This window comes from Pristis pectinata, chromosome 34, assembly GCF_009764475.1.
Source record: "Pristis pectinata isolate sPriPec2 chromosome 34, sPriPec2.1.pri, whole genome shotgun sequence".
Classification (NCBI taxonomy): domain Eukaryota; kingdom Metazoa; phylum Chordata; class Chondrichthyes; order Rhinopristiformes; family Pristidae; genus Pristis; species Pristis pectinata.
This window is the reverse complement of record NC_067438.1, coordinates 10,840,464-10,912,010: the sequence shown is the minus strand read 5'-3', so window position 1 is coordinate 10,912,010 and position 71,547 is coordinate 10,840,464. Positions and strand designations below refer to the sequence as shown.

The 71,547-nt window shown below is 47.3% G+C and overlaps 2 protein-coding genes and 1 non-coding gene across 4 annotated transcripts; 2 read left to right on the top strand and 1 right to left on the bottom strand.

Moving 5' to 3' along the window:
- Positions 1-26,978: 26,978 nt before the first annotated feature.
- Positions 26,979-62,949, top strand: LOC127585859 (CD166 antigen-like). 2 transcript variants are annotated; one of them, XM_052043563.1, is made up of 13 exons: positions 26,979-27,102; positions 34,214-34,326; positions 36,639-36,840; positions 40,296-40,360; positions 40,973-41,060; positions 45,618-45,800; positions 49,913-50,040; positions 51,534-51,666; positions 56,193-56,228; positions 58,102-58,137; positions 59,603-59,732; positions 61,173-61,248; positions 62,051-62,949. In XM_052043563.1, the coding sequence occupies exons 1-13, from the start codon at positions 27,033-27,035 to the stop codon at positions 62,051-62,053; spliced, it is 1,263 nt and encodes a 420-aa protein (XP_051899523.1). In that variant the 5' UTR covers positions 26,979-27,032; the 3' UTR covers positions 62,054-62,949. The 2 variants fall into 2 exon arrangements, with proteins under 2 accessions (XP_051899523.1, XP_051899521.1); XM_052043561.1 differs by having other exon boundaries at positions 62,045-62,949.
- Positions 33,612-33,685, bottom strand: trnat-agu (transfer RNA threonine (anticodon AGU)). Its single transcript has one exon. It is a non-coding gene; the product is annotated as a tRNA-Thr (tRNA).
- Positions 62,950-65,503: 2,554 nt separating the features above from the next.
- On the top strand, positions 65,504-71,320 carry grcc10 (gene rich cluster, C10 gene). The gene is made up of 3 exons (XM_052043570.1): positions 65,504-65,682; positions 66,886-67,062; positions 68,707-71,320. The coding sequence occupies exons 1-3, from the start codon at positions 65,607-65,609 to the stop codon at positions 68,844-68,846; spliced, it is 393 nt and encodes a 130-aa protein (XP_051899530.1). The 5' UTR covers positions 65,504-65,606; the 3' UTR covers positions 68,847-71,320.
- Positions 71,321-71,547: the final 227 nt, after the last annotated feature.

Genomic DNA, 71,547 nt, shown 5'->3' with positions numbered 1-71,547 from the left:
CTAAGTCACTGGGTATATTTAAAGCGGAGGTTGATAGGTTCTTGATTGGTAAGGCCAGCAAAGGTTACAGGGAAAAGACAGGAGAATGGGTATTGAGAGAGAAAAATAAATCATCCATGGTCGAATGGCAGAGCAGACTCGATGGGCCAAATGGCCTAATTCTGCTCTTATGGTCTTATGGCTCCTACACTTCTGGAAGGATATCCAAATACTGAAGAAATTTCCTGAGACTGAAGGACATCAATAGTGTGGAGCGCTTGAGAAGCTGCTGTGGATAACGTTAGAACAGAGAAGTTATGTTGAGATTTGTTAGAAGTGTTACAAAATTAAACAATTTTGATAAATGGTATCTTCAGCAGCAAGAAAGTAGATGCCAATGGCAGTGTGAAGAAACATTATTTTCGAGAGCAACTTCCAACCTGGAACGCATTTTGTTTGATTTGTTTATTTTTTGGGATGTTGATGTTCCTGGCAAGACCATCCCTAATTGTCCTTGAAAGATGAGTTACCTTCTCAAACCACCCAATCTTTCTGGTGAAGGTTCTCCCATTGTGTTGTTGGGTAGGGAGTTCTAAGATTTGGAAACAATTTTCAAAGAAAAATTGGATAAATACATGGATGAAAATATAGGGCCATGGGAAATGAAGAGGGGAATGGATTTATTGGATAGTTCTACCAAAGAAACAGCATGGGCAAAGTAACCAGGTGGCCATCTGTGCTGGTTAATTGTGAGATATTCTAATAGTTGACAGATCTACCGGTGTTTTCTGCTCAGCTAGAGAGAAACCAACAGAGCATCTCTGTTTAAAAAGGAGAATCGGAGATAAATTTAGTAACACTAGACGTTTTAGTCTTGTATATTCTGTGAAAAATAATCTTACTTTGAAAGTATGATAACAAAACATGCAGAAATAAATGGATAAATCAGTACCAATTTATTAAAGAGAATGTTTTTTTAAAAAAAATGACTTAATGGGTACATAAAGGAAATGGAGCATCTGTAGTATGTATGTGTTTTTAAAAGGTGGTCAATGAAATGTTTCACCAGAGTTTGTTTCAGTTGTTCAGGTGGATAGTATTAGAAGTGATGCAGGAGCATTGTTTGAAAGTCAGTTGGATTGGAGAAAGTTGGATGTATAATACTCCAGGGATAATGCTGAGATCTATTTTGTTCTTTAGAAAAATGATTTGTATTTGGCAGACAGAGGAATCTGGCAACTTATCTTATCAATCACAAGTGGGACCTCTTGGCAAGCATAGACAATCAATTATAAAAATGAATTTCTGACCACAAACCTACACCTATCACTAAACCGCCTCCATTAACATTTTCTGATGCTGCCCCCATCTCACTTCATCTTTTGAAACTCCCACCTCTGCCTCTAACCACTAGACTTGACTGTTCTAAAGCTTTCTGTGCTGGCCTCCCACATTTCACCAAAGTGAAGCACGCTAAAGCATCATATTGTTATTTTCCTCTCAACCATTTGTACCCACGTATCTTCTGTATGCAGCTGAAGACCTCAACCACATCAATATCGTAAAATGTTCAGGAGAATCAGCAAACGAAATTTGACATCAGGCCACTAAAAACAGGTGATTCAAAAACTTGGTTAAAGAGAGCTTCTTAAAGAAGGGTGGCATGGGGAGTAGGAGTGTTTGAGCAGAGCCATGACATCTGAAGACAAAGCTGCCAATGGCCTAGTCAAAGTCAAAGTCGAGTTTATTGTCATATGCACAAGTATGTGTGTGCGCAGGTGCAATGAAAAATTTATTTGCAGCAGCATCACAGGCACATAGCATTAGAGACATAACATTCACAAGAAAAACATAAATTAACATAAATTATTTTTATTTATTTTTTATTTACAGCGTGGTAACAGGCCCTTCCGGCCCAACGAGTCCATGCCACCCATTTTAAACCCAAATTGACCTACCCATACGTCTTTTAGAATGTGGGGGGAAACCGGAGCACCCGGAGTAAACCCACGCAGACATGGGAGAATGTACAAACTCCTTACAGACAGCAACGGGAATCGAACCCCAATCGCTGGCACTGTAATAGCGTCATGCTAACCGCTACGCTACTGTGCTGCCCAATTATGCACAATTTTTACAGGAAAGAACACAATTAGAGCAAAAAAACAAGTCTGTTTTAGTGCAAAGTGATCAAACTGGTCATAGTGTTGCTAAACTGTAGTGATTAGGGTTGTGCCGGTTGGTTCAAGAACTGAATGGTTGAAGGGAAGTCACTTTTCTTGAACCTGATGGTGGGACTTCAGGCTTCTGTACCTCCCGCCCGATGGTAGCTGTGAGAAAGTTAGCTGCACAAACCTCACTCCATTATTCCCCCCACTCTCACTTTCTTGACTTTTCTGCACAATCATCCAAGGAGACCATAATGTTGCACCAACTCAACATCTCTTACAATTATTCTCTCTTGTTGGTGAATATTGTCAGGAATAGGTGGCTATCAGAGCAGGCCACCTTGGTAGAATAGGTTCTGAAGAAGAACCTCTAGAGGAGAAAGTGATGAATTAATGGGTCATAGAGTCATAGAGCACTATAGCACAGAAACTTTGGCCCATCTAGTCCATGCCAACCTTATCTTCTGCCTAGTCCCATCCACCTGCACCCAGACCATATCCCTCCAATCCCCTCCCATCCATGTACCTATCAAACTTTTCTTAAATATTACAAATGAACCCGTATCTACCACTTCCATTGGCAGCTCGTTCCACACTCGCACCACCCCCTGAGTGAAGAAGTTTCCCCCCAGATTCTCCACATGATGAGGCAGGCATGCCCCAGGCACCTGGAGATGCTGGGTCTGATTTAAATGCACCATTTCGCAGCCTCGCTCATCAGTACAGGTGTCTTTGCTTGTAGGCAGGCCACCTCTATCCAAGAGGGATCCTGTACAAAAGCATTTCTACTTTCAAAGTGATTCACTCTTCTGGCATCATTAGTGAAGAATAGCTGACCATGAGGCGGTTGGAAACAATAGTCCATTGCACACATATACAGTATCTCTGAACTGCACCAAGCAGCTGTCTGCAAAAAGATTTATGTATTTATCACTTCTCCCTTCACAGTCCAGCACATCATGTCAAGGTCATAGCAGCACAGATATGGACCTAACACTCAAGCATGGTTCAAGATATATAGAAACACACATTTAACACAGGCACCAGCACAGAGCATACTCAAGTACACTACTTTAGATAAAAAAGCAATGGTTGAAGGACTTGTAACACACCATACAAGGGTCAAGGAACATTAAATTTCTGCATTTGCAGAACTCTTCCTACAGATGAAATATCAATATTGAATGAAAATTTGTAAGCAAGTGTATGCTCACTTCCTTAGAAAGTCATGGGTGATTTTAAACTTCATTAAAAATTTTTGACTCCTCCAAACATGTCCAATAGAGTCAGTCAATTATAGGGCATTAGCGGAGACACAAGAGATTCTGCAGATGCCAGAAATCTGGAGCAACGCACAGAAAATCATGGAGGAACTCAGCAGGTCAGGCAACATCTATGGAGGGAAATAAACAGTCGACGTTTCAGGTCGAGACCCTTCATCAGGACTGAGCATGAGGCAGATGGGTCATTAACCACAGCTTCTATCTCTGGCACTAGGACCAAGTGACCTCTTTAGAGATATTCAAAAGGCAATAGATTCCTGTCACTGTTTGTAAGGAGCTTGTACATTCTCCTGTGTCTGCGTGGGTTTCCTCCGGGTGCTCCGGTTCCCCCCACCCCCCCCCCACATTCCAAAGACATATGGGTAGGTTAATATGGGTTTAAAATGGGCGGTGCGAACTCGTTGGGCCGGAAGGGCCTGTTACCACGCTGTAAATAAAAAAAAATAATCATTCCCTGTCTCCTGATCTCCATCCTATCATACACATTCCCTTTGTTCTCTCCATCCTCCTCTGCTGTCTATGATCTAACTTTTCCTAGCTCTGATGGAGGGTCATTTGACCTGAAACTTTAACTTTGTTTCTCTTTGTACAGAAGCTGCCTGACCTGCTGAACATTCCCGGCAGTTTCTGATTTTATTTCCAATCTCCAACCTGAAGTGTTCTGCTTTCCAGTGATCTTGTTCAAAGCTCTGCTGACATCCCAACTCACAGCAGAAGGGGACCACCAATCATCCTCATGTTCTGAGTCAGAGGCTTTTCCCCAGGGTTGAAATGGTGGCTACAAGAGGACATAAGTTTAAGGTGCTGGGGAGCAGGTATAGAGGAGATGTCAGGGGTTAAGTTTTTTACTCAGAGAGTGGTGAGTGTGTGCAATGGGCTGCCGGCAACGGTGGTGGAGGCGGATACGATAGGGTCTTTTAAGAGACTGTTGGATAGGTACATAGAGCTGAGAGAAATAAGAGGGCTATGGGTAAGCCTAGTAATTTCTAGGGTAGGGACATGTTCGGCACAGCTTTGTGGGCCGAAGGGCCTGAATTGTGCTGTAGGTTTTCTATGTTTCTATGTTTCTAATAGTAGCAGGAAGATGTTGAGCACTGTAGACTGCAAGTGTAATCATTGCAGTCATGAAACTCACTTGATGCAAAGGTGGGCTCACTAGAGTTGAACCTTGTTGCAGGTTCACCTAATAGCTTCCTCAGGATTTCTGCACTGAGGCAAGGAAGTGAGCCCTCTGCACAAGCTGTCAATCCAGAGGAGAAATCTTCTGAGGCACAGGAGGAGATTCAGGCACTGCCTGTTTCTGAGGAGGAACATCCCATTGTGCCCATCCCCACAGAACACCAGCTCAGATACCTGCACTTTATGGCAACAGATTAGAGTCCAGGGCACATTTCACAAGGAGAACCACTTGGCACCAGTGGGCTCCAATCAGGCAGGAGGGGAAAGGGAAATCCTCTCTTCACTCCATAGAAGTTAAGCTAAATCATTCATGGTCTCCGAGGGGTTGGATGAACCTTAAGAGGAGGAGGCATTTAGAAGAAGATTATTGGTAGCTATTCTAATATGCTTGGAAGAGTAGGCCTGCCTCACTAGATCAGTGAAATAAGCAGATGTGTGGAGAAGTCCATGTCCACAGTCTCTCGGGTGCCTGAGAACCTCACTTTTACCTTAAAAGTCATTCATTCTTCTGTGCTGGGCAATAGGGATGCTGAGAAAACACAGTGGCTGAGTTAAATATGCAGCCACAGTCCTTGGCCCCAGAGCTTTGTTGACCCTGAACCAGCAGCAGGGAGATTCCAAGAGGCAGCAGGACATTTGTACTGTGGTGAGGGTATATCGACAGACTTGCCTGTGTTCTGGAGACTGTGACAACAGCCATGCAATCTGGAAAGAACCACTTGTCCGCACTATTGTCTGCCTCGTACTGTGAATCTCAAGTTGGCAGTCTTGGAATGTCAAGATCCCTCCTGCAGCCACTGGCTCTCAGGCATCACCCTCACCCATGCACCCAAAAGCGTTTCTTCCTCACATGATGCATAAACCAGTTGGATTCGCCCATTAAGGGCACGAGCTTATTGCAGGCATTAGTATCTCAGACCCAAGGATAGCGTCAGTTCTCCAACAGCTAGGCAGTAGACACAAGGGAAGCACTGCATTGTGGTGGGTTTATGGATGAAAAAGCAATACAACCAGGAGGTGGAGTCAAAAACTGTTAGAATATAGAATATTACAGCACAGTACAGGCCCTTCAACCCACGATGTTGTGCTGACATTTTATCCTGCTCTAAGATCTATCTAACCCTTCCCTCCCACACAGCCCTCCATTTTTCTATCATTCATGTGCATATCTAAGAGTCTCTTAAATGTCCCTAATGTATCTGCCCCCACCCACCACTCTCTGTGTAAAAAACTTACTCAGACATCCCCCTTATACCTTCCTCCAATCACCTTACAATTATATCCCCTTGTATTAGCCATTTTCACCCTGGGAAAAAGTCTCTGACTGCCCACTTGATCTATGCCTCTTATCATCTTGTACACCTCTATCAAGTCACCTCTCATCTTCCTTCTCTCCAAAGAGAAAAGCCCTAGCTCATTCAACCTATCATGGCAGTAAGGTTACTTTCCATTCAAGTGTTTTATGTTGCTTTAAAATTGTTGTCTCTCCATTTAGGAAGCTAATGCTGAGTAAAGACACTTGATTTAACTTGTTAATGCTTTTTATATTCCTCAGTTCCAGGCCAGAAACTCAACTGGACCATCTGCATAAGTACTCTGGCTATAAGGCCAGGTCCAGGGTAGGGTTTCCCATGGTAGGTGACTCACCTCCTAACATCCTAAGGCCTTTCTGCCATCTCCAAGGCACAAATCAGGAATGTGATGGAATAGTCCTATCTTACCTGAATTCCTGCAATCCAAACAACTCTCACAAAATTGACACTATCCAGGACAAAGCGACCCATTTAATTGGCACCCCATCCACCTCCCTAAACATTCTTTCCACAAAAACACAAAAAAACACAGCACAAGAAAATAGGAGCAGGAGTAGGCCAGCAGCCCCCTCAAGCCTGCTCCACCATTCAATATGATCAGGGCTGAAATATGCTGCCCTCTACTCCCCTTCTGTGCCATTTCTTCCTACCCCTCTATTCCTCAGTCTGTAAAATATTTATCAACCTCCATTTTAAATTCTTCTAATGATCCAGCCGCAACTACCCTCAGCAGCAGAGAATTCCAGAGATTCACCAGCCTCTGCGAGGAAATTTCTGTGTACCTCATTTTTAATTGACCACCCCCTTATCTTGTAGTTCCCTTGCTCAAGACTCTCCTACTAGTGAAAACATTCCAACATCAACCCTGTCAAACCCCCTTAGGATTTTATATGTTTGAATAAAGTCACCCCTCATTCTTCGAAACTCCAAGGAATACAGACCCAAACTATTCTCTCTTGGTAGGACAATCCACTCATCCCTGGAATTTGCTTGGTGAATCTCCTTTGTATTGCCTCTGATGTTACTATGTCATCTTTACGTAAGGGGACCAAAACTGCACTCAGTACTGCAGGTGGAGTCTCACCAACACCCTGTACAATTGGAACAAAACCGTCCTGCTTTTAGACTCCAACGCCTTTGGAATGAAGGCCAAAATGCCTTTTGCCTTCTTAACTACTTGTTGGACCAGTCTGCCAGCATTTTGTGATTCATGCACTAGAACACTTAGGTCCCTCTGTACTTCACTCACTTGCAGTCTCTCTCCATTTAAATAAGAAACTGCCTTTTGGCTTCTCTTAGCAAAGTGCATGACCACCTATTTCCTCACACTAAACTCCATATCCCAGTCTTGTGCCACTCAATCTATCAACATCCCATTGCAGAATCACAGTATCCTTATCACAACATATCCTTCCCTGCACCATTGGCAGACACTGGTTAGCACTATTTACAAAATACACAGCCATGACTCACCTAGATTATGCAGACAGGACCTTCCAAATGCACAAACTCGATTACCAAAAAACCAAATAGCAGCAGGGGAACAACACCACCTGCAGGTTGACCTGCAAATCACACATGTTGTCTTACAACTCACTCCCCACCGGGGACCATCTACATCAGAAGCACTGTCACCTTTGCAAGGACAGTAAGCAATGGGCAATAAATGCTGGCCTTGCCATCAAAGCCTATATCACAAAAATGAATACATTAAAAGAAGGAAAAATCTTACTGAACTGCAATAAGTCAGGCAACTGTTTTGCAAAGTTTGTGCAAGTGTCACTGCATAAGAGACAGATGCAACTTGCACCCTATAGCCATGAGCTGCAGAAGTACACGTATGATTCTTATCCAGTCCTTGGATGTATTTGTTTTTTCAACTGAGTGAGCACTGAGCTGAGGTGTGTCAGGACAATCAAGTGCTATTCCATGAAACACAAGAAACTGTGCAAATGCTGGAATCTGGAGCATACACAAAAAATGCTGGAGGAACTCAGCAGGTCAGGCAGCATCCATGAAGGGAAATAAACAGTCAACGTTTCGGGCCGAGACCCTTCATCAGGACTGGAAAGGAAGAGGGCAGAAGACCGAATAAGATGGTGGGGGGAGGGAGAGGAGCACACATAGGCAGGGGAGTTTAGGTGATAGGCGAGTCTAGGTGAAGGGGGGAAGGTAGTGGGTGGGGGAGGGGGAGAAGATGTAATAAGCTGAGAGGTGATAGGTATTAAAGGCCAAGGGCTGAAGAAGAAGGAATCCGGTAGGAGAGGGCAGTGGACCATGGAATAAAGGATGGGGGAGGGGAGGAGAGGAGATGGGCAGGTCATGAAGGTGGGGGAAGGGAGCCACAGGAATAAGGGAAGACAAAGGAGTGGGGGGGGGGGGGGGTTTACCAGAATTTACCAGAGAAATTGATGTTAAGGCCATCAAGTTGGAGGCACCGAAGGCAGAATATGAGGTGTTGTTCCTCCAACCTGCGCCTGGCCTCAATGTGGCAGTAGAGGAGGCCGTGGACAGACATGTCAGTATGGGAATGGGATGTGGAATTGAAGTGGGTGGCCACCGGGAGGTCCTGGCTGTTGCGGCAGACGGAGCGAAGGTGCTGGACGAAGCGGTCACCCAATCTGCATCGGGTCTCACCGATGTACAGGAGGCCACACAGGGAGCACCAGATGCTATAAATGACACCCTCGGACTCACAGGTGAAGCGCTGCCTCACCTGGAAGGATTGTCTGGGACCCTGAATGGTGGTGAGGCTGGAGGTGTAGGGACAGGTGTAGCACGGTGCGGCTGCAGGGATGAGTGCCAGGGGGGTTATTGGTGGGGAGGGATGAGTGGACAAAGGAGTCATGGAGAGAGCGGTCCCTTCGGAAAGCGAAGTGAGGGGGTGAGGAGAAGATGCCATGACTCCATATGCAGTTGCCCCTACTATTTTATGGAGTCTAGGCATAGGGGCAACCTGCTATTGTCAAGCTCCATCACAGTAAAATGATTCCTTGTTAGCAGTAAGTTTGGTTATTGCAAATATTTTACAAACATTTAATGCTGTTTACTATGGAGTCGGCATTGTCTCAGGAATCTAACAATGGTACGGAGTGATGCTGTGACCATTCCAATGCCATTAGCAGGGTCAGATGAAGGGAAACTGAGATGGCTTTGGAAATGAGAAGATGATTTAGAATTTGTAGTTACACTGCAACATGCCAGATGAAGGGCCCTGACCCGAAACATCGACTGTCCACTTCCCTCCACAAATGCTGCCTGACCATCTGGGTTCCTCCAGCACCTTGCTTTTTGTTGTAAAAACCCAGCTGGTTTACCAACTTCCTTCAGGACTTGTTCTGTGAAGACCTGATGAAACTGAAGCTTTCAGACAATCCTTCATGCCCAGCTAATTGGGAAATGGTGGCATTCAAAATCAAAGTCAAAGTTGAATTTATTGTTATGTGCACAGGTACGTGTGTGCACAGGTGCAATGACAAGCTTACTTGCAGCAGCATCAGCGGCAAATAGCATTAGAGACACAACATTCACAAGACAAATATAAGTTATACACAATTTTTAGAAGAACAAAAAAACAATATCCATTTTATTGCAAAGTGATCAAAGTGGTCATCCTGTTGCTATACTGAGGTAGTGATTAAGGTTGTGCAGGTTGGTTCACACACCAAATGGTTGAAGGGAAGTAGCTGTTCTTGAACCAGGTGGTGTGGGACTTCAGGCTTCTGGTGGTAGCTGCGAGAAGATGGCACGGCCTGGATGGTGGGGATCTTTGATGATAGATGTTGCCTTCTTGAGGCAGTGCCTCATGTAGATACTACCAATGGTGGGCAGGCATTTGATTCCTTATTTAAGGAAGGATGTTAATGTGTTGGAAGCAGTTCAGAGAGGGTTTACTGGACTGATACCTGGAATAAGCAGTATGTCTTGTGAGGAACGATTGTATAGGTAAGACTTGCATCTGCAGGAATTAATGGAGATGATGATTGAAACATTGAGATCCAAAGGGGTCTTGACAGGATGGATGTAAGGAGGATGTTTCCTTTTATTGGTTAATCTAGAAGTAGGGGTCACATTTTAAAAATAAAACAGAGATGAGGCAATGTTTTTTCTCTTGGACAATTGTGGGCTCTTCATAAAAGAGTGGTGGAAGCAGAGACTTTAAGTACTTTTAAGGTAGCAATAGATAGATACAATAGCAAGGTAGTGGAAGGTTACCAAGGAATGCAGAATTGAGGTTATTGTCAGATCAACCATGGTCTTATTCAATGTGGGACAGGCTTGTGAGTCTGAGTGATCTACAGCTGCTCCTAATTCATATATCTGTATGTTTGTTAGAAGTTATTGATGGGAAAGGACTCCTAAATGGGTTGGGATATAATTGATTGAAGCACATTGTTGCACAGAGGCTTTGTGGGAGCGCAAGATTCCGGGTGGATACAAGTATGAGTTTAGGACGATAACTATATAGATTAACAGGCAATGTTAGGGATTTGGCTGCAGCTTGAAATGGCACATTGCTCAAATGAAGTGATGGCCATTTGCATCTGAAGCCGAAGAATTTGCTGAACTTAGTCTATTGGACTTCATTAACTAGCCCTGTTACTTTATAATGCAGCTGTTCTCTCTAGCCATTAGTATACTTGAGTGCAAATATTAATGAGAACCTGGAAGATTTGTAATGTTTGCTTGCCACAAGTGTCCTCACCCTCTTAAGAGATTAATTTGTTCCAGCAGGCTTACTATGGGAAAAGTAAAGGATTCAGATTAGCATTCAGATGTGGACAAAGGATCACTGTGATGAAAATATTAACCAATAAGCCAGGTGTTCTGAGTACTCTTTTGTTGGAGTGTGTTCCAGATTGAGAATTGATTTGGAAGCTTCAACTTCCTATGTACAGGAAAGAAAGCCTATGTTCATCTTAAGCTAAATGACGTGTTTGAGATCATGAATAAATCTGAAAGGGCTATAATGTAAATAACTGAATGAACGTCAATACATGAAGAATGTTCCTATAATAATGTAATCATTTAACTGAACCCGTAACTGAGACTGAATGGCATGAGAATGAGTGTGCTACCTCACAACATGGCCAGAAGTGGGGCATTCACATGATAGCCTAGCATGGGGCTTCTGGCATAAGGGATCTGGACTGAGTGGCTCCTTTGCTGCCATCTTCTCCTTCTTCCTCCCGGTCATTGTGATCTGGATCTTTACTCTGCTGTTCCTGCTGTCTTTCTGCCTGGTCCTCCCTTGCTCTATGTGTGGAGTCAGTGGCTGAGCTCTTCAGATATTTGGCATGGAAATGCAGTTAAATTACTGGGCCAACAGCAAGAGTCCTGAACTCCAGAATCATCAGTTTGAATCCTACTGTGGCAACCAGGAAATTTAAATTCTTGTAATCAATTGCACCTGGAATTTCAAAAACAAAAGCAAGTCTCATTAATGGTAATGATGAAACTAGCAGATTGTTGTAAAAACTCTCAGTCCAGATGAAGGGTCTTGACCTGAAATGTCGACTGTCCATTTCCCTTCACAAATGCTGCCTGACCCTCTGGGTTCTTCCAGCAGCTTATTTTTTGTTGTAAAAACCCACTGCTTTACCAACGTCCTTCAGGATTTGTTCTGTAGGGACCCAATGGAATTGCACCTTTCGGTAAAGTGTTTCTCTTTTTAACAGAAATCACAGGAACGAGCTGGCACACAATATGCTGAACTCCAATGGCTTGAACATACCAAGGAAAAAAGGAAAATCCACTTTCCTGAAGAAATGGTTGAGTACGCCACAGTGCGAAACACAGGTGTACCATTTCTACCTTAAATTTCTCTTCGATATCAGCACCCACAATAACCACTGCAAAACATCTTGGTGGTGTGCTGAAAATTTCTTTCTCTGCGCAGTGATCTTAGTCTATTGGAGCCTGAGAGAAGAATGTTTCTGATAAGTTTACTTATGATATGTTTTAATACTGCTTTGCTGCCAGAAGAGGCATTTTTCATGGAATACCTTTGTCATGAAGAGATTTTGGATGAACAGATTGGAAGAGTTTAGGCAAGGGTTTAAGAACCAGTTGTCATCAGATCTCTCTCTTCTATACACATTCACCAATGAAAACAGTTTTACTTTATTTACTTTACATGCTTCATTATTTAAAATCCCTCTTTCAGATCAACCCTCAACCTCCTCTGTTCCTAGTAGAGCATCCCCAGCTTCTCCAGTCCACCCATGTCACTAAAGTCCCTCAGCTCTGGAATCAATCTGAAAATATCTTCCAAAACCCCTTTAAAGCTTTCATAATTCCTAAAGAGTGGTGCCCAGAACTTACTGAGAAGCTTTCTGTAATATTTTGCAAGATTCAGCAATGGATTCCTTTCATACCCAACATCTCACCTAGGTACACTGAAAATTTAAATTTGCCTCATACCATTCTTCCCTTTCAAAGGGAGGGAAGTCTTAAAACCCCAAGAATCTACTATCTTATCAACCTTTTTCTCGCCAGTCCTTATCCATATGTACTGTGGACTTGTCTGTAATTGTGTCTTTGTCGCACTAATGTCTCGTTTTGCACAGTCATTTTTATTCACTGTCTTGTATAAACTAATCTATGTTCTGTGTGTTGTTGTCTGAAACTATCTGCCTGTTATGCTGCTGCAAGCAAGTTTTCCTTTGTACTGGTACCTCGCCGTACGTGCATATGACAATAAACTTGATTTGACTTTCCTGGAATTCCGTGTAGGAGTTTCCCTGGCTGGGTTGCCAGCTCTGCCAGGGTACTAAAGTGTGTCTTACCTAGGCACCCTATAAAACTGATTGTAGCAATCAATCCCCACTCTCCCGTCTCAATCCATCCAGAATCTTTGACAAGATTGAACACGCTATCCTGCTCCAACATCTCTCCGTGCCCAAGCACCTGGATGGTAGCCAGAGAGTCACCTAAAATATCTTCTCCTCCTGTTCGTATATTTCAATTCTGGAATCTAGAGATGTATCCTTGACTCCTCCTGATTATTCATCTACCTGCTACTTTTTGCCATCATCTTGCATGTGTAAGCTGATGGCACCCAACCCAACTCACTGTTATTTCTCTCATTTAACTGACATCCAGAAATGTCCTCCATCTGAATATTAGGCAGACTGAAGCCATTATCCTTCAGTCCACATTTGCATACCCTTCTATCAGTTTGACAAATACCTAATGCTGAACCACGTTCTTCACCCTCTTATTCCTTAATTTGATTTAGAGATCAGTCTCTAAACAGGTGTCTGCTGCAGCTTCTTCTGCCCCCTTAACATCGCATGACTTGCCTTGCCTCAACTCATCTGCTGCTGAAAACTTCATCCACACTTCAGTACCACTAGATGTGACTTTTCCAGGCTGACTTCCTATCTCCTTCTCTACAGAACCTTGGGCTCCTCCAAAATTCTGCTGCCTACCTCCTAACTGGTGCCAAATTCCATTCACACATCATCCTTGTAATGGCTGTTCTGCACTGGTATCTGGTCTGGCAACGTCTAAATTTTAAAACTCTTGTTTGTACCTTCAGATTCTTCCCCCTTTCCTACCTTCTCCGATCTCAAACAGTTCAGTCAGTGAAACTGGGATTTCCTTCCTAAACCTTTCACCACCTTCAGTCACCTGAAACCTATCTCTTTGATCAATCACTGGCCATTGTGCTTTCATGATTCAGAGTCATATTTTGCTCAGTCATGCTCCAATGAAATTCCTTGGATCATTTTATTATGTTCAAGGTGATTGGGAAATTCACATTGCTTTTACTTATCAGTTCAATTTATGACCTGCTTTGTCTCACTTGTTTGCAGATTTCATCAACAACTATCCAGCTATGTTATGTGCTAAACTGCCATCACATCAAACTGCAGGAACTAATGAGAGGGAGGTGCATAATAGTGGTGCAAAGATTGAAAATTCTCAAAATCAGAAATTGAGAGAATGACTGTGTAATAATGAATAACATTACATTGACCCATATTGGAATAAGGAATGCATCCAGCTATATTCATTGCAATCTTTGCTTACAATAAATGAAACTTACTATTTATGATTTTATTATTCAGGTGTTTGTATGAATTTTCCTCTGTAAGAGAGAACGTACAATAGAAATCAAAAAGTGGAAAATGGAGATGCTGGAAATCTGAAACTAAAACAGGAAATGATGGAAATGCTCAGCAGGTCAGGGAACATCTGTGGAGAGAGAAACCAAGGCAACTTTCAGGCCAATGGCCAAACATCAGAGCTGGAAAAGGTTAGAGATTTAAAAGCTCCAGAGACAAGAAAAAGTGGTACAGGAGGAAAGGAAAAGTTTATGATATGGTGGGGGTAGAATACAGGAGAGATTCAGTAATAAATAATGATGGTGCGAAAAAAAGAGCAGAAACTGAACCAAAGAAGCAAAACATAGGTCTAAAGTTGTCATAAGGGAAAACATGAGTCATTACCAGCACTAGCTGGCAGCAAAAATGATTCCAATGGTTATGACCTGAAATTTAAGACTCAGTCTGATATGCTGTCAAATGGTTAAATGTAAAATGAGATGCTGTTCTTCAGGCTTGCACTGAGCTTCATTAGTAAATGAAGAGTTTCATGCAGTAAAACCAAGGGCAGAGAGGTTAGAACACGGGTGAATCCAAACTGTAGTGTCAGGAGCCTGGAAACTTGGGTCACACACATGTTGCTTTCCCCAGTCTGGAAGCGACCACATCATGGGCAGTAAGCACCGTTTTCAAAAGAAAAATAACATAAACTGCTGTTTCACTGAAGGATGGTGAGATGATGTGAAAGACCATGAGTGGGTGGGAATCCATGGGTGTTGGCTGTGATTAGGAAGGCTGTTGTGGATTTTCAAAACAAAACTTCTAAATAAACAAGTGAGATGAAGAGAGTGAATGTTGTCGGCACCCTGACATTTATACAATAGACACTAACTAAATCCAGCAGAAATCCTTCAACTTACATAAGTAGAAAAGGAAAAAGTGCCTGGAAGTTCTGGTGCACTGTAAAAGGAGTGCCGGAATGTTGAAATGGTGGTGATGGGTTGGAACAATGGCCATTTCAGCTGCTATCCCGCTGCAGCAACATGCTGGAATGTGTTGCCTGGCCCTGGTCTCCTGAGGCTAGGCTTGGGAAGTCAGCACTGGGTTCCATTGCACCCACTGTCGAGCGATGAGGACTGGGGTTTAGAGCTTACCTTGAGTCATTTGCAGTGCACACTCTGAGCCACTAGGTGTCCTGAGATACCACTCAGGTCAGGAGAGGGGAGAGACCAGAAAATACTTGTTTTGGGTGGGAGGAAAAGCAGGATGTGGACAGGAGAGGGGAGCATCATAGCATTTGGGGAAAGGGGGGTGTGCACGAACAACAACTACACATTAGAGATTGAGAGTCAGATGGGGCAACGTTGGTGCAGTGAGGAGGTGGAGAGGCCAAGGATCCAGATACATAGAACATAGAACATTACAGCACAGTACAGGCCCTTCAGCCCATGACATACCAGTAGTTCTGTCTGTCAAGCAGTGTGGGATGAAGACCATTTGTCCCAGGAGCAGTTATTGACAAATGCTCCCAGGGTAAGTGGTTCACATTCTCCAGCAAATATTCAAAAGGATTTTTACACAGAGAACGGTGTCATCACAAGTGTTCCTGACACAGGAATTGCACTGGGGTCACACGGGGAATTTGTGACCAAAAGAGCACAGTCAGATCTCCTAGTTGGTGACATTTGACCAGAAGTGATTGAAACACAAAACCTCCAGCACCGTTCCTCAGACTCCCTCATCGGCACAGGTACCTTCACCTGCAGGCAGTGTGCCTCTTATCCAAGCGGGATCCTGGATAAGCACTGTCAATGAATGGTCCCTTCTGAAATCAGTAGGAAAGAATATCTGGCCATTAGGCAAGTGGAAACAATTGCCCCTTTATAATCTGGCACTAGAAGGTTGATACAAGGCAGGAAGAGAGGGCGTCCCCATATTGTGGCTCCACAGAGCTTACACCCACTCAGAGGGGTCAGATGAATCCCTTGACAGGGAAGCATTTTAGAGAAAGCTCCTGGAGAGGCAGGCTGAGCTGCTTGGAGAATGTCTGGCCTATCCAAGTGACTCTGTGAAATGAGTAGGAATGAGGCACGGTAGCATAGTGGTTAGCATAATGCTTTACAGCGCCAGCAACCCAGGTTCAAATCTGGTCAATGTCTGTAAGGAGTTTGTACGTTCTCCCCGTGTCTGTTTGGGTTTCCTCCGGGTGCTCCGGTTTCCTCCCACATTCCAAAGATGTACAGGTTAGGAAGTTATGGGCATGCTATGTTGGCGCCAGAAGCATGGCGACACTTACAGGCTGCCCCCCAAAATCACTACACAAAAGATGTATTTCATTGTGTGTTTCGATGTACATGTGACTAATAAAGATCTTATCTTATCTTATCTCCACATTATGTCTTCTGGATCTGGTGTGGGAATAGGAGAACCTCAGTTCACGGTACTGTGTTGGGAAATGGAGATGCCAAGGAGACACGATGGCTGGGGGAGGAGATATCTGCTTCTAATCAGTCCCAGTCCCAGTCCCAGTGCCCAGAGTTCTGCTAACCCTGAACTAGCAGCAGGTAGATTCTTGCTGGACGTTGTTGCTGCTGCCATGGAGCAGGTATCTGCTGTTGTCCAGGATCTATCTGCAGCATTGGCTGTGTTCCAGAGCTGGCAACAACAGTTGTGCAATTTCAACAGCATCAGATGTGTATACTTGGGAGAAGTCTCTCAAAGAGTAGAGTCAGACATAACTATTTGAAGCATAGCACTGAAGATCTCCAGGACCTCTTTATTTGAGAATTGGTGGGAGTACCAGGTCCTGAGTGTGCTTGTAATAACATGATCTTGTGTTTGTAATTGAATAGATTGTATAGACTATAGCAGGGATATTGCTACATATATTTACACAGTCATTAGGAAAGGTTGTAGTGCCAGAGAACTGATGCATAGCTGACATAACAGTTATTTTTAAGAAGGGAGGTAAAACTTGTACAAGAAATTATACCCACCAGCTTAAAATCAGTGGCATTTTCATTAAAAGGGAAAATTAAAAAAAACATTGAGAGATGAAACATAATATTGAATAGTCAGCATGGATTTCAAAAGGGAAAATCTTGCATCCAACATTGTTCCATTTCGTGAGGAGGTGACAAAAAGACTCCACAATGGTAATATAACTAAACTTCCAAAAGGCCTCATTAAGGTGCCCATAATAGACTGCTAAATGCCAAAGAAAGATCTGAACAGTAGAGCTGAGGCCAAACTCAGATCAGCCATAAATTTATTGAAAGACAGAGCAAGTTTGCACGCCTGAATGAGTGTCCAATTCTATTTGATATGTTGATAAGTATCCTGTATCAGTAAAACCATTCCCCACTTGCTATTTGCAATAAAGGCCTCAACTTTAGAAAGCAATGCTTTCTTCATTATTGGTATGTGTCGTGGAAGCCGTATTTCCACAGGGAATTGAATGATGTGGGTAAACAGTAACCAAGTTATTTGGGTTATTTGGGAAAATACTTGGCTATCATGGCTTAGGACAGCCAGATCTATTACAAACATTTTGAATGGGAAAACAGCTGACTGAAGGATCAGTAAAAATTGTCCACCATCAAAGGTTGTCTTTAACTCAACTAAATTCCTGATCAAACCTATTTATGCCTCTGACGTGACAAAAACTTGCATTTGTGTGTGTTTTATGTACCAAGATGTCACAACACATTTCATGGGCGGGTTATCAAACAAAATACTAACAGCAAGTATCCATCATGAGGAGATATTAGGTGCAAATAACCAAAAGCTCAGTCAATGCAGTAGTTTTTAAGGAGAGCCCCAGTGAAGGAAAGCGAGGTGGAGGGACAAGGAGGTTGAGGAGGGAATTCCATAGCTTTGGAACTTGAGCAGATGGAGACCTAGCCTCAAATGTTGGAACTGTTAAAATTGGAGGAGGGCAAAATTTTTGAAAGATTGTGTAGAAATTCACAGAAGTAGAGAGGTTGAGGTCATGGAGGAATTTAAACGAAAGATGAGGATTTCAGGATGAAGGTATTCTGAGCCAATGTAGATCAGTGAGCACAGGGGTAGTGTGGGTGAATGGGACTTGATGCTAGCTAGGATGTAGAAAGCGAAGCTGGTCTGACTATCCCTGACTTGTCATTACACTACTGAAGACATCTCCAGCAAATGTTTTTGAAATCGTTTACCATTACTTAAGAAGGTATATATGCATGTTCGGTAAGATTAAGTTGTTTATATTTCCAGAGAACAACTTGCGAGGTTGGAATGAGACTATGTCACGTCTCATTCCTCAAAATGCTTTCAAGCGTGAGATCTACAGACAGGTTACAACAAGCAGAGGCATCCACATTACGAAACTTTATGGTCATCACGTACACTTGTCCATAATGGGAAAACATGGATTTATCTCATACGATTCCTAGCCCTAGGTTTCCAAAGTGATTCATTGTCACTTAATTTGATCTGAAGTAATTTGTTGTTAAACTGCAGCAACATTCCACAATCAGCAAATGAGATCAGTGCTTCTTCCTTGCGGGAGAAATGTTGGTCAGGATTTTGATTGAACTCCTAGAGCTTCTTCAAATAGTTCCTGGTATCCTGGATGCCCATCTGAAGAGGTAAAAGGGGATTAAAGGTGATGGCAGCTTCAATAGTGCAGCTCACCCTCAATTTCATGGTCAAGGCTGGAGGTGGAAAGTGAACTCATAGATTGCTTAGGGAGGGTAAAAGGATTTTAGATACTGATCAGACATAATCTCACTGAATCAAAGAGTCATACAGCACAGAAACAGGCCCTTTGGTCGAACTACTCCATGCCGACCAAGATGCCCATCTAAGCTCGTCCCATTTGCCCATATTTGATCCATATCCCTCTAAACCTTTTCTATCCATGGCAGAGCAAGTTTGAGGGGCTGAATTGGGCTATGAAGGCTGTAGCACTGATCAACACAGATGATCACTTTCCACCAGAGACAACAATGACAACAGTGATGTCTTACATTTATATAGCACCGTTAATGCAGCAAAACATGTCAAGCTGATGAAGAAGAATGATAAAATGTTGACTTGGCACTGAAGGAGGACACAGGACAGATGAGGAAAAGCATGACCAAAGAGGCGGGCATCTTAAAGGGGGAGAATAAGGAAACAGAGGACAGGAAGGGAAATCCAGAGCTGCCAGTGGTGGAGAGATGAACATTTGGTAGGCATAGCACTAGAGGAAAGCAGCAACATTGAAGACTTGTTGGTAAGAAATGAATATTTAAACCACAGTTCACCCACAGCTGGCATTGCACAGTAGGAAGGAGACAAAAACCTTGGAGAAAGTAAAGAGATTAACTAGAATGACCCCAGCAGTGCAGGTCTTCAGTTACATGGTAACTGGCACACTGGCTCTGTTCTCCTTGGAGAAGGTTGAGAGGAGAATTGAAGGAAGTGCTCAAAATCAAGAAGTGTCCAGAAAGAGTACAGGAAGAGAATCTGTTTCCATTAGTAGAAGGGTTGAGAACCAGAGGACACAGGATTATGGTGATTGGCAAAGAAAAACAAAAGTAACCTGTGGACTCCAGTTACGTCATGAAATTCGCTGCCTGAAAGAGTGGTGGAAGCAGAGTCAGACATGACTTTCATAAGAAATTGGATAAGAACTTGAAGGGAAACCTGACAGAACACTGGAAATGGGGAAACAACAAAGGAATTGAATTAACCAGACTGTTCTTACAAAATGATGGCATGGACTCAATGGGGAGAACAACCTCCTATGCTGGAATAACTTTATGATTCATTAAGGTCTTAGAAACATTGACATATGAAGGAATGTGAGATTGAGACTGTGCCTGATTGCTGGCCAATTGATTCAAGCACATGCTTGCTGGAGGGTTTAAGCCAGCTTTGTTGGTGCTTTTATACAATATGCAGCAATGCAGGGAAGAACCCAACAGATGGTTTGACAGAGTTGTCGTGCGTGCTCTCAGAAAGCCACACAACACGAAGGAGGCCTTTCATCCCATCACACGTACTTCAGCTCTTCAAAAGAGCTAAAATTAGTTCTGATGCAGGGTGTCGACACGAAACATTGACATACACCTTTTGCCTCCACAGATGTTTCCAGCATTCTGTTTTCTGTTCTAGATTCCAGAATCTGCAGTCTCTTTTTCTAAAGATTAGCCCCACCGGCTGTTTCCCTCGTATTCTACTTTGCTTTGTGTAACCAATAAAAATTGCTGGCAATCAAATTAGAAACTGAAAATTAGAAATAAAATATGATTGTTGCAGAGAGTGGGTAAGGTAGAGAGAACAAGGGCCTGTCTGTGATGGGGGGAGACCAAGAGAGAATGTGTGGTACAGATGGTGATGATCCCAGCTGAGAGGGAGTTGTGAAGTTTTGATCAATTCCTTGATCAATTTCTAACTTGTTTTCATGAAAGGTCATTTAAGTGTTGACTCTCTCTGCAGTCAGAGTCATAGAGTAATACAGATGGAAACAGGCCCTTCAGCCCAACTGGTCCATGCCGACCACAGCATCCTCCCTGCAAGTCCCAGTTGCCCGCATTTGCCCCATAGCCCTCCAAGTCCCTCCCCTCCATGTACCTATTTAAATGCCTCTTAAATGTTGCAATTATACCTGCCTCAACTAATTTCTCTGGCAGCTCATTCCAGGTACTCATTACCTTCTGTGTAAAGAAGTTACCCCTCTTATCCTGTATCTGTGCCCTCTAGTTGCTGACCTGCTAAGCATTTCCACATTTTCCCTCTTCGTTTCAGGTGGACAGTATCTGCAGTTGTTTGCAATCATGCGACCAGTGCATTCGGTGGCAGTCGCAAAACTATACAATAGTGCACACAGAATGATCCTGTCTGGGTTCTATCCAGATGCTACTTACACTAACAGAACTGTGGTCCTAAACTCTGAAACCTAGGGTCATAGAGCTATACAGAATGGAAACAGGCCTCACGGCTCAAATGTTGATGCACACTATTCTACTGATAGATTGCAAGATAGGCCATCTTCTGGCCTCACACAGTCACAGGGACAACATGCAAACTCCACACAGACAGAACCCGAGTCAGGATTGAACCCAGATCGTTGAACCTGTGAGGCAGTCTCACAGAGTCACAGAGTTATACAGCATGGAAACAGGCCCTTCAGCCCTACTTGTCCATGCCAACCAAGTTGCCTAAGTGAACTAGTACCATTTGCCTGCATTTGGCCCATATCCCTCTAAACCACTCCTATCCGTGAACCTGTCCAAATGTCTTTTAAACATCATAATTGTACTCACCTCTACCACTTCCTCGGGCAGCCTCTTCCATGTATCCACCACCCTCTGCGTGAAAAAGTTGTCCTGCAGATCTCTTTTAAATCTGCAATGAATCATAGGAGCAGGAGGAAGCAATTAAGCCCACTGAGACTGTTCTAGCATTCAATTAAATCATGACTATACTCTGCCTTTTTAAGTAACTGTAACGCCCTTAACTAGGAAACCTACATTAATCTCCGTTTGGCATTTACGTTTGCACTGCAATCACAACAGCTCTTTTGGGGAGGCAGTTCCTGATACCCATTGCCCTTCAAGCATCTTTTTATCTGAAAACCAATTTCCTAATTATCAGCAACTGATCCAGTTGAAATTGCAGGGCATGTAAACAAGGTACAAAACTATTCAATGTAAGGCAATAAGAACATGCATTCCATTGTCGTTGGTGAGCCCACACTTGGAGCATTTTGCACAGTTCTGGTCGCCCAGCTGTAGGGAAGATATGATTAAACTGGAAAGGGGGCAGGAAAAGATTCATGAAGATGTTAGTGGTACGGGAGGGATTGAGCTATAAGAAGTGGCTGGATAGGCTGGGACTATCCCAGGAGCAAAGGAGGCTGAGGCGTGGCCTTACAGAGGTTGATAAAATCATGAGGGGCATCGATAAGATGGATGGTCACAGACTTTTCCCAGAATAGTGGAGTCTAACACTAGAGGGCACAGGTTTAAGGTGAGAGGGGAAAGATTTAAGAGAGACCAGAGGGGAAATCTTTTCACACAGAGGGTGGTGGGTATATGGAACGAGCTGCCAGAGGAAACTGCAGAGGAGGATACAATTACAATGTTTAAAAGATGCTTGGACAGGTACGTGAATAGAAAAGCTTTAGAGGGTTATGGATCAATACAGGCAAATGGCACTAGCTCAGATAGAGATATCTTGGTCAGCATGGATGAGTCAGGCCAAAGAGCCTGTTTCCGTGCTGTATAACTCTACGACTCTACAGTTCCTTTCTTAACCTCGGGTAACCCTAAGCAAAAGTACACTAGATGAATAATTGCCATTGGAATATAAGCATGTACCCTTCAGGGCCCCGTCTACAGCAGTAATAATGCCCAGTTTATCTGTTTTAGAAACATTGACTGAGAAATAAATGTTGGCCAGGACTCAGGGAGAAATATGTTGCTCTTCTTTGAAATAGTGGCCTTATGATCTTTAATAATAAAATGCTAGAAACACTCAGCAAATCAGGCAGCATCTTTGGGAAAAGAAACAGAGTTAATGTTTCAGGTTGAAGCCACTTCATTAGAACTCTTAGGTAGTAGTGGCCCTGGGATCTTTCTGATCTATCTGATCTCAGTTTAATGTCTCATTAAAAAGGCAACATCTGCTATCAATGCCCAAATGACAAGAATAAACTTAAAGCAATCCCTCATTCCATTTGCCAGAACAATTTTCCAGCATTCATTCTCAGCAAAAGATAGCAGGGAATGGGAAGCCTTCTCTCTGAATACAGTCCTAAACATGGTGCTTAAAACTGCAATTAACAAGTCAAATGAAGATACTGTACATGCAATAACACCCCGAAAGTGGTAAATATCCCACAGCAATTCACAGGTCAACATTCAACAGGTAGTCACAATGGCAATAATTACAACTACAAGAAAGCTAGGCAAAGGTTAGGCTCGGAAAAAGGGTCCAAGAGATTGAACTAGGAAATGCCACCATTCAGGACCCAGGCAGCTGAAGACATGAGTGTTTAAAATCAGGGGTGCATCTGAAACCAGAATTAGAGGGGTTCAGAGATCTTGGGGGATGGCAGGTCTGGAGGATGCCACAGAGAAAGGCAGAAGGTGAGACTATGGAAGATTTGAAAACCAGAATGAGAATTTTTATATGACGCATAATGGGCTATGAGCCCATATAGGTCAGTGAACATGATGATAAAATGGGAATTTGATTTAGGGAGTGGAGCTTCAGTTGAGTTGTAGGCTGCAAGGTGGGAGTACGGACAGTTAGTTAGAATGCAGAAGGCTCTGCACTTCTTGCCAAAATTCAATGGGTGCGACTGTACCTCATTCAGATGGGGAATCTGCAGAGTTCTCTCTGAGGGACAACAGTTGGGAATTTCCCTCAGAGCCGATCCTACTCCACCATCGTACCTCACCAGTAGCTCGAGACACAGTGGGATTTGGAGGCAGAGTGGGAGAAATGCTAAGACACAGGAGCGGGAGTGGGCCACCCTGATTCTCCAACCTACCATGCCATTCTATAAGACCTGTACGGAGGGAAACAAGAGGTTGCAGTAAGGGAGGGAAGATGAGGAAACGGAAATAGGAAGGAACGTGGAATGGTAAATGAGGATAACCCCCTCCCAAGGTGGGAAGTAAAGTTTTTCTGAGACTTTGAAAGTCACAGAGCAGTGGAGAGGTGGCTCTGATTTAAAACATCAACAGTGACCGCATAGATCACCATCAACCTATATAAAAGTCGAGACAATGACTCTTCCTAAATCAAGCTGTTACCTGCTCTGCATAGTTTGCATTTTATTTAAATGATTATGGTTATCCTTAAAACAGAAATTCATTGTGGAATCTGAAAAACAGTAATGCAATAAAAACTTGGCAATTAAACTCACATTGAAGTACCAGTAAACGTTTGTTACTTGGGGGAGCACTACCATAAAACCATAAACAACCAGCCTTGGAGCCTTGCCTTACAAAGGCTTAGCAGTGTGTTTGAAGAAGGTTTTATTGGCATATCCACATCTTGTTCAACTGTACTGACACATTTGAATAAATACTGTTGGAAGCAAGAAGTTTGTGCGCTCTGACAAAGACAATGTAGTATTTGTCTGTCAGATTTTGGTTCTGATTGAATCATGCAATATAGACCACTCAGCCCATTACATCTAAGCCAGCATAATTTATTTAACTCACTCATCGAGGAGCTAACAGGGTCAGGTAACGGTTAGCGTAACACTATTACAGCGCCAGCAACCCAGGTTCAATCCGGCCACTGACTGTAAGGAGTTTGTACATTCTCCCCGTGTCTGCATGGGTTTCCTCTGGGTGCTCACATTCCAAAGACGTACTGGTTAGGAGTTATGGGCATGCTATGTTGGCGCCGGAAGCGTGGCGACACTTGTGGGCTGCCACCAGAACACTCTTCGCAAAAGATGTATTTCACTGTGTGTTTCGATGTAAATGTGACTAATAAAGATATCTTAAATTACTCTCCCCTCCCTACCTGATCTCACTCCCCAATGAAGTCATGAAGAATTATATTGGTTGGGTACAAGACAGATGTTGCACTAATTTGATGGGCTCTCTCCATTCAGTGGGTTGGGTTAAAGTTAAACCACCAAGAGATACACATCTAGTTAGTCCCACTGCTTCTCACCTTTCCAACCGATCCTCCCTATATCTTACTGAGATACATCATCCTTGAGCAAGGACCTGGACCTGCTGCAATTTGCCTATTGCCACAACATGACTACAGTGGATGCAATCTCACTGGCTCTCCACTCCGCTTTGGAGAACCTAGACAACAGCAAGATATATGTCAGGCTGCTGTTTGCCCTCCCAGTCAGATCCTTCCTGTATGGTTGGAACCTCACTCCCAGCACGCGCTGCCCCTGGGAGGACTGCACTGGGGACGAGACGGTCGCCCACCTCTTTGTGGGCTGTAGGTTTGCGAGGAGGGTGTGGCGAAAGATGCAAGGGTCCTTGTCACAGTTCATCCCCAGCAGCAGCGTAACAGAGGATTCTCTGATCTACTGGCTGTTCCCGGGGACACACACACAGACGGACATCAACTGCTGCTGGAAGGTCATCAACTCAGTGAAAGATGCCCTTTGGTCTGCCCAAAACTTGTTGGTCTTCCAGCACTGCAAGATGTCCGTAAGGGAATGCTGCTGGCTGGCACATTCCAGGCTGCAGGAGTACGTGCTGAGGGACACACTGAAGCTGGGTGCAGCCAACGCAAGGGCTCGGTGGGGAAGGACTACAGTTTAGGGTTCTTCTGCCACTGGAGAGGGAGGGGCGGGGTCAGGCGAGAAAGCCCCTAAATACTATAAATACAGGACCGGGTAGCTTCCAGGAAGCCACACGTGTGGCATCAGTGCTGTTTTCTTTATATAAAAAGATAACACCAATGAATGATCTGTACAAGAATGTAAAGGTTTGCACTGTTTTACAATTGTATATAGCATGTCTTTTATTATGAATAAAGTTTATTTTGTTTAAAAAAAAATTCAACACCATCATCACCTCAGTACTAATCAACAAGCTTCAAAGCCAGGCCCTTTGTACCTCTAACTGGATCCTCGACTTCCTTATCAGGAGACCACAGTCAGTGTGGATCATCTCCTCCTCACTGACAATAAACACAGGTGCACCTCAAGGATGAGTGTTTGGCCACTGCTCTACTCTCTCTACACTCATGACTGTGTGGCTGAACACAGCTCAAACGCCATCCATGAATTCGCCGATGACACCACTGTTGTTGGTAGAATCTCAGATGGCGATGAGGAGGCGTACAGGAGTGAGATAGATCGGCTGGTTGAGTAGTGTCGCAACAACAACCTCGTACTCAACTTCAGCAAGACCAAGGAATTGATTGTGGACTTCAGGAAGGGGTAGTCGGGAGAACACACACCGGTCCTCATTGAGAGGTCAGCAGTGGAAAGGGTGAGCAGCTTCAAGTTCCTGCACATCAACATCTTGGAGGATCTGGACCCAGCACATCGATGCAATCATGAAGAAGGCACGCCAGCAGCTCTACTTCGCTAGGAGTTTGAGGAGATTTGGTATGTCACCAAGAACTTTTGAAAATTTCTGCAGATGTATGGTGGAGAGCATTCTGACTGGTTGCATCACAGTCTGGTATGGAGGCTCCAATGCGCAGGATCGAAAGAAGCTGCAGAGTGTTGTAGACTCAGCCAGCTCTATTACGGGCACAACTCTCCCCACCGTCAAGGGCGTCTTCAAGCAGCAGTGCCTCAAGAAGGCAGCATCCATCACTAAGGGCCCTCACCATCCAGGACGTGCCCTCTTCTTGTTACTAACATCAGGGAGGAGGTACAGGATCCTGAAGACCCACACTCAACGATTTAGGAACAGCTTCTTCCCCTCTGCCATCAGATTTCTGAATGGTGCATGAAACCATGAACACTACCTCGTTATTCCTTTCTGTTTTGCACTATTTATTTATTTTTGTAATTTATAGTAATTGTATGTCTTTGCACTGTACTGCTGCCACAAAATAAATTTCACAACATATAAGTCAGTGAAAATAAAGCTGATTCTGGTTATAGGAGCTCTGAGCCATCAAAGGTGCCATCTGCGGTTGAGACATTAAGCTGATCCTTCTCCAAAGGAGGTAAAAGCTCCCTCAGTCACTGGCTTTCTGAAGAGCAGAAGAATTACCCCAGGTGTCGTGGACCCTTTACCAGCCTTCCGTTTCTAGAGAAATGCACCACAGGATAGTTCATTGTCTGGCACCACTCTGCCAAGTCTTATGTGTACCTTCTTCAGTACTCCTACATCCTTTGTACAAGATGGAAACTAGAACTGTGTCAGCTTTCAGTTTATTTACTAATGTTCTTTGACAAGGTCATGAGGTGCAAAGGCAAAAAAAGGTTGATCCAGTAAGGAAAGGGTTAACCAACACTAGAGTTATGCTACCAGCCTCCACAACCCGTAGGAGTTCCGGCTGATAAGGTGAAGTGATCTTGTACTAAAGCTGCACACTGCAACATTGAGCAAACACATCCCCGTCTCCTCAACTTCTCTCAGCATGGCCACAGCTCCTGCTCTGATCTGCGGACTTCTCATCTCAGTTTATGCTCGCTTTGTCTCTGTCCAAGGTAAGTGCTTCATTGTCAGTGTCCATCTATTCCCTTCTTGTAGCAGTGGATCTTGTTAACCTTGAGCTCCTAGGGAGGATTACCAGGAATTGTTACTAGGTTCAGGAACACGATTCAAAATAGGGGTAGAATTAGGATTAGGGATAGGGTTGGCGTGGTATTAGGAATAGACAGAGTTAGGTTCAAGTCACAATCAAGACTGGAGTTAAAGATATATGTTAGGATAGGATTAAGATTTGGGTTAGGAACGTAAATAAAGATGTAATTAGTGATGGGGTAAGGGTTTGGAGTTGCATAAAGTTAAAGTTGGGGTTGAATGAGAATTTATTTTCTCTGAATTTGTCTCCTGAGAGTGATTTTTTTTTGGAATGTTTAGGGTTAGAAATACTGAACAGGATCATCCTCTGAAATGGTGCATATTTGGCATGAGTACTTCATAAGATGGTGCATACTGGCCGAGTTTATTTCAAGTGTCACGATTGGAGGTGTTTAGTTCAGATTGTGCTGTGCCTCTTTAAGTAATGCAGTAATCCAGGTGTATTTTACATGGGTGTTTCCACCACTCACTCTGTGCCCTCCTCATTAGTAGAGTGGTGAGTGTTCCCACCATTAACCGGTGCCCTCCTGGTTAGTATAGTGGCTGGTTACCTACCTACACTCTGTGAACTCTTGGTTAGTTACATGGCTAGTGACCCACCATCACACTGTTGCTCCTGGTTAGTAATGTGGTTAGTGACCGATCATCACACTATACTCTCCAGGTTAGTGTAGTGGTTAGTGATCCACCATCACACTGTGCCTTCCTAGTTAATGTTGTGGTCTTGGTATATTATTGTCACTTGTACCGAGGTACAGTGAAAAACTTGTCTTGCATACCGATGGTATAGGTCAATTCATTACACAGTGCAGTTACATTGAGTTAGTACAGAGTGCATTGATGTAGTACAGGTAAAAACAGTAACAATACAGAGTAAAGTGTCACAGCTACAGAGAAAGTGCAGTTCAATAAGGTGCAAGGTCACAACAAGGTAGATCGTGAGGTCAGAGACGTCCCATCACTCTGCTGGTTAGTATGAAGATCGGTGATCCCAGCAGTTGTTTGCAGAGTTTCATCCCACAGGAGCAGGGGATAAGGGCACGAACCACCAGACGTAAGGACAGCTTCTACCCCACTGTGATAAGACTATTGAACGGTTCCCTTATATAATGACATGGACTCTGACCTCACGATCTACCTTGTTGTGACCTTGCACCTTATTGCACTGCACTTTCTCTGTAGCTGTGACACTTTACTCTGTACTGTTATTGTTTTTACCTGTACTACCTCAATGCACTCTGTACTAACTCGATGTAACTGCACTGTGTAATGAATTGACCTGTACGATCAGTATGCAAGACAAGTTTTTCACTGTACCTCGGTACAAGTGACAATAATAAACTGATACCAATAAATACCCATTGACATATTCCCTGGTATTGCGATCTGTGCTGTGCGGCTGCTGGTTGGTGAGGGGTAGCCGTTCCAGACCCAGATGGGAATGCTGCTGACTCCTCCACAGGGCTATCTCCCAAAGGGTTAACACCCTCAAGGTGTAGAGTGAGGAAGGTTGGCAGCCGTGTGGGTTCACCAGGTAGTCACGGGTGAGGGCAGGAGGGTGCTCAGAGACAGCAGTGTGCCCCTCACGCACTTTGCTGGCGTGGGATGTCTCACCACTGAGTGGCTGTGCCTGTTAGGACTGGCTGGAGTCAACCACAATCTCCTTCATCAAAGCAAAAGAGGCACAGCAGAGATGGATGACTGATACCTCTCTCCCACGCCACACAGGCAGCTGAATCACTGCAGCTATCAGCCACGCGATCTTCAGCCCGTGGGTTTCGCTCTTGTCCTTGCTCAGAATCAGAATCAGGTTCATTATCACGTGAAACTTGTTGTTATTTAGCAGCAGTACAGTGCAATGCATAAAAATTACTATAAGTTACAAAAATAAATAAATAGTGCAAAAGAGGAATAACAAGGTAGTGTTCATGGGTTCATGGACCGTTCAGAAATCTGATGGCGGAGGGGATGAAGCTGTTCCTGAATTGTTGAGTGTGGTCGTCAGGCTCCTGTACCTCCTCCCCGATGGTAGTAACGTGAAGAGGGCATGTCCTGGATGGTGAGGGCCCTGAATGATGGATGCTGCCTTCTTGAGGTACTGCCTTTTGAAGATGTCCTCAATGGTGGGGAGGGTTGTGCCTGTGATGGAGCTGGCTGAGTCTACAGCCCTCTGCAGCCTTTCAATCCTGCGCATTGGAGCCTCCATACCAGGCCGTGATGCAACCAGTCAGAATGCTTTCCACCGTACATCTGTAGAAATTTGCAAGAGTCTTTGGTGACGTACCAAATCTCCTTAAAGTCCTTAAAAGTAGAGCCATTGGCATGCCTTCTTCACAATTGCATCAATGTGTTGGGCCCAAGATAGATCCCCTGAGATGTTGGTGCCCAGGAACTTGAAACTGCTCACCCTTTCCACCGCTGACCCCTCAATGAGGACTGGTGTATGTTCTCCCGACTTCCCCTTCCTGAAGTCCTCAATCAATTCCTCAGTCTTGCTGACGTTGAGTGCGAGGTTGTTGTTGTGACACCACTCAACCAGCCAATCTATCTCACTCCTGTAGGCCTCCTCATCGCCATCTGAGATTCTGCCAGCAACAGTGGTGTCACCAGCTTCCTTTCCACCCCGCCCCAAGCTTAATTTTCCAGACCTTGGTGTGGGTAGGCACGTACCTGGCCATCACCTCCTGCCCATCCAGACTAGGAAGGGTGGACTCCTGGGTGAAGTGGCTGCAATCTGCTGTAGTGGAACAGGGTGGATCCTGTGTTATATTAGCTCAGGATGGGTTTTTACAAGAATCAGACAGAAGTATTGATTCCCCATCCCTCTACTCTCAGTCAGTACCCCTGTTCTGTCTTCCATTCTGACTCCATACTCCTTCTCTGTAAGAAAAACAAAGTACTGCAGATGCTGGAATCTAGATGAAAAACACGATGATGCTAGAGGAACTCAGCAGGCCAGGCAGCATCCGTGGAGAAAAGCAGGCAGTCAACGTTTCGGGTCAGGACCCTTCTTCAGGATTGAAGATAGGAAAGGGGGAAGCCCGATATATAGGAGGGAAAAGCAGAGCAGTGATAGGTGAACAAAAGGGGGGAGGCAAGGTGGGCACAGGGTGGTGATAGGTAGATGCAGGTAAGAGATAGTGATAAGCAGGTGTGGGGGAGGAGGGGAGAGCAGATCCACCGGGGGATGGGTCAAATGTAAGAAGAGAGGAAAAAAAGAGGCTAGGAACGGAAAGAAGAAGCGTGGTGGGGGGGGGGGGGGAGTGTGGGGAAGGGGGGTGGCGATTACCTAAAGTGGGAGAATTCAATGTTCATGTCGTTAGGCTGCAAGGTTCCAAGATGGAAAATGAGGTGCTGTTCCTCCAGTTTGCGCTTGGAATTCTCCTGGCAGTGGAGGAAGCCGAGGACTGACATATCTGTGATGGAGTGGGAGGGGGAGTTGCAGTGACTGGTAACGGGGAGATGCAGATCGCGGTTACGGGCAGAGCGCAGGTGTTCTGTGAAACGGTCACCTAGTCTGCGTTTGGTCTCACCAATGTAGAGGAGGCCACACTTGGAGCACCAAATGCAGTAGGTGATATTAAGGGAGGTGCAAGTGAATCTCTGTCTCACCTGAAAGGACTGTTTGGGTCCCTGGATGGTGGTGATTGAGGTGGTGTAGGGGCAGGTGTTGAACCTATGGCAGGGGCAGTGGAAAGTTCCCGGGGTGGGAGCAGGATGGGTGTGGGGGGAGGAGTGAATGAGGGAGTCTCAGAGAGAGCACTTTTTTCCCCTCCTCTGTATCCCCAATCTGCAGCCCTCTCTGTATCCCTGCTCCATTCTCAAGCTCCATCCCACTGATCTGTACCCCTACCCCATGTCCATAACCCCACTCCATACTTCTGCTCCATGCTCCTGTTCAGCGTCCCTCTCCATATCCTGCCCTGTGACCCCCTGCACCATTTCCCTCTGTACTCTTCCTACCCCATTCCACGCCCCATCTCTATAACCCACCCCATGTCTCTCTTTATATTCCTGTTTTGTCTCCTTGCTCTGTATCCCGTCTGTATCTAACTGTCCCTGCTCTGGGCCCCTATCATACTCTGGCCCTGTACCCTTCTCTACGTCTGCTCCACCCTCCTCAATACGTACAGGGTGAGGGATACTGGCCACATATTGATGGTGTCATTCGGAGGGATGTGGAGTAAACAGTACAAGAAAGGGTAACGGAGAAGGGTTACAGAGTGGAGAGACAGAGCTACATACCTTTCCTTTGAAGCTCAGCTCCATTCTCCTGCTCTGTATCTCTGCATACTCATGCTCCATATCCCTCACTCTGTATCCCTGCACTGAAACCTCACTCTGTATCCCTGCACTGAACCCTCACTGTATCCCTGCACTGAACCCTCGCTCTGTACCCCTGCACTGAACCCTCGCTCTGTACCCCTGCACTGAACCCTCGCTCTGTATCCCTGCACTGAACCCTCGCTCTGTATCCCTGCACTGAACCCTCACTGTATCCCTGCACTGAACCCTCGTTCTGTACTCCTGCACTGAACGCTCGCTCTGTATCCCTGCACTGAACCCTCGCTCTGTACCCCTGCACTGAACCCTCGCTCTGTATCCCTGCACTGAACCCTCGCTCTGTATCCCTGCACTGAACCCTCGCTCTGTATCCCTGCACTGAACCCTCACTGTATCCCTGCACTGAACCCTCGCTCTGTATCCCTGCACTGAACCCTCACTGTATCCCTGCACTGAACCCTCGTTCTGTACCCCTGCACTGAACCCTCGCTCTGTACCCCTGCACTGAACCCTCACTGTATCCCTGCACTGAACCCTCGTTCTGTACCCCTGCACTGAACCCTCGCTCTGTACCCCTGCACTGAACCCTCGCTCTGTATCCCTGCACTGAACCCTCGCTCTGTATCCCTGCACTGAACCCTCACTGTATCCCTGCACTGAACCCTCGTTCTGTACTCCTGCACTGAACGCTCGCTCTGTATCCCTGCACTGAACCCTCGCTCTGTACCCCTGCACTGAACCCTCGCTCTGTATCCCTGCACTGAACCCTCGCTCTGTATCCCTGCACTGAACCCTCGCTCTGTATCCCTGCACTGAACCCTCACTGTATCCCTGCACTGAACCCTCACTCTGTATCCCTGCACTGAACCCTTGCTCTGTATCCCTGCACTGAACCCTCACTGTATCCCTGCACTGAACCCTTGCTCTGTATCCCTGCACTGAACCCTCACTCTGTATCCCTGCACTGAACCCTCGCTCTGTATCCCTGCACTGAACCCTCGCTCTGTATCCCTGCACTGAACCCTCAATCTCTCTCCCTGCACTGAACCCTCACTCCGTACTCCTGCACTGAACCTTCGCTCTGCACCCCTGCTGCATTCCCCTCCTATTCCATAACCTTCAAGTGACGGCATCAGTAAGTGGTTAACGTGCCTCACTCGGTACATATTGTGAGGTTTACTGGAGATCATGTGTAGGTCAGGCTGTGTCACCTCCTGCTATGTGATACACACATATGACATACTATGTGGTGCGCATGAAAAGCACGACCTCTTTCATCGGACCAAAGAGGCACAGTAACGACGGATAGTTGCTATCTCCCTCCCATGCCACAGAGATGCAGCCATTAGCCATGTGACCTGCAGCAGGGCTGCTCAGACTTTCGCTTTTCCTTACTCACCAGCTTCCCTTCACCCCTGCCCACAGGCTTTCTCTCCAACCCAGGTTGCAGGCTGGCACAGAGCAGTCTGACACCTCCTGTCCACGTGGAGCAGGGAGGGTGGACTCTTGGTACAGTGGCTGAGGATTCAATGGGCAGGTCCCACCCCAGAGTGATGTGAAGGGCAGACTGGGCAAGGCCAGTGTAGTATTACCTCAGGCTGGGCTTTTATAGGAATTGGGCAGCATCATCAACTCTCCCACTCTGTACCTCTGCTCCTTATTACTACCCTAGATCACTGCTCCATACCCCGCTACATGCCCCTGCTTTGTACGTGTCCCCCTCTGTATTCTTGTTCCATACTCTCAGTGTCCCCTTCTCCATAACACTGCTGCATATCCCTCCAGTCCGCACCCTTGCTCCATGTTCCCCTCCAAACCTGCTCCATACGTGGCCCACTCTGTATGCCCGTTCCATATCCTCACCGTCCCTTTTAAGATACCTTTTGCGTAGGGTGTTCTGGGGGCAGCCCGCAAGTGTCGCCACGCTTCCGGCGCCAACATAGCATGCCCACAACTTCCTAACCCGTACGTCTTTGGAATGTGGGGGGAAACCGGAGCACCCGGAGGAAACCCACGCAGACATGGGGAGAACGAACAAATTCCTTAAATTCAACAAATTGAACCTGATCGCTGGCGCTGTAATAGCGTTACGTTAACCGTTACACTACCGTGCCTGCCCAAATAAATGAGGCACCGCTGAGATTCGAACTCAGGATCTCCTGTTTACTAGACAGGTGCTTTAACCAACTAAGCCACAGTGCCAGCTACTAAGCCACGGCATTCTCCATACCACCGTTCCATGTCCTTCTCCACATCCCTCCAGGCCACACACTTGCTCCATGTTCTCCAAACACCTTCTCCGTACCCCACTCCCTATCCCTGTTTTGTACTCCCACTCCATACCCCAGCTCCTTATCCTCACTGTGTACTCCTGCTCTATACCCCATGTACCATACACCTTCTCCATTCCCTTTCAAATGACACTGTCGACAAGTGATTAGTGCTCCTCATTCTGTGTGCTGTACTTATCGAGAGGTTTGCTGGAACTCAGGAGGAATGCAGGCTGTGACAGATGGCCATGGATCCTTCTCACCTGCCTGTTATGTGGTATGCATGTTCGGGAGCTGACTCAGCCAGACAGCAATGAATCAGTCCCTTTCTGATTGCACACAGATCCATTGGAAGTGACCTTGAGGCATGCAGTGAAAGTGTTAAAAATCTAGAAGGCTTTAAGTAAATGAACTGTGAAGGGGACTAACTAAGTTTCTTTGTATCGAACTTGCTTTCAAGCAAACCAGAATGAAATTGCATCCCTCAAACTGCTTGTTGAATTCGGGAAAGAACTCCAGCTCTCCTGTACCATACCTCATCAGAATAACAAGCGGATTATACGATGGCTCCAGGTAAATGTCTTTTCTGGTGCCTTTGGCTGTTGGCCATTGTGCATTCATATTGTGGTGAGGTTAACACAGTACAAACTGGATCTTATTTCAAGGCAACAGCTTTGCCTGGGTTGGTCGCATCCTGAAGTCAGAAGATACGGGTTCAAATCTCACCCCAGGGACTTGAGCGTGGGATCTAGGCTGATGCTTCACTGCTGTACTGAGGGAACACAGCACCGCCTCCTGGATGGGACATAAACACAGGCCCCACCTGCCCTCTCAGGTCCCATCCAGACAGTACTTCTGGGGTTCTCTGACTTGGTGACTTGGCCAATACTTACTGCTAATCCAGCAACCCCAGAAACAGATTGTCTAGTCATTATTTCAGGGCTCTTTGTCTTCATTACATTGGTACCCGCACTTTACTAATACATAATCCATTTGCAAGCTGGGTGTCATCAACAAGACCAGCATATGTTGCTCATCCATAAATACCTTTCAGAGGGTGGAGGAGTGTTGCCTCTATGAACCCCTGGGATCAAAGAACTCCCTCAGCACTGCAGCTTTGGTTGTAAAACAGTTTAGGACATCCTGGGGTATGAAAAGCCAGGTCCTGACCACATTCTCAAGGGCTGGTGCCCACATTGGACACAAGGATCTAGCTGGGGCTTCACCAGTGTTTTTTGAGGGTTAATCTATAGCAGGATGCCATTTAAAAGCCTGGGCAGGTATCAGGAGGTAGGGTCTTGACCTGAAACATTACTGTCCATTCCCCTCCACAGATGCTGCCTGGCCCATTGAGTTCCTCCAGCAGCTCGTTTTTCTGCTCCAGCTTCCAGCATCTGCGGTCTCTGTGTCACCACCTTAACCTTCCCTGCTCCAAGCAGAACCCCAGCTTCTCCAATACCTTGAGGGCCCTTTCCCTATGGCAACCCCTATTACCAATGCTGAATCTCTGTCGGTCAGAGAAAAGCCCCAGACTGTGACAATATACCTGACACCACCCCAGTCCCTACACCCACTGTATACAACTCTGCCAGTAGTGTCAGCTGATTGCCTTGGCTTTGACTGTGTTACTAAGAGACATTAACAAGCTCAGTATAGATATATACAGTACCAATAAATATCAGCAGGATAATTAAGGAAAATGATGTAAACTATTTTGCAGGCACGGTATACAGTAGGGCACAGTGGTGCTGCTGGTAGAGCTATTCCCTCACAGCTCGAGCAGCCTGGGTTCAATCCTGACCTTGGGTGCTGTCTGTGTGGAGTTTGCACGCTCTCCCTACGACCGCATGTGTGCTCTGGTTTCCTCCCACATCCCAAAGATGTGCCAGTCGGTAGGTTAATTGGCTGCTGTAGGTTGTGAGTGGTAGAACATGGGGGGGGGGGGGAGTTAATGGGAATGCAGGGAAAATGAAATGGGATTGTGGATTGTGTAGGATTGGTGTAAGTGGGTGTTTGCCGATTGGTGCGGACTCGGTGTGCTGTATGACTCTGTGACATCTGTCAAGTGCCAGAACAGTTTCACACACCAAGATCAGGAAGAAGGTACAGAGCAGTTACCTGAGCTCCAGTAGCTACAATACTGCCATAAGCTTCAACGTTCACCCAATAACCTTTGGCTCATGACCTAATGTAGTCATAGAGAGAGCATGCAAACTCCACATAGACAGCACCGGAGGTCAGGATCGAACCTGGGTCTCTGGAACTGTGATGCAGTGACTCTACCAGCTGTGCTACTGTGTCCTACTGTAGACATAACAATATTTTATATTAGTTTGCTATTTGAAATGTGCATACTGAGCTTACCAATGTCTCTTGGTAACATATTCAAAGCCAAGGACACACTCACCCATTATTCCACAGTGTTCTCACTGACCTGTCAGCGGTGCCTTGATTCGTGAGTTCTCATCATTGCTTTCAATTCCCCCCGATAGCCCCACCTCTCTTCAAACCTCTTCCATCCTTTGAATTGAGCAATGCTCTTCCAGTGCACATCCCCAAGTTTAATCCCTCCTCCATTGGCAGCCAGGTCTTTGTCTGCCAAGATCTAAAGGCAGCTCTGGAATTCCCTCTCCAACCCTCTGGCTGTGCTTTCAGACACTCATAATAATCTCTTACCTCTTTAGTCCAATCCTGTAGTCACCTGTTCCAACACCTGGAAGTGGCTCAATGTCACCTTGAAGCAAATTGGGAGGTTGGGAAAGAGCTGTTGAAATGGATATTGTTGTGTGGCAGTCCTTGAGCCTCAGTGAAAATCGTGGACCCTGGGTGTGGACTTCCATCACCCGTAATTCCCCTTGTTTTGTGCTTGTACATTTCTAACCCAGAAAACAAGTTCCATGGAGGAGTGGGAAGAGATCGCTGAGTTATCCGGAGTCGGGGTGCCAGTGGATGAGGAGAGATTTAAGGTCCTTGAGAATGGGACACTGGTGATCCTGTCCGTGAGTGTCGAGGATGAGGGGCAGTTCAAGTGTCAAGTGGGGAAGGATGGTCCGGAGGACCACTCCGTGACAACTGTGGCTGTCTTCAGTGAGTACCGCTGCTGCCTCGTTCTAAGAGAAAACTTTCATCCCCCACCCAGCCCGACATTGGATGCCCTTTAACAATGCCAGATTTATGCTGATTTTTATATTCTGTTTCCACGTCTTCTAACGTAACTCTCTCGGTCACCACTGAACTCCATATGTTGGATAAGAGTCTCAAAGAGTTAGGCAACATCGGCACCTGTGATTTACTTACACAGCTGAGCAGGCTCCAAGGGACTCAGCAGCTTCCTCCTCAAGGCTCCTCAGGTTAGGTTCTTGATTGGTGAGGGGGTTAAAAGTTACGGGGAGAAGGCGGGAGAATGGGGTTGAAAAGAAAATCAGTGATTGAATAGCAGATCAGACTCGATGGGCCGAATGGCCTTATTCTGCCCCTATATCTTATGGTCTTATGGTCATGCCCTGATGTTCTTGTGTATAGGAAGATCCTCTCATTACAGGCATGACATAGAGGGTGCGATAGAGCAGCTCCCTGAGGATGGTGGAGTTTGGGAACCCTTGTCTGCCTGCAATAGTCGTTACTGCCTCAATTGTTAATTAGCCAACGCACTAGAATTGTGTAACATCACTTTTTGAGATCCACATGATCTAATTTCAACTATACCCTGGGTAGATGGGGATAGAGATCATTTCTGGGTAGATTCATCCATATTCTTGGGAACTTGAGCCCTTTGTTTTCCCAGCTCAGGCATATGACTGATTATGCTGTTGTTCCCGTAACCCTGATTTCCTGCCATACCAGCAGAAATTGGAGCGGGAAGCTCCGCACGATGATGTTCGTGGAACAGTCTCTGCAGAATGCGTAGCAGGTCGTGACAGCTTGTTACATTTCTCCCTGTTTAAAGGGACTGTCTGCAGACCTGTCCGGGTACCTTTAGAACTTGCTGCTAGTTGCTCCAAGGTCCACAGCCCCAGAGGTCAGGATCGATCCCAGGGCACTGGAGCAGTGAGGCAGCAGCACTAACTGCGCTGCCCATGTTGCTATTATTTAGGCAACACCCATCCCCATCCTTACCGGATAATCTGGAGTTTGGGATCAATCCACGACCGGCATGGAACAGTCCCAGTAAAAATCGGAGCATCTGCTTTTTTCCATTATTTATAGGGACACCCTACTGAGAGTATGGCCATGCTCAGAACTTGCTGCCAGTTGCTCAACGCCTCCCAAGGTCCACAGAATCTGCCACAAATAACAGTGACTGCTTTCCCTAGCATTTATCCACTGATATACTCACGTCGTGGGCACCTCAGTAGTGACATCACAGGCACCACTTCAGTACTGGAGGTGTTGGAATGCAGGATGGGTCAGGGACCACGCGACAAGAAGCAAAAACATTCCCATCAGTGAAGAGACGATTCCCTGAGAGGCTTCGGAGGTGCCGTGCCCGACCTGTGAACAGGTTCAGGTTCTCCGAGGCTGTCCTCACTGAGATGTGACTTTCTGCGGGAAGACCTTCAGCCACGCCCTCGTGCCTGAAGTTCAAGGCCACGTTGAGTCTCAAACTTCCTGGCCACAGGATCACTCCACCAGATTACCATGGCTCATACTTTCCTGCTTTCTGCAGCATCAGAGACGCCATCGCTGGGACTGTATTTGTGGAGAAATTATTTCATCTGCTTCAGTTGCAGTGAGGAGCAGGTGGCGCCTGTGGCAGTGTAATTTCTTGGCTTCCATGAGTACAGACAGCCATGGACTACACTCATGTACCCATTTGTAGGAAATGGATTTTATTTAACCAAAGGTATCAAGGTGTATGAGCAAATGGTCACAGATCAGCCATGATCTCATTGAATAACAGGGCAGGCTCGAGGGACTAAATGGCTGTCCATGTTCTCTGTGTATAGAAGACCTGCGTTCTGTTCTAAGGACATGCCATCTTGTTCTAAAACCCTCAAACCCTGGAAGAACCTGCTTCCATCTACCCTGTCCAATCCCTTCACTATTTAACACAAATCAAACAACTCACCTTGTAACCTTGTCTCTTTCATGAAGCAGTTCCCTTTTTCGTTCAGTTCCTCACACTTTGCAGGGTCCCAGGGAGTCTTGCTATTCTCAGTGATCTCAACCTGCTTCCTATGATGTAGAGGTTTTGGACCACATACATTTACCCAACAGAAATCTTACTCAGGTGTGAAAGTCGACCCGCGCTGTAATAAACCAAACAACAGCAGAACCAAAGGAAATACGGTTAATGCTCTATTAGTTTAACGCTAGCAGGAGTGAGGGATGCAGAGAAAGAGTAAACAGTGTAACCCGAGCTCTGTACTAGACTCACTCAAAGATGCCCTGGTTAGTATGTACTTTTATACCCACTTCGTGAGAAACCTTCGTGGGAGGTTGCGCTTTCTACAGCAATTGCTTACAGCAAGCTTTAGCAAAACACGGTATGTCTAAAATAACTTATTTCTTTCTCACCCACACCTGGCCTTAAATCCAGCCATAACTATAGTCACTCCATGGCTGAGGTAATTTCATACTATGGGAAGAATAGCTGACTATGAGAAGCATTCCATTAACCCTTACATTGCCAGTCGTTAACCCTTGCATTCCCAGCTATCTTTTACACAGGATTGCATCGATTCATTGCTGCATCTTGACCTTTGCTACTTTTCACAAATCCTAGTGCTTCGTTAACTTCTTTGTGGCTTTATCCATATAGGGAGCAGCTTCAAATGTCACATGAACCTGAACCTAAAGTGTTATTGCTCTTGCATGATGTGAAACATTTTGCCATGCAGTGTGTGGGTTGTGACTATTATTTAGTTGTAATGTGGCAGCTCCTCACCAGCAATTTCACCCACTCCACCACCTCACCACTACAGCTTTGTGGAATTATTTGCTGTAATTAACTGAAGAAATAAATAGATATAGAGATAATAGAATGGATTAAGTGGGAGAAAGGGATAGAGAGCGAGAGATAGGTACAGAAAAGGACAGAGAGAGATGGAAAAGAAGAGTTGTTAGATGGATAGGAAAACATAAAGAGATATGGAGGCCACAGAAGAGGAGAGCAATAGATCAGAGAGTGAGGGAGAGAGGTATTGGTATTGGTATTGGTTTATTATTGTCACTTGTACTGAGGTATAGTGAAAAGCTTGTCTTACAAACCGATCATATAGGTCAATTCATTACACAGTGCAGTTACATTGAGTTAGTACAAAGTCCATTGATGTAGTACATGTAAAAACAGTAACGGTACAGAGTAAAGTGTCACAGCTACAGAGAAAGTGCAGTGTAATAAGGTGCAAGGTCATTGTATCTCATTGTATCTATCTCAGGTTGATAGATAACAGATAACGAAGGGAGAGACGAAGAAAGAGAGAGTGAAATAATGATCAATAGTTATGAAACTTTGGATTATCTGCAGTGTTTCCTCTGCTATTGCAATGTGCTGAGGGTAACAGATCCCACGGACTAACTTCTCCCATCTTCACCCGCAGAGTCTCCCACCAAACCTGTGTTGGATGTGCGCTACCAGACCTTTACAGCCGGAGAACTGTCTGAGGTAACAATGCTTCTGGACGGGGCTGGGGTGAGCTCCTGACTGTGACAGCGGACAGGCAAAGTTCCTGTTGGAGCTGGAACAGGCTCCATACCTGAGAGGGCGGGTGATGTCATACGTCATGCCTCAAGTCGTGCAGACCATCTGTGTGCGACGCGTGAGAAGTGCAGCAGTGCTCATTGGGAGCTGTGGCTCACCTTCCCAACACTGAGGGTTGACCTCACCTCCTCCTTGGGTCTTTTCTAGGCTAACCAATGGAGGACAGTTGTCCTAAAAAGCCACTGGTGTACAATGTGTGCTTAGCCAGCGCCTTAACAAATCCCCCTACCAACTCTGAATGGGTGGTCGGTTAAGATGCAACTTCCCCCCCGCCCCAACCGCCCCCTCACCCACCATAGACATGGATGACCTCCAGGCTGCATGGACTTACCCCTCTGTAAGTCCAGGTCTCCTGTGCTTTAACATGCTGGCCAGAGTGGAGCCAAGAGAAGAATCAGGGACTGTGCAGAGAGAATCTTTTCATGGAAATTCAGTTGTGAGCTGTACACGAACATTGCATTTTGTGGTGAAATTTCTAAGTCACTAGCCTTTAATTTTTGCCACTTTCCCTTGCAGATTGGGACATGTACATCAAGCAATGGCTATCCTGTCAGTAACATTACCTGGTATAAGAATGGCAGATTGGTGGTTGCCAATGGAAATGGTAAGAAACTGGCCAGTAATATCGTTAGCTTTGCTGAGCCTTTCACAACTGCAGACTCCTCACTTTATAGCCAAAGGCAGGAAGTCATTGTTGTCTTGTAGGAATGACATCCATTTTTCCAACAAGCTACCAGGTAGCACTGACCAGATAATCTGTTTTTGTAAGGCTGGTTGGAGAAGGAATATTTGTCAAAACATGGGGGAAAATTCTCCTTCATGATACAAGATTTTCTATGTCCACCTGAGAGAGCAAAGTGAAAGTATTGCCACCAAGCCTTGCCTGAGATCCAAACCCAAGTGACTATCCTGGGGTCCAGTCAGTAAATATCTTCAGAGAATGGTTTTATTTTCAAATCTTGCTGAGACCCAAGTTCACTGTTTCTTGTGCCAGAACAACTGCACCGTCACACGCTCACAGTGGCAATTGAGTTCCTCCACTTCATTGGAAAGAGAAGTCTTCAGGAGGTTGACTGGGTAGGTGCTGAGAGGCAGTTAGTTATCAACAAAATGACATTTCTGTTGAGAGAATGATCCCAATATCTGATTCTGCCTGACTGGGTTTAAGAATTTTCTGTCGGGTGCCCTGATGGTGTGACCGCCCTACTTGTCAAATGTTACATCAAGGCATCATAGAACATAAGGACATAAAACAGTACAGCACAGGAACAGCCCACGATGTCTGTGCTGGACACAATGCTGAATTCAACTATACCTCTTCTGCCTGCACATGATCCATATCCCTCCATACCCTGCATGTTCATTTACCTAACAGCCTCTTAGCTGCCACTATCGTATCTCACCACCACCCCTAGCAGCTCATTCCAGGCACCCACCACTCTCTGTGCAAAAAAACCTGTCCCGCACATCTCCTTTAAACTTTCCCTCCCCTCACACCTTAAATGCATGTCCTCTATAGTACCTGACATTTTTCCCTGGGAAAAAGATTCTGACTGCCTACCCTATCTGTGCCTCTCATAGTCTTATAAACTTCTATCAACCTCAGGTGTTCCAGAGAAAATAACCCAAGTTTGTCCAACCACTCCTTGTAGCTCGTACGCTCTATTCCAGGCAGCATCCTGGTAAACCTTTTCTGTACCCTCTTCCAAAACCTCCACATCCTTCCTGTAATGGGGCATCAAGAAGGTTGAGATCAAAGGAAGATACCACCTGCATTGATGTAAAACACCCACATGCTGAATGACTGTTGAGTTCTTCTAATGCAAAATAAAACAGACACACACTACAGAGACTTTTTCCCAGGGCGAAAATGGCTAACACGAGGGGGCATAGTTTTAAGGTGATTGGAGGAAGGTATAAGGGGGATGTCAGAAGTAAGTTTTTTACACAGAGAGTGGTGGGTGCGTGGAACACACTGCCGGCAGAGGTGATGGAGGCAGATACATTAGGGACATTTAAGAGACTCTTAGATAGCCACATGAATGATAGAAAAATGGAGGGCTGTGTGGGAGGAAAGGGTTAGATAGAGCAGGATAAAATGTTGCTACAACATTGTGGGCTGAAGAGCCTGTACTGTGCTGTAGTGTTCTATGTACTGCACCCACAGATAAGATGTTGACTTTCACATTATTACTGGGTGAAATCGGGGTTGGGAGTTCCCCTGGAGTGACACTGGGGCCCCTTGAATTGCCTCTGACCACAGTTCCCTTTGCTGGAATTGTGTGTTTGAAGCTTCAGCGGGTGTCTGTGTGCAAGGTGGTGAAGGACGCCCTTTGGTCTGCCCGAAACTTGTTGGTCTCCCAGCGCTGTCAGATGTCCGTAGGGGAATGCTGCTGACTGGCACATTCCAGGCTGCAGGAGTACGTGCTGAGGGACACACTGAAGCTGGGTGCAGCCATCGCAAGGGCTCAGTGGGGAAGGACTACAGTTTAGGGTTCTTCTGCCACTGGAGAGGGAGGGGCGGGGTCAGGCGAGGAAGCCCCTTACATATTTTAAATACGGGATTGGGGTAACACCCCAGGGAGCCACATGAGTGGCATCAGTGCTGTATTTTTATATAAAAAGGTAACACTAATGATTGATCTGTACAAGAATGTAAAGGCTTGCACTGTTTTATTGTTGTATATTGTTTGTCTTTTATTATGAATAAAGTTTATTTTGGTTAAAAAAAAGCCACCTTAAAACTATCCCTTTAAACATTTTCTCTTTCACTTATTAATTGCTTTCTCCTCTTCTGCATGTTGCATATCTCCTAGGTATTTCCACTCCTCCTTTGTCACTCTCTCAATCAGTGTTCTGGCCCTACTTTAACTTTGTGAACATATTCCTGGGAGATCCAATGGCGCTGTTCCATCCCACACCATTTCTACTGCTAAACAAACTTCCATACCTCCTTAGACAGAGAAGGAGGCCATCCAGGCCATCAGGTCTATGTTAGCTCACAGAGTGATTCCACCCCCCCCCCAACCCCGCTCCAACTAGTTATTTCCATGTGACGTATTTTCCCCACATTCTCACGCCAGACTCTGCTCCTCACCTACACACCTGAGGCAACTTGCAGTGGCCCAATCAACCTACCGATCAGCATGGTTTCCAGATGACCACAGTACCACAGACTGAATTAGCGGTTTAGCTTTCACATTTACTTTTCAGCACAATCTTGCAGTTAGCATTATCTTTCACTTAACTACAACACTATTAATATTATGCGGGAAAATGTTTCACTGACAAAATTGGACAAGAAAGCTGTTTTGATCCTCCTTTTCAAATATTTCCACTCCCCCCCATAGGTGACCATTGCAAAGTACTGCAGTTGCTTTGTCTTTATCTCTCCCGGTCCAAAACCTCTATCCTTTTAAACTCTCAACTGCGATTTGTACCCATATGTTTTGACTAACTTAACAGATTCAAAGCAGTTTCTCTGTATCAGTGCCTTGATGGTTTAAACAGTTGTGTCTTTCCTGTGCCACATTAACCATTTCATGGCATATTGTGCATGTCTGGGACTCATTCTTCACTGCAAAGTTACCGTTCAGTTCCACATTATCTTGCCTCATTCAGAACCAAACATATTTGCACACTGACTATGGCATCCCAGCATCACACCACACCTGCCCTCAGTAAAAGCCAACCTTTGGCTTTTTTGTAATCTTCAATAGAGAGCCGACAGATGGAGCCCCACACTGCTTTCATATTGATACGGTTTCTTAAAGAGACACTACTTCTTGCTTAACAAACACCTGGCATCTTTCACTCTCTCTCTACACCTGTCTACCTATAGAATGTAGGATTCATTCATTTCCCTCCAACACAGCCTTAATCAACAATCAACACCAAAAGCCTTGGCTGTAACACACACACACACACACACACACACACACACACACACACACTCTCCATCTCTCTCTGTCTCTCTCTCTCGTCTACTTCTGTTTAACATAAAAGAGTTGCTAAGCTTCATGTAACACTTTAAAACTCACAGAGCATCCATAAATGTTTGAACCAGTTCAGAAACAAAATATGACTCACTCTCAAGGGTTAAACAGACATGGCAGCTTAAAGCACAATCTACACATTTCAAGGAGACCTTTAATTCCAGCATGAGGGTCACTTGTCCAGCTGTCCCATGTCCCGGCCTCCTTTTCATCTACCTTCTGCTTTGATCTCTCCATCTCCTCCTGCATCTTTCCTTCCTGTGTTTATGAGCCGGGTGAAGAGGCACTGGCCCCTTTCCTCCCCGTTCCTCGACAAGCATGAGTTCTACTTTCTCTCATGCTGACATTCCCCACCTTACTTATTGTACAATTTATTTGTCTACCTGCACTGCACTTTCTTGTAACTGTAATACTATATTCTGCATCCAGTTTTTCCTTTTTGTACTACCTTGATGAACTCATGTATGGAATGATCTGTCTGGATGGCATGCAAACAGAAGTTTTTCACTGTACCTTGGTACCTGTGACAAAAATAAACCAATGACCAATTATCTTTATTTGGCTTCTTGTGCACTCAGGGCACTGACCCCTCAGGATTTATTCCACTTGGACCTGTCTGACTCTGTCTACACTTGCGTCCTTGTCCACCTTTCTAGTCCAATGTGAACCATTTGTTGGGAAATATTTTCAAATGAACAACTGTCACCAGGATACTGATCCACCCTCAGAGTGGGTCAGGAAAATCCTACTGGTTACGCCGGTTGTTGTGGGAATTCAATCACTCACCACACCCCCTGCAATATCTGCTGAAACTCAAGTTGCTTTGTTCACCAGCCTATTTGACCCCTACATTTTGCATCCAATGGGCTTCTGCGCACAACAACATATTCAGCTGTAGTATTAGTAGGGAGTAATCTCCCAGAGGACTCAAAGCTTGCTGAGATTTGGGGTATGGATCTCAGAGACTCTGCTCCAGGATATGGAACAAATGAAGATTGTTCCACACAAATGTGAATAGCCCCTCTATGAATTATGCAATCAGACTAAAGTCAACGTGAATCATGATTAATTTTGCTTATTTTTTCTTAATGATACAGAGATTGTTTTCCATGGTTTCACCAGAGCTTTCAATTTTTTTCTTTGTTTATTCCCTCTATTATTTCCAGAAGTGCAGACCAAAGTCCATAATATAATGAACCAGAACACCAGGCTTTACACAACAGAGTCAACACTTTATTATACCCTGAACAAGAGTGACATAAATGCAGAGTTCTTTTGTGAAGTGGTTTATCCTTCCCAAGGAGGAATTAAGACACTGAGCTCCCAATCCCTTAAAATTGATGTGCACTGTAAGTATCAACCCTTACCGCTGTGTGTCGACCTTAAGACTGCTGCTGCCTCTGGCAGGCCGTCATTGTTAGTGCAGAAGAAATTAATTTTATGTTTTTCTTTATTTATTTTATGATTTTATGTAATCTTTTGTATTTAATTTATGTTTTTCTTGTGAATGCTGCTTATACGATGCTATGTACCTGTGATGCTGCTGCAGTTAAGTTTTTCATTGCACCTGTGCACACATGGACTTGTGCAGATGACAATAAACTCAGCTTTGACTTTGACATTGTCCTCTGGTTGGTGACCGCTCTCTAGTTCCAGTCATCCTCTGCTCTCACCGTTTAAGGAAGATTTGTAATCATGCAGCAGGTAAGATGGCCACAGGGTATCTCAAGGGTTAGTGAAGAGCTTTCTGAAGTGTTGTGGTGTGAGAAACACAGCAAGCTCCCATGCACAGCCACGTAGTACTGAACAGATAACCTTGTGGTGTTTTTTGTGATGTTGATTGAAGGATGAATGTTAGTCAGACACTGGGGAAACCTCGCCTGCTTTTCCTCCATAAAAGGGCCATGGGATCTTTAATGTCCACCTATGAGGGCAGAGGGGTCTTGGTTTAATGTTTTAGCTGGAGAATGAGGCCCCTGGTAATGCAGCACTCCCTCAGTATTGTGCCAACCTAGCACTGAGTACTTGTCTCCAGACTGGGACTTGAACTCACAATCTCCTGACCCAGGGTAGGGGAGCCTAAAACTAGAGGACCTTTAGTGAGAGGGGAAAGGTTTAAAGAGGAACCTGAGGGGCAACTTTCTCACACAGAGGGTGGTGGGTATATGGAACGAGCTGCCAGAGGAAGTGGTAGAGGTGGGTATAATTAGGACATTTAAAAGACATTTGGACAGGTACATGGATAGGAAAAGTTTCGAGGGATGCGGGCTAAACACGGGCAAATGGGACCAGCTCAGGTGGGCACCTTGGTTGGCATGGACGAATTGGGCCAAAAGGCCTGTTATCGTGCTGTATTACTCTGTAACTCTAAGACATCCAGCCTGTGAACCGCAGCTGAAACAGCTTTTATCATTGCTGTTTCCCAGGACCCATCTGTTCCTCCAAGCACTGACTGACACTGCCTCCTGCCCTGTCTCCACCCTCCACACCTAATTCTCTCTCCTGCAACATCAACTCCACGTACACTTCATGCTTGAAAATTATTCACACAAGGAATGATCTACAGTCAAAATAGATAGTGGATTGATGGGGTAGATATTAAAATCCCTGGAACTATTGTATTTATTTAGGGACTAGAGGGCGTTTCAGAATGACACGCCTACTACCTTGTGTGTGTGTGTGTGTGTGTGTGTGTGTGTGTGTGTGTGTGTGTGCACGCGCGCGTGTGTGTGCGTGTGTGTGTGCGCGCGCACGCGCATCTGTCTGTGTGTATGTGTGTCTGTGTCTGTGTGTCTGTGTGTCCCCGTGTGAGCACATACAGATGTGTACATGTGTGGGTGTGCGTATGTGCATGTGCGAGAGCATGTGCATGTGTGTGTGTGCTCATGTGTGCGACTGCGTCCACATTTGTGTGTTTATGCATGAATGATAGGCGTGTGTGTGTGTGTATGTGCGTGTGTGTGTGTGTGTGTGTGTGTGCGCATTGTGCGTTGTCTTTAGTGGACTTCCTGTCCTTCCCTTCCATGCAGTACTCCAGTCTAACCAAGTGATGGCGGTGTTGTACAGTTTTAGAACATGAGCCTGCGGTCTGATTCTGCTGCAGGCTGAGATCACAGCAAGAGTTTAAAATAGATCAATTCTCATGGAAAATATGAACACAGGAAACAGTGTCAGGACTGATTTGGAGAGACAATGAAAAACCAGCAAAAGAGCAGTGCCCTGGACTAGAGGATGCATTGTCCCAAGCTACCTGGTGTAAGGTTTCAGACTAGTGAATAAATTTACTGTGACCTGGTGTGATCACAGCAATCCACCTTCCTGAGAATTGTTGGGTCTGGGTTTGTTCTCTACTGAAATGTACAGTGCAGCTAATGGGAATTGTATTTAATACTCCAGGGGAAAGGATACAATGATGGGGAGATACAGGGGAGTGGGGGGAGGCCAGATGGGTTAAACCAGCCTATGTCCATGCTGTGGATGGTATAATTTCATGCGATTACAGTATGTTCCCCAGGTTGTTAAATCCCAATCATGGCATTATCTGATTCTTCCAGAGCCCTAGAACATAGAACAGTACAGCATAGTAACAGGCCCTTCCAAACTAATCCCATCTGCCTGTGTATGGTCTATATCCCTCCATCCCCTGCCTGGTCATAGGCCTGTCTAAAAGCCTTTTAAACGTCACTATTGTATCTGGTCCACCACTTCCCCTGGAAATGCGTTCCAGGCACCTGGCGCTCTCTGTGTAAAAAAATCTTGCCTCGTAAATCTCCTTTGAACTTTTCCCTTCTCACCCTAAGCCTACGCCCTCTTTCCTGTTATTCCCGACTGTTCTACCATCCATGATTGATATTCATTCAGTACATGTTGGCGGCCCAAGTCATCCAGCGATTGCCACCCTTGGTGTGAGGTGCCAGGCCAAGGCCCAGCCTGCTGGCTGGTGAACTGGAAGTTCATGGCTTTGTCGAACCGCCTCATCGCCGGGTTTGGCCTGTTCTCCACTCATTTGTCTCTGTAATCACACGAGATGCCTTCCAGTTCATGTGGGGGTCCAAGATGGAACAGGTCCAAAAGCGCACGATGCACAAGTCCCCAGAGAATGCGGGCAAAAATGTACCCAATGTTGCCCTGATCATGATGACCACCTTCATGTGTGGTTGCATTAGGCTGTGCATGGATCCAAAGGACATGGGCACCAAGTGTCACTACGTGCCGAGGTTCTACCTGTCCCTGGTGTTGCAGAGGATGGGTCTGGCCCCATTACCGCTCAACATCCCAGTCAGCTGGATGTTGCTGCACTACCTGTCTTTTGTGGAAGAGTTCTTCCAAGCAAATACCTTGACCTTCAGTCCATCAGGCAGTGGTCAGTGCAGAATGTCCTGCAGACACTACGGGACAGGGACACTCTGGATACTGTGGGGTGGTTCCCTGAGCAAACTGTCCAAACCATCTGGCAGAACGCCTCATTGCCAGAACTCACCAACAAGCACCAAGACCTCGTTTGGCTGGCAGAGGAGGGGCCCTCCCAGTCAGAGCCTTCCTGCACAGACGACATATCATCCCCAACGCACACTGCCATCGGGGCGGCTGCAGTAGGGAAGAGATGGTCACCTGCCTCTTTGCAGACTGTGGATTTGCTAAGAGGGTGTGGAGAAGGTCTGATCTACGGGCTGTTCCCAGGGACGCACACCGAGACAGACATCAAATGCTGCTGGAAGGGCATCAACTCAGTGAAAGACACCTTTGGTCTGCCCAAAACTTGTTGGTCTCCCAGCACTGCGAGATGTCCGTAAGGGAATGCTGCCGGCTGGCACATTCCAGGCTGCAGGAGTACGTGCTGAGGGGCGCACTGAAGCTGGGTGCAGCCAATGCAAAGGCTCAGTGGGGACGGACCACAGTCTCGGCTCCTTCCGCTACCGCACATGGAGGGGCTGAGGTGGGTGGGGAAGCCCCTCAAACAATGAAAGGGGGAATCACCCCGGGGGCCACATGAGTGGCAATTGTGCTGTGGTTAAAAAAAATGTGTTAACGCTGCTGACCATGATAACCAAATGACACTAAAAATGTAAAGAGCTTTGCACTGTTTCTTTTTCTTTTTGTGTGTATATTCTATTATGAATGAGGTTAATTTTTGAAATAAAAAATATCTCTAGGCTGGTATTCAGCACTGAGCTCCACCCTTGAGACAGCAAACCCATGACTGCCCTTCTGGCGGACATCAAGGAGCCCACGGCAATTCTTTTCAAAGGCTAAGGATGTTCCCCTGGGTGTCCTAGCCAATATTTATTCCACAATTAGCACCTGTAAAACGCAGATTGCTCAGTCATTTATCACATTGTAGGCGTTTGTATTGTAAGACCAACTACACTGCTGGACATAAAGCACTGGGGAATGCACTTGCATCACAGAATGTCTGCCGTTTTAAGCCGTGTTTGCTTTACCCTTTTTGTTTTGCCCACAGATGCAATAGAGAATGCTGTGATAGAAGTGGAGCCCTCCACTGAGGTGATCAATGAAGGCGAGAGCGTTCACCTGAAATGCACGGCTGACTCCAACCCTCCACCAATAGAATACCTCTGGGAAAAGGATGTAAGTGGTAAAGAATATGGGTAGTGACCATCCGATAGTCAGCGTTGAACGAGGTTGGTGGCGCCCCTTGGTTTGTGGTGTGCTGGTGTGGGAGGGATGTGGTGGATATCCAAGCCACCTGTCCAACGACAGTCTGAGCCTCTGGGTGCCGTGATCAGGATTTCCATCCCCACATGAAAGATCACCAGCTGTGTGGAAAACCTCGACCACAGTCTAGGGCAGGTGTACAGGTAAACATTAGGGCTGGGGATAACCGTAAGCCAGCTGGTCTGGCTCCAAGTTCCCACTCGGATGACATGCTCACTTTATGTCCCATTCCGACTTTACTCTTCAACTTGATCCTGTTGCCTGTTGAATGCAGCACATGATAAAACAGACCAATGGCTTGGCCTGAAAACTATACTTCCTTATTCATCACATTTGTCAAACAACTTAAAGATTCACCAAACAAAACTCAACAACTCTTTAGTTTCACAACTCTTTAGTTTACTTTCACAACTTCCAAAACCCACAACCTGTTACTCAGACGTTACCCACTCTCGATGAGCCTGGCCGGGATTCTTCTGTGCGTCCCCGACTCGAGGTCTTCTTCAGTGGTCGGTCTCCGGGGTCACTGCTGCTGGTCATTTTGCAAGGCAACTTTTTACACATCTCTTCACATACCTCCCAAACACTGCCATTTACACAGCTGGAATTCCAATCCTTATCCATACCTGTATGTGTTTCCATAACTTCTTCAAAATTCCTACTAGTTCCATTGCACAATTGGTATTGGTTTATTATTGTCTTGTTCTTGTTGTCTGCTTGTTCTGTCTTCCAGATAGCTCCTATTGGGATGCGTACAATGGGACAGTTCACAGCTGTAAAGCCGTTTCAGCTACACTGACCAGGTGTCCATTACCTGACCTTCCTTCACTGTGCCTCCCTTCCTTGTTCCCTATTCTGTGGTTCCCAACATAAGACCACAAGATATAGGAACAAAATTAGGCCATTCAGCCCATCGAATCTTCTCTGCCATTCAATCATGTTTTCAACCCCGTTCTCCTGCCTTCTCCCCGTAACCTTTAATCAAGAACCTGTCAACCTCTGCCCTAAACACACCCAATGACTTGGCCTCCGCAGCCCCCTGTGGCAATGGATTCCACAGGAACTCCACATCCTTCTGAACCCCGTGTACAGGCCCAGAGACATCAAACACTCCTCATACCTTAAGCCTTTTATTCTTGTGATCCTTCTTGTGAACCTCCTCTGGACCCTCTCTAGGGCAAGCACATTTTTGCTTAGATACCAAAATTGCTCACAACATCTCTTCCTAGCCAGCAGAGTGTCCTCACAAAACCTGATGGGAGATTTGACATCGCTCTGGCTACTACAATCCAATCCCGGCCCACACCCCTGCCAGGAGGGTTAGTTTATCCCGAGTGCCCCTTGGCTGCTTCCTTGTGATAACTTGTGGTGTGAGGACGATACTGACTGTTGTATCTGGGTCTCAGGGGAAGCAGATCAGCACCTCGGCCCAGTACACAATCCAGTCTGTGACCAAGAGCGACGAAGGATATTACCGATGCACTGTCTTTGACTTCAACTTCATCAAGCAGTCAGCTGTGAGGATAATCCAAGTGAAGGGTAAGCTAATCTCAGACCACTTACAGGCAAGAAAGACTCGTGTTCCACAGAGCAACCCACAGTTTCAGGACAGCCACTGGCTAAATTGTAGCAAGGGTGGTGGCCAATTTTGCACAGCAGGATCCCAAACACTACAGTGGCCTTTGTAGAGATGCTCTTGCTGGTGCACCACCATGAGAACCCTCCTACCACCAGCACCGTGGGATCTTCTGCACCCCAGAGCGTGTCTCAAATTAATGATATTGTTGAAAGTAGCGCACTGGGGAGAACCAGCTTAGATTTGATGTCCATAGTTCTGAAAGATGGTTCATGGAATTTGAACCTGCAGCCCCCCCTCACTCACAGGGCGGCAGAGTGGCGCAGCGGGTAGAGCCGCTGCCTCACTGCGCCGGAGACCCGGGTTCGATCCCGACCTCTGGCGCTGTCTGTGTGGAGTTTGCACGTTCTCCCTGTGACCCCGTCTAATTTCCCCCGGGTGCCCCGGTTTCCTCTCGCATCCAAAAAACATGCCAGTTGGTAGGTTAACCGGCCACTGTAAGTTGCCCCCTAGTGTGTAGGTGAGGGGTAAAATCTGGGAGGAGTTGATAGGATAATGGAGGAAATAAAATGGGATCGGTGTAAATGGGTGGTTGATGGTCGGCATGGACTTGGTGGGCCGAAGGGCCTGTTTCCATGCTGTGTGACCCTCTCTATGACACTGGAAAGGGTGTGTCCCAGCCCAGTTGCCTGCAGGGCCATTTTAATGATGGGACTGGAGGAATTAACCTCTCCCACCTTGAGACCCCACTTCAGCGCCTTCTAAATGGGAGCTAAATGATAAGAGCTGAGAGGCAAAAAAATGACCTGCATATGACATTGTGAGGGTGTTAGTGAAGGAAACACAACAGCCACCTGCATTAGGAGAGGTTAGGGCAGGTGGCCAATGGTGGTCAAAGAGTTCGTGTCTGAGAGAGGATGTGGGCAGAACACGGCTGACTGACTGTGCACAGTTCTGAAGGGGACAGTCAGCTCAGATTTCAGCTGTGTGCAGAGAGGGGAGACTCTGGGATGTAGGAGAAGACTCTGGGGCAGAGACATCAGGGACATTTAAGAGACTCTTAGATAGACACATGAATGTGGGAGGGAAGGGTTAGATAGATCTTGGAACAGGATAAAATGTCGGCACAACATCGTGCTGTAGTGTTCTATGTTCTATGTACTGGACAGATGTTGGCACATCTGGCCTTCCATCCACTCCACAGCTGGACTGACAGAGATCAACAAAGCTGTGTAAAAACTAGGTTATTTTATGTTACTGTTTTAATAAAGTGCTGGCATGTTGGTGTGTTCCGAATAAAAGTTGTTTTTATACAATTTTTATTGAAGTGAACAGGATTGTAAGTGTCTTCATCAGGTCACCAGGATGTTCACTGGGCAGGCCTCAGGGTGTGCAGCAGAGGTGAAGGGTCCATCCGGAGTAGGGTCTGTGTGGGCAGCAAGTACAGACAGCAAGTGCATCTGGTGGGTGGTTCCCAGCCTAATCTGGATCTGCGAGGTTTGAGGGAGCTGCAGAGACTGGGGCTCAGGCAGCTGGTGGTGGCTGGGGCAGAGGAATCAGGGATGTAATCAGAGACCTCAGGTGTAGGGCTGGAGAGATGGGGAGGGGAGTAGGGGCTGGAGGAGGTTACAGAACGAGGTTGAAAAACACTATGATGCTGGAGGAAATCAGCAGGCCAGGCAGCATCCGTGGAGAAAAGCAGGCGGTCAACATTTTGGGTCAGGGCCCTTCTTCAGGACTGAAGATAGGAAAAGGGGAAGCCCAATAGGTGGGGGGGGGGGGGGAGAAGAGCAGTGATAGGTGGACAAAAGAGGGGAGGTGGGGTGGGCACAAGGTGGTGATAGGTGGATGCAGGTAAGAGACAGTGATAGGCAGGTGTGAGGGGGAGGAGGGGAGAGCAGATCCACCGGGGGTTGGGTCAAAGGTAAGGAGAGGAAAAAAGGGGGTAGAAAAAAGAGAGATAGGCTTGGAAAGGGAAGAAAAGAAGAGGCGTGGTTGGGGGTGGGTGTTTGGGGGGGGATGTTGGGGTTACTTAACGTGGGAGAATTCAATGTTCATGCCGTTAGGCTGCAAGGTTCCAAGATGGAAAATGAGGGGCTGTTCCTCCAGTTCGCGCTTGGAATTCTCCTGGCAGTGGAAGAGGCCGAGGACTGACATATCAGTGATAGTGTGGGAGGGGGAGTTGAAGTGACCGGCAACGGGGAGATGCAGATCGCGGTTACGGACAGAGCGCAGGTGTTCTGTGAAACGGTCACCTAGTCTGCGTTTGGTCTCACCAGTGTAGAGGAGGCCACACTTGGAGCACCGAATGCAGTAGGTGATATGAAGGGAGGTGCAGGTGAATCTCTGCCTCACCTGAAAGGACTGTTTGGGTCCCTGGATGGAGGTGATAGAGGTGGTGTAGGGGTGGGTGCACCTATGGCGGGGGCAGTGGAAAGTTCCCAGGGTGGGAGCAGGATGGGTGGGGGGTGGGGGAGGAGTGAACTAGTGAGTTGAGGGGAGCGCGGTCCCTGCGAAAGGCAGAAAGGGGTGGGGAGGGGAAGATATGCTTGGTGGTGGGGTCCCGTTGGAGATGGTGGAAGTGGCGGAGAATGATGTGTTGGATATGTAGGCTGGTAGGATGAAATGTGAGGACAAGGGGGACCCTATCCCTGTTGGGTCTGGGAGGGGTGGGCATGAGACCAGAGGTGCGAGAAATGGCAGATATGCGGGTGTGAGCTTTCTTGACCACAGCAGGGGGGAATGCCCTGGTTAGTAGAGAAGTTGGACATCTTGGATGTCCTGGAGTAGAAAGCCTCATCATGGGAGCAGATGCAGCAGAGGCAGAGAAATTGAGAAAGAGCGATCGCGTCCTTGCAAGAGACAGGGTGGGAGGAGCTGTAATCGAGGTAACTGGGTGTCAGTGGATAAGGAATCTCCTGAGATGGAGACGGAGATGGAAAGATCAAGGAAGGAGAGACAGGTATCAGAGATAGTCCAAGTGAATTGGAGAGCGGGGTGAAAATTTGTGGCAAAATTTATGAAACTGTGAAGTTCCGCACGGGTACAAGAGGTGGCACCAATGCAGTCGTCGATATAGCGGAGAAAGAGTTGAGGAACGGGGCTGGAGTAGGCTTGGAACAGAAACTGTTCAACGTAGCCAACGAAGAGGCAGGCATAGCTGGGGCCCATGCGGGTGCCCATAGCTACGCCTTTGGCCTGTGGAAAGTGAGAGGAACCGAATGTGAAGTTGGTTATGGTGAGGACAAGTTCAGCCGGGTGGAGGAGAGTGTTAGTGGAAGGGGACTGGTTCTGTCTCTGGTCGAGAAAGAAGCGGAGGCCGTCATGATGGGGAATGGAGGTATACAGGGACTGGACGTCCATGGTGAGGATGAGGTTGTGTGTGCCGGAGAACTCAAAGCTATGGAAGAGCTGGAGAGCATGTGATGTGTCACAGATGTAGGTGGTAAGGGATTGGATCGGGGGGACAGGATAGTGTCCAGGTATGAGGATACGAGCTCCAAGGGGCAAGAGCATGTGGAGACAATGTCTGCTGGGGCAGTCCATTGTGTGGATTTTGGGAAGGAGGAGGAAGCGGGCGGCCCCATGTGGTGGGACTATCATATTGGCCAGATCTCCTGAGCTGATGTCAGTGATGGTGCCGGAGATAATGTCCTGGTGGTCCTTGGTGGGGTCATGTTTCAGGGGTAGGTAGGAGGAAATGTCCGAGAGTTGCCGTTTTTCATCTAGGTTCCAGCATCTGTACTTTGTTTTTACAGTATTACAGAACAAGAGAGGGGTTTTGGGATTGGAGGGGGTCACGGGGACTGGGAGTAGTATAGAAGGCCTGGAGGGGAGTTTCAGAGATAGGGAGGGGTGTAGGGGATGGAAGGGTTACAGAGATAGGGAGGGGGATAGGTGCTGGGGATTTACAGAGCTAGAGAGGTGTGTAGGGGCTGGGGGGGTTACAGAGATAGGGAGAGGTGTAGGGGATGGAAGGGTTACAGAGATAGGGAGGGGGATAGGTGCTGGGGATTTACAGAGCTAGAGAGGTGTGTAGGGGCTGGGGGGGTTACAGAGATAGGGAGAGGTGTAGGGGATGGAAGGGTTACAGAGATAGGGAGGGGGATAGGTGCTGGGGATTTACAGAGCTAGAGAGGTGTGTAGGGGCTGGGGGGGTTACAGAGATAGGGAGGGGTGTAGGTGTTGGGGGGTTACAGAGGTAGGGAGGGGTGTAGGGGCTGGAGGGGGTTACAGAGATAGAGAGGGGTGTGGGGGCTGGGGGGGTTACAGAGATAGGGGTGTGGGGGCTGGAGGAGGTTGCAGAGGTAGGGAGGGGTGTGGGGGCTGGGGGTGGTTACAGAGAGAGGTGGGTTGGAGCCATGAAAGAAATTGAAAACAAGGATGAGAATTTAAGTGCAGAGGCATCACTTCACGACCCTCTGTCAGTGAACAGATCCGTACTTACTTTGGGTTTGCTCAGTGTTCCCCTTTGTTTCCTTTGTTGCAGCAACAGAGAATAACAATGAGTTGGACGGAAGAAGAGGTAAGGTTTATTCAAGAGCCAGCTGCTGCCTGATTTGCCACGTTATGGGTTCTTCACTGGAGGAGCTTTGGATTGGAACTAGGAGCAAATTCACTGACCCATAATCCAAGCATGTCTTGCAGATTTCCCTTGGACACAGTGTCAAGGTGGGAGACTGTACACAATGCCCACAGCAGGTGCTTGGAGTTCAACTTCCCGTTGGGTTTTTCACTGGTTGGACGTGTTTAATGTTGTATATGTCAACACCCTGAAGCTTCTTCCAGCTCTGTCCTTAGGTATTCATTGGAGAATTCAGTGCAGACAGAGGCTCATGTAGCCTCTTGTCTGTTCAAGGTGTGTGAAAGATAATAATTCCCATTCCCTATCTGTTATCCCTGGAGTCCTGCAAATATTTTTGTTATATCTCTTGAAGTATTTATCCCATTCCCATTGAAAGTGACTGTTGAGTTAGCTCCACTACTTGTTCAGGCAATGGATCCCAGAACAACAGTGCAATATACAAAAAGAAATCCTGTTTAATTCAACATCTTGCTCCTCTGTTTATTCCTCCTCCTGATGATGCCTTATTACTGGTCCAAGCCATTCCTGGTTGCGAACACTGCCAATAAATCTCCCTTCGATTGTTCCAATTCCCGGGGGGGAGAGTCAATCCTCTATCCAACAAACCTGTTCTCCACCCATCCCTGGTGCTGGACACAAACACCCCCCACCAGCTGAGGGGTTACCATCACTTCCCTCGTCCCTTCATCATCCTCTTGCCGCTTCAGTGGTGGCCTGCTACTCCCTCATTCTGGGGTCAGGTTGGGGGTTGAGCCAGATGCAGCCATGGAAAGCCCACTGCTAGGCTAGCTGACGAACCCACGAAGGCACCATACTGCCATCGATGCCTCGAACCTGCGGGGAATTTTGGGAAGTGAGTGTTCTCTCTGACATTATTCCTGGACTGTGAGCGTGTGGGAGACTGAGATCTGTGATGCCCCTGAAGTCAAACAGCTTGACACTGCGGAGCCACCAGAGACTGTAGATGCTGGAATCTGGAGCAACACACATGATGCCGGAGGAACTCAGCGGGTCAGGCAGCATCCGTGGAGGGAGGTGGACAGATGACATTTTGGATTGAGACCCTTCATCTGCACTGGTGAAGACGAGGGGTCTCAACCCGAAACGTCGACGGTCCATTTCCCTCCACGGATGCTGCCTGACCAGCTGAGTTCCTCCAGCATCTTATGTGTTGGCACTGAGGAGCTGCCACTTATGGGAGGTGCAAGCCAGCACCTTTGGAGTTTCATCCACCAATGACTGCACCGTCGGGAGACAAAGGGGACCCAGGGACCGGTGAGTAAAAAAGGAGCTTACATTTCCAAAATGCCTCTCTGCCACAGATCCCAGCATATTGTGCTGCAATAAGGCACTTCAACATGGAAACATAGAAAATATGGCAGCCATCTTATGCACAGCAAGCTCCCACAACCAGTGGTGAGGCACTGTACAGACTCCAGTGCTGTTGGCAGAGAGGTAGGCATTGGCCAGGTCACCGGAGGGAAGTCCTCTGCTCTGCTTTAGCGAGCTCACCAGTAAAATAAGGCAATGGAGTTACATCTGCTTCAGAGGGCTGAGGGAGCCTTGGTTTAACAAGGCCTTGTAGTGGCACGGATGGACTCGAAACTCCTGATACCAGGGGGAAGAGAGCTACCTCTGGACCACGGCCTCGAGCAGAAGAGGAGAGGACTACACTCCCCACTTCTGTGCTTCCTGCCCTCTGGAAGGTTTCATCAGCATTACACTGGCACAATAGCTGAGAGGCAGTAGCCTCCAGCACTGGGTGTGGAGAAGGGTCTTTACGTAACATTTTATTAATTCTTTTGTTCTGCAGATATCCCTCCTCTTGCTGAAAAAAGCCGTTCACTAGGTAAGGAAATCCTCTGCTGCATTTGGAACCAACATTTGACCCTTCAGGGAGAGACTGGTGGTGGACAAGTCAAGGCGGTCATCCTCCCTTCCCCAGAACACCAGAGCTGTTGTCCAGCCAGATAATTGATGGAGTCTTATCACGTTCTGCTGCTGCTCCACTGATATCTGCTCCCAGGGACATCGGTTCATGTTTTCTGGTTACCTATTCATTTGGCACCACAAATGCTGCCAATGGAAGCTGACTGTCAGATTGTGGAGGTGAGGTCGTTGGGCAGGGAGCTCACCAGTAAAATAAATGGCAAAGGAAAGTGGGCAGTTCCTCAAATTGGTGGCCAATCCACATCACATCAAGTAGAGGTTAAACATCTCCCTGACAGTAACACTAATCATGGGAACACAACTTTCTTCACTATCCTACTGCCTCATGAACTCTCTCTCTCCCATTATCCCCTTTGTCCATAGTCCATTGAACCCCACCTTATACCCCTTTTCTTTCCCCCATTGTAAATCCCCTCCATTTTCCATTCCCCATTTTGTTTCCGCTCTACCTGATTGTCCCCACTGTGAACCAGTGAGGCTATTTCTCTCACTGAACCCATTTAACCCTACTTTGCATTCTGTCCCATTGTGAATCCCATTGCCTCTCACTGTATGCCCTCTGACTCTGCTCCACTCTGTCTCTTCTGTACAAGATAAGATCTCTTTATTAGTCACATGTACATCGAAACACACAGTGAAATGCACCTTTTGCGTAGAGTGTTCTGGGGGCAGCCCACAAGTGTCGCCACGCTTCCGGCGCCAACACAGCACACCCACAACTTCCTAACCGGTATGTCTTTGGAATGTGGGAGGAAACCGGAGCACCCGGAGGAAACCCACGCAGACACGGGGAGAACGTACAAACTCCTTACAGACAGTGGCCGGAATTGAACCCGGGTCTCTGGCGCTGTAAAGCGTTATGCTAACTGCTACACTACTGTGCCTGCCACACCCAGTTGTTGATCCTCTACGTTCAATGCATGGCTACACCCCAATATCTTTTATTGTTTCCTGCATCCCATTGTCGACTATCATGTAACAATAACTTTCCTTCATCAGATGTCTTTAAATGCAAAAAAAAACACGTACCCTGAAATGCTCACAAGGAACAGGCACCAATCCAAGGACATTTTGAGGAACATTCAAGTCTTGGGGAAAGAAGTGGATTTTACAGAGGGCCTTACAAGAAGGGTGGAGAAGCAAAGGAAGAGCTTTCCAGTGTGGGTAAACTGGGCAGTTGGTGGGGCAAAGAGAGAGAAGGAGCACTCAAGCCACTGGAACCCTTGGGAGTATGTGGGAGGATGTGGCCGTCCTAGACAGGCAGGGCGAGGTGAGGGAGACCTTTGTCAGTGCACCCAGTAGGGGTCTGTATTTGGTGCTGGCGTCTTTGGATCCCCTGAAGTATTTGTCGATGTTGTCTGCAGGTCATCAAGGAGGGGACAAGCCACTGAACAGAGCCTGGATGGTTATTGGGATTATTGTGACGTTAACACTTGTAGCATTCTTTGTCTCCGTCGCATATTACTTCTGCTACTATGGGAAGGAGCAGGAAAAGTGAGTCAACCTTTCACATTCCCTCAGGAATTTGCACTTTGCACTAAAATAGAATTTTTGGGGGTTCCAATCATGTCCTTTCTTCTAAAAATTGTGTTTATGTTTAATTTATGTTTTTCTTGTGAATGCTGCTTATCTGATGCTCTGTGCCTGTGACGCTGCTGCAAATAAGTTTTTCACTGCACGTGCACACGTGGACTTGTGCAGATGACAATAAACTCAACTTTGACTTTGACTCTGAAGAAGCTTCACCCCATATCCTAAGGCTGTGTGGAGTTACATGGAAATGGCCACTCTACCACTGAAGAGAGCTCCTCATAAGCCTCCGCCCACCCCCAACCATCTCATCCTGTCAGCACATCCCTCCCCATTCCTTCCCCTACATACTGTTTGTTGAAGCCACTCCCCGCGTTAGCCTAAGTGTTTACAATTCCCAAAAGGCCCACTACAACACTCTGTGTTTCCAGTCCTTGACACTGCCTCCGTTTTGAACACCCACTGGGTAATTTAAACCAAGTTATTGCTATGACAACTGAGTGTAACTAGTCATCAAAGACAACCACCAGTTTAAAATTCTCACATTGAAGCCTTACGTTGGCCCCTCCTCAGCCGCTCTCCACGATCACCTCCTTCCTACAACCATCAGAATCCCTGCACACCTTCAGTTGCTATCACTTGATTGCTGGTCCCTCCTCCCACCCCTTCCCCCTTTCAAAAGTGTCCTGATGTGGAGCAGCCAGGCAGATACCCCCGTGCTTCAAGCAGGCACAGAAGTGGAGACCACTTCCCACCCCAGGGACCACTCCCATCCCTCAGGGACCACTCCCTCCGCTCAGGGACCCCCTCCCCCACCCTGGGGACCATTCCATCCCTCAGGACCACTCCCCCACCACAGGGACCACCCCATTTCTCAGGGACCACTCCCCACCTCAGGCACCACTCCCCCACCCCAGGGAACACTTTCCTCCTTGGGAACCACTCCCCCTGCTCAGGAACCCCTTCCCCCACCCTGGTGACCATTCCATCCCTCAGGGACCACTTAATCCCTCAGGGACCACTCCCCACCTCAGGAACCACCCCATTCCTCAGGGTCACTGTCCCACCCCAGGGACCACCCCATTCCTCAGGGACCATTCCCTCCCTCATGGACCACTCCCTCCCTCCAGGTTACAGAAGGAGGCCATTCAGCCCATTTTCTCTGTGCAGCTTGAAACGGAACTTCCCAATCCAAACCCACCTTCTGGGTGTGAGGGAAGACGAGGTCTCGAGTTCCCAAAGCTAAGCAGCATCTCTCGTTGAACCCTGATCTGTGTAGATATTCGGTGGGTGGTGATGGGACAGAGAGGACACAACATGGCCTTCGATGTGTACAGAGGATTCACCATGCGATTAATGCTTTTATAACACTTCCAATATTTGGCTGATATCTGCCTCTTTAAGGAAATCCTTGGAGGATATCGAGGAGAGAACTGCCATGGAGCCAGAGAAGGTCCCTCCTACAGAAGTAAAGGTTGAGGTGGGTCATTTTACTTGACAGAGGTATAGCCAAGCAGTAACTGTTCTTTTCCCACTGATCTTTATTTCACAATTAGCTCAGATGCACCACAGAAAGCATCCTATCCGGATACATCACAGCTTGGTGTGGCAACTGCTCTGCCCAAGGCTGCAAGAAATTGCAGAGAGTGAACGCAGCCCAGTCCATCACACAAACCAGCCTCCCCTCCATCAACTCTGTCTACACTTCCCGCTGCCTCAGGAAAGCAGCCAACATAATCAAGGATCCCTTCCACCCCGGCCATTCTCTCTTCTCCCCTCTTCCATGAGTAGAAAATAGATAAACTTGAGAACACGCACCACCAGGCTCAAGGACAGCTTCTATCCCAGTGCTATAAGACTCTTGAACAGACCTGATAGGATAAAGATGAATTCTGGATCTCCCAATTTCCCTCATCATGGTCCTTGCACCTTATTGTCTGCCTGCACTGCACTTTCTCTGTAACTGTAACACTTTATTCTGCATTCTGTTATGTTTTCTCCTTTTGTCATACCTCAGTGTACTTATGTATAGAATGATCTGTCTGGATGGCATGCAAACAAAAGCTCTTCATTGTATCTCGGTATGTGTGACAATAATAAACCAATTACCCAAATTACCAATCAATCATCAAAGTTAAAACTGATCTATCCAACCATTACCACATTGCACTCTGTGGGATCTTTCTGTGTCGCTGTATTTCCAACTGTGACTTCACTTTACAAGTACTTTATTGCCTGTAAGTTAATTTGGGATGCCTTTCTTTCTCTCCTGCCAGGAACAGTGAGCTCTAGGAAGGAATATCCATCCTTGTCGACCTGCAGCAAGAAGCCAAAATGAAAGTCCTGCCAAAGATCAAGCAAGCTTGTGTACCTTTAACTTTTGAGTTTCATTGCATCTTAAAGCCAGTACTTACAGCCTTATCAAAATGATTATCTATCAAGAATTTGGAGAACAGACCTGCAACTTCCGCTATTCCTGGAGGTTTTATTTAGTTCTTTTCCTTGGGAAATAAGATAGAATATTTTGTTCCTCACCTCACCTCCATGTCCCCTGTGTTGTTCAGTAGATGGCCATGTCTGATGCCACAAACAAAGGCCATTCCTTTAAATTTGCTGGACTGCTAATGTTCCCATTAGCCAGCTTTTTTAATGCCGAACTGCTCCAACCAGGACTGAAAGTGGCAGTAGAAGCCAGACAACTGTAATGTATAACAGTTTAAACCTTGACAAACTGGTCCTTTTTCCACCTCAAGTCTTGCTTATTGAAGTTCTCAGGCAAGCTTGACTGCGAATGGTTTCTGCACCTATTCACTGGCCACCATCAGTACACAGCCCTCCCATCACTTTAATCCACTGACAGATTTATTTTTTTCTTTACGTTCCTTCTATGGTGCCCAATGTCAAACCTTATCCTTTAATTAGAGCTAAGTGCTAATTCCCCACAGATCAACTTTGCATCTTGAGTAACTGGGATACCGGTTTGCAGGAGTCCCCCCCCAGTCTCACACAGTAGTGTTTGCCTTCGAATTCCCTCCATAAAACTCCTTCCTCCTTATTAAAAGCCATCCCTTTGACCAGGCTTGCACTCAAACTGTAATGAAATCTCTTGGTCTATAGTTTGGCAATATATTACTGTTTTAATAATACTCTGAAAGCCCTGTCATATTTTACAATATTAAAGACAAATAAAAATTGTATGGGTAAAGAGTGTCAAATCAAGCACAGATTGTTTGAGAGAGTTGAGAGACACACATTGTGGTCTTACGGGCATTGAGTGTCACACATTGTGGTCTTGTGGACATTGACAGACACACATTGTGATCTTGAGAACAATGAGACACAAACATTGTGGTCTTGTGGACATCTAGAGACACACATTGTGGTCTTGTGGACATTGACAGACACACATTGTGATCTTGAGAACAATGAGAGACACACATTGTGGTCTGGTGGACATCGAGAGACACACATTGTGGTCTGAATATCGAGAGACACACATTGTGGTCTGAATATCGAGAGACACACATTGTGGTCTTGTGGGCATTGAGAGACACACATTGTGGTCTTGTGGGCATTGAGAGACACACATTGTGGTCTTGCAGTCATTGAGAGACACACATTGTGGTCTTGTGAACATCGAGAGACACACGTTGTGGTCTGAATATCGAGAGACACACATTGTGGTCTTGTGGGCATTGAGAGACACACATTGTGGTCTTGTGGGCATTGAGAGACACACATTGTGGTCTTGCAGTCATTGAGAGACACACATTGTGGTCTTGTGAACATCGAGAGACACACATTGTGGTCTTGTGGGCATTGAGAGACACATTGTGGTTTTGTGGGCATTGAGAGACACACATTGTGGTCTTGTGAACATCGAGAGACACACATTGTTGCCTGAATATTGAGAGACACACATTGTGGTCTTGTGGGCATTGAGAGACACATCGTGGTCTTGTGAACATTGAGAAACACACATTGTGGTCTTGTGAACAATGAGTGACACATTGTGGTGAACGTCGAGAGACACATATTGTAGTCTTGTGGGCATTGAGAGTCATACAATGTGGTCTTGTGGGTGTGAGAAGTCACACATTGTGGTCCTGTGAACATCAAGAATTGCACATTGTGATCCTGTGGGCAGCAAGAGTCATATATCCTGTGGGGATTGCGTCATAGCTGGTGGTTTTGTGGGCATCGAATCTCATAGATGTCGTAATCTCATCGAATCTAATAAATCAAAAAAACTGCAGATGCTGGAATTCTGAAATAAAAACAGAAAATGCTGGAAACACATATGTGGAGAGAGAAACACAGGTCAAAGGTGTTTCTCAGAATTGGAAAAGAGAAAAAAAACAGGTTGCAGAAAGGGTGTGAGGTGGACGGATAGGACGACGGGAATACCTGGGATGGGATGAGGTTGTTGTGGGGATAAGTTGCAGAGGTCATCCGTACAATGGGCTAATAGAGCTAAGTGGAGAAAGAGAAAATAAACAAAAGTTATGAAATGAGAGCAGTTAGAAAGTGAGAGTATAAATAAGGGAGTGTAAAAGTTGTGAAATGCAGGGCTGTGGGACATGCCCAGCAGGTCAGTCTGTGCTATGATGAGAGAGAAAAAAACTGAGCCAGTATCACAGACAGATGATTGGTAGAAACAGGTGGTTTTGATACAGACGGACAAAGCACATCACCTTAAGCTGTACAATTCAATATCGGACCTGGAAGGCCAGATAGAAGATGAGTTGCTGTTCCTCAAACTCATGTTGGGCCTCATTACATCATTGCAGAAGCTGTGGACATATATAGTAGGCCAGCGTCCCTTTGGACTGAACACAGGCGCTCCACAAACCAGCCACCCCACTCAGTGTCTGGTTTCTCCAGAGGCGTGGAGACCACATGAGAACATTGAATGCCATACACTGAGATCAGGAGAAGAGCAAATGAATCACTGCTTCACCTGGAGGGAGTGTCTGGATCCCTGGATGGTGGGAAGAAGTAAAAGGGCAGGGGGAATCTGGCAGAACCTGCAAAGAATAATCTGTTGAGTGCAGAGGACACTGCCCCAGCAAGGCTGGTGTCAATGCTCCTGATCTGAAGAGCCCTCTGCTGCCCCCATCTCTCTACGTGATGCACGCCTGCCGCCGCATGGTGGCGATGGTGGGGAATCTCATGCCTCATACGGCGCCGTTGCCCGGGTCCTCCGGCCGGGCGGCGGCGCTGCAGCTCGGTCCTCCGGCCGGGCGGCGACGCTGCAGCTCGGTCCTCCGGTGCTGCAGCTCGGTCCTCCGGTGCTGCAGCTCGGTCCTCCGGCCGGGCAGCGGCGCTGCAGCTCGGTCCTCCGGCGCTGCAGCTCAGTCCTCCGGCGCTGTAGCTCGGTCCTCCGGCCGTGCGGCGGCGCTGCAGCTCAGTCCTCCGGCGCTGTAGCTCGATCCTCCGGCCAAGCGGCGGCGCTGCAGCTCGGTCCTCCGGCCGGGCGGCGGCGCTGCAGCTCGGTCCTCCGGCCGGGCGGCGGCGCTGCAGCTCGGTCCTCCGGCCGGGCGGCGGCGCTGCAGCTCGGTCCTCCGGCCGGGCGGCGGCGCTGCAGCTCGGTCCTCCGGCCGGGCGGCGGCGCTGCAGCTCGGTCCTCCGGCGCTGTAGCTCGGTCCTCCGGCCGGGCGGCGCGCTGCAGCTCGGTCCTCCGGCCGGGCGGCGGCGCTGCAGCTCGGTCCTCCGGCGCCTTTGCCCGGGTCCTCCGGCCGGGTGGCGGCGCTGCGTTAGGCCCCGGCGGAGCGGACCTCGGCCTGCGGGCTGGATTTTATTGCTCGGCAGCCGGGGAGGTGACGGCTCCTGTGGGACATGGCGGCGGCTCCACAACAGCAGCAGCAGCAGCAACCGCAGCAGCAGCCGGGCCTGACCGTGGACCAGGCGAAAGGTGAGACCCGGGCCCGGTCTGGATCTGCGGCCTCAGGATGGGCCCAAGTCCTCAGCCTGAGGGTCGGGTCCGAGTCCGGGTCCTGAGGCCCCGGGGGTCGGGTCCGGGTCCGGGTCCTGAGGCCCCGGGGATCGGGTCCGGGTCCTGAGGCCCCGGGGATCGGGTCCGGGTCCGGGTCCTGAGGCCCCGGGGATCGGGTCCGGGTCCTGAGGCCCCGGGGATCGGGTCCGGGTCCTGAGGCCCCGGGGATCGGGTCCGGGTCCTGAGGCCCCGGGGGTCGGGTCCGGGTCCGGGTCCTGAGGCCCCGGGGATCGGGTCCGGGTCCTGAGGGTCGGGTCCGGGTCCGGGTCCTGAGGCCCCGGGGATCGGGTCCGGGTCCTGAGGCCCCGGGGATCGGGTCCGGGTCCTGAGGCCCCGGGGATCGGGTCCGGGTCCTGAGGCCCCGGGGGTCGGGTCCGGGTCCTGAGGCCCCGGGGGTCGGGTCCGGGTCCTGAGGCCCCGGGGGTCGGGTCCGGGTCCTGAGGCCCCGGGGGTCGGGTCCGGGTCCTGAGGCCCCGGGGGTGCCCCACTTGCTCGCGTTTGGCCCATCTCCCTCTGAACCTTTCCCATCCCTGTACCTGTCCAAGTGTCCTTTACATGTCGCCTCAACCACTTCCTCTGGCAGCTGGTTCCATGTACCCACCGCCCTCCGTGTGAACAAGTTGCCCCTCAGATCCCTTTTACATATTTCCCCTCTCAACTTAAACTAACGTCCTCTAATTTTAGGCGCCCTTTCCCTTGGAAAAAAGACTGTGTGCATTCACCCTACCTCTGCCCCTCAGGATTTTATACCGCGCTGTAAGATCACCCCTGAGTCTCCAACGGATAAGGTTCTCACCTGCTCAATCTCTCCCCATAACTCAGGCCCTCGAATCCTGGCAACGTTCTCGTAAACCTTTGCACCCTTTCCAGCTTAATGATGTCCTTCCTATAACAGGATGACTAAAACTGTGCACATTACACCAGCTGCGGCCTCATCAACGTCTTGTACACCAGATTCAGTGATTGTCCTGGTGCTGGGGTTTGGCCAGGCGCTGTCCACATTCCTGGACTCTGAGGAACAGTACTGTGCAGTAACACAAACCTCGTCTGCTCGCTGCTGCCTTGGGACCCTTCCCTCTATGTCCTCTAGCCTGATGCAGTGTGCCTCTCTCCTTCACCCAGTGGTTCTAGCCGAAGTGATCAAGGCCTTCAGCTCCCCAGAGAATGCGTTGAGGATGGAGGAGGCCCGAGACAATGCCTGCAACGACATGGGCAAGATGCTGCAGTTTGTGTTGCCGGTGGCAACCCAGATCCAGCAAGAGGTCATTAAGTCATATGGATTCAGCAATGATGGGGAAGGTAAGTGTACAGATTATACTGGGAGCACTCCAGACCGACCCCCTGCAGCCTCTCCTATCCCCCCCCCCATCCCAACCTCCCCAAATCTTCCAGCGTAGGTCCCCTGACTTCCCGAATTTGCTCCAGCATTAGCAGCAGTATCTTCAGCTGTCAGGCTCCCAAATTCCCTCCTTAAATCTCGTAATGCCCTTCTGTCTTTTAAAGTCAGATCTACTTCTTCAAGCATGTCTTTGGCTGTCTGGTACGTTTCTGTGGCTTGTTGTTGGGTTTTTATTTTGTAGTACGCTAGTCATGTCTTGGGTTATTGTATTACAATAGAGATCTTAGGACATAGAACATAGAAAACCTACAGCACAATTCAGGCCCTTCAGCCCGCAAAGCTGTGCCGAACATTTCCCTACCTTAGAAATTACTAGGCTTACCCATAGTCCTCTATAAGAGCTTGTGGCCTGCTGTTGTGTGTGGCTTCACCCATATACCAGAGTTGTTTCTGCTTAAGGCTCGGGTCCTACCTTGGGTGTTATTGGCGTTGGCAACCAGAGCCTTTATCTCCAGGACACCTCATTCCATTAAGCAACACATCCCACCACCACCAAAACTAATGAATAAATCTGTTTTGTCATTTAAAGCATTAACAATTAGAATTAACGAGGGAAGATGAGAACATTTTTATGCACTAGAAGTAGATTCGGTGGTAACATAGAATCATACAGCAGAGAAACAGGCCATTCACCTCACTAAGTCTGCGCCGACCATTGAACACCCATTGACACTAATTTTATTCTCCCCACATACCCATCAGCTCTACGCACTCCCCCCCTCCCCCCCTCCAAGATTCTACCACTCACCTACCCACTAGGGGGCAATTTACAGCAGGCAAGTAACCTACCAACCTCCACATCGTTGGGATGTGGGAGGAAACCGGAGCACCCGGGGGAAACCCACGCGGTCACAGGGAGAACATGCAAACTCCACACACACACACACACACACACACAGCGCCGGAGGTCGGGTTAGAATCCGCGCCACCAGAGCTATGAGGTAGCAGCTACATCGCTGTGCCGTCCCTACCCTTCAAAGGAAAGTGAGATAATTGTATTGGAGAAGATTTGCAGGGTCAACATTCTCAGCGTGTCAACATTCCTACCTCTCTCGTGCTCTCTGTCCCTCCCTCAGAACATTGGAATAAGTGTAAGCCAGCCTTCCCCTCGAGCTGCCTTCACCATTCGGGAAGATCTCGGCCAATCAGCGCCCTAGTTCCTTTCCGCTGCCTTTGCACCAAACCCACGTCCCACCCTGAGGCTGGAACAGTACATGTCCTGAGCTTCCACAGCCTTGTTGTGGAACGAGAGCTCCGGGTTCCCCTCTCGGTGTGAAGCGCCGTTCCCTGACATCACTCCAGCTGTAACGCACCTCCTTGTTTGATACTTCCCACCTGGTACTCTTAATCTAACTTTCACTGTCGATGGAGTTCACCCAAACCTTGAGAGAACATAAACTACGCTGCCCTCGGTCGTTTAACTCTTTGAGCCTCGGGGAAGAGCCTGGGGCAGAGGGCGCCTCCCTGTGAAGTGCCCGTGCTTTAGATCACTGAGTGTCGCAGAAGCGTGTGACTGAAGCTGTTTTCTTTGTTGCCCTACAAAGGTGTGCTGAAGTTTGCTCGCATCGTCAAGGCCTACGAGGGACAGGACCCCGAGATCGCAGCCATGTCGGGGAAGCTCAAGTCCATGTTTCTGCCTCCAATGACGGTTCCTCCGCACAGCTCCAGCATCTCTGCATCGTAACCTGCCGAGCCAGGGGCGCCAGGTCTCTCGCTGGATCGCAGCAGCTTGCCCCAGCACCACTGGACTGCAGATACTGTCACTGATTCTTTCACACAATCGTTTCTTCCTGAAGTTGCTTGGGACTCCACTTCCGGTGATGATCCTGCCCATCGGGAGCCTCCCTGTGCTTTCACTTCCCATCCGGAGCAGGCAGCAAACTTCCCCCAGGAGAGTATTGCAGGGCAGCGAAGGAAGGCTGTCCTGGGTGCGGTGCCTGGGACATGTAAGCTGGCACATCCAAGGAGCAGGCAAGGCGGCGTGGGAGGGTAGGGTCCCCGTTGTGCTTAGCTGCCTATTGCCAGAGTCAAGGTGCTGCCTGTTGTTATTCACCTTTGCTCTTGGAAGGTGCCTGTTTGCAGTTGTACCCTGGTTCAGTTCTCTTGTGCCCTCCTGCGCCCGTGGGCTGTGGCACTTCGTTTGGTCCCTCGAGGTGTGTTAGTGCGTCGTGCTGTACTGGTTGCCCATCAGGGGAGCTGCGGTCTGTGAAGGGATGCTCATTCCACAGGTCTACGGGACACGGGTTGCCTGTGGGTTTACCTGCTGTTGAACGGCAACCGACGCTCCCAGCAGTGGTGGGGGTGGGGGAGGGCTGCGCGGGGGTGGTGGGGGGGGGCGGTGAGTGTAATTTTAAGGGAATAGCTGGGTGGACTCCCGTGGGATTGGGCGGAACACTGGTTGTACGCCCGATCCAACCGTAAAGCCAGCGTTGTCTCCAGATCCGGCAGAGTTGGGGGAAGTGTTGAGGCTGGGACACCAGACTGCCCCAGTTCTCCTGACACTTGAGCCAGAGGGAAGAAAGTGCATGAAAAGGGACTTGACGCAGGCATTTGGTATCCCACCCCTCCCCCCATGTACGCAGTCTCCACTCACTCTGGCCACGGCAGCCTTGACAAATGCTCCCTGTGGGATTGTTTGACTCGGATCACCTCTGGTCACCATCCTCCAGGGTGCAGCTTGTAGAAACTTCAAGCTGGCATCTGCTGACAGACAGTTTCCTGGACACACAGTGGTGAGGAGACTTCCTACTGCTGAGCCCACTGCCTCAAAACCAGGGAGTTTAATGTGCCCGCCACTGCTGGTTTAAAATCTGAATGCCTACCAGTTTTGGAAACAGCTGGTGAGGAGGGAAGAGGAGGCCATTGTCCCCTTGCTGTGTGGACTGTCTTGTCAAGGGCAACCCCTTTCACACCACCATGACTTCACCTAACAATGTACTTTTGATGTATGTTCACTAATGTGACATAGGAATCGTAATCAACCTGCACCAAGCAACCTCCCATAAACAAGATCTCTTTGTATTATTGTTTGTAGGATAAATATTGGAATGCTTTACAGCTACGGTTTGTTGTATTGTCCAAACGATGACATCTTGGACAGAGAGGTGCTGCCTCAGAGTGTCGGGCTGGGTCTCGGAGCCTTGTGGCTCACACTTGGTGTTGGATGGACCCGGTGTTGACACCTGATGTTGTACTTTCACTTAGATACACCCCGCAGTCAGGGGTTAACGGTTCAGAGCCACACTGGAATCAACACTACTAGAAAATGTACCAGCAGGAAAACGTACGTCGCCTCACAGAAAACAAAAACCCGTCAGGGGAACAGAGTAGAGTTAAATGAACGGGGATAAAACTGCCGGTCTTGTGGTGTCCATTGTCTTATTTATAGTTCAGAGGCACTTCTAACTCCACTTTGGGTTGCTGGTTGCAGAAGGAACGAGAGCAAGAGTAATCCCAGACTTCCACCTTCTCCGGATTCACATTCTACCTGCCCTGAATGTGTTCCTGGGATTAAACCGGGCAATGTCTCTTTCTTCACTGACAGGACACTGAGTGTTGCCCATCAGCCCAACCTGTGCTGTGGGAAATAAAGAGCCCCTTGGTGAATTTAAATTAGATGTTTAAGTAGAAATTACCCAAGGCAACAAAGGTTTGGCTGGCAGCTGACTAGGGGCTGCACCACCTCCTTCCTCACCACTCCTGCGTCCAGTCTCTGAAGCTCCCGACCTGACAACTCCTGGGGAGTACCCTCACCACAAGGCTGCAACAGATCAAGAAGGTGACTTGTCGCAATCCTCCAGACGGGCAGTAGACGTTGGCCTTGCCCAAAGCAAGGGTAACGAAAAGAAAAGTAGTGGTTTGTCCTACTTGAGAAGCAAAGGGGTGAGACCAGTGCACGGCGTGCGCAGCCTGAAGCAGATTCCAAAATAACTTCCAAAAGGGAACTGGATGTGCTCTTGGATGGAAAAGTTTGCAGGACTGTTGGGGTACTGTAATCGGATGCACATCTCGGGTTGACTTTCTGTCCTGAATCTGCCTGTGCTTTTTTGTTTTTTGCTCTTGGGATTCATTTTTGTTTTTAGCATGATTGTATTTATAAACTATTGTCCTGTGCCTGAAGGTTTCATATTGTGTATGCAATAAAATGTGATAATGTGACAGGGCTGGTCATTCGTACTGTCTCTGCCTGAAGCCAGAGCCGTGAGCTGTATTGTCACGTGGCTGCTGTGTTTGTTCTCCTTGCTGCTAGGCAACCAGATTCAGGCAGAATCATTGAATATATTCTGGGCTAAGAGAGAGATTTGGTTGGTCTATACGGCAGTCGAGGGTTATGGGGGAAGCAGGCAGGAAAGTGGAGCTGAGGTCAAGATCAGATCACCTCGCAA

Bases quoted from the DNA above. Each gene is read 5' to 3' on its own strand.
- LOC127585859 (XM_052043561.1), top strand. From the start codon at position 27,033: ATGGCCACAGCTCCTGCTCTGATCTGCGGACTTCTCATCTCAGTTTAT. The intron at 45,801-49,912 runs GTAAGTATCAAC...TTTTGCCCACAG, and splicing joins CCTTAAAATTGATGTGCACT to ATGCAATAGAGAATGCTGTG. The intron at 50,041-51,533 runs GTAAGTGGTAAA...TCTGGGTCTCAG, and splicing joins AATACCTCTGGGAAAAGGAT to GGGAAGCAGATCAGCACCTC.
- grcc10 (XM_052043570.1), top strand. From the start codon at position 65,607: ATGGCGGCGGCTCCACAACAGCAGCAGCAGCAGCAACCGCAGCAGCAG. The intron at 65,683-66,885 runs GTGAGACCCGGG...TCCTTCACCCAG, and splicing joins GACCGTGGACCAGGCGAAAG to TGGTTCTAGCCGAAGTGATC. The intron at 67,063-68,706 runs GTAAGTGTACAG...TGCCCTACAAAG, and splicing joins ATTCAGCAATGATGGGGAAG to GTGTGCTGAAGTTTGCTCGC.